Here is a 68,095-nt window from a genome sequence, read left to right as displayed (position 1 = left end):
GCAGGGCAGAAGGCTCACCAACAGAAACCTCATTATCTGCAGGCTCAGACTGGCCACCAGTTAGAATTTGCCACCACAAAACCATAGGAAACCACCGTGCTCACGGCTGTTGGTCAAAGCCCAGCGAAGGGCTCAGCTTTGCTGGATAACTCCCTGAGCTGGCAGCTCAGCTCAGTTACAGCTCTGTGTGAGACCATTAGGTGAAATCCACGGCAAAGAACAGGCAGAAGTGGCTGTGGGCGTGCTGCAGTGTGAAAACAGTGCAAAATCTGGAGTGCAACCTGTGAGACAGCTGAAACGGGGTGAGCCTCAGGAACGAGTAACAGGTTTGCAAAGTCCCCTGTGAAGCGGATGCATTTAGAACAGCCCCACAACTGGAAAAGCAGAGCATACACCTGTATTCTTTTTTTTGTTCAGCAGCTGCAGAGCACTGCTGATGTCAGTTTTTAATGCTCACGGCATTTACCCGAAGCCAGAGACCCGCACTGGGAGCTCCACCTCGACACGAGGAAGAGCTCCTTTACACCCAGGGTGGCAGAGCCCTGGAACAGCTGCCCAGGGAGGCCGTGTCTCCTCTCTGGAGACATCCCGAACCCACCGGGACGCGTCCCGGCGTCACCTGCTCCAGGTGACTCTGCCTTGGCAGGGTTCTTGGAGGGGACGATCTCCAGCGGTCCCTTCCAACCCTGGCGACTCTGTGACGAGCACGCAGAGCTCGGGACCCTCCCGCTGACGCGCGAACAGGAAGGCGACCCGCAGGTCGAAGCAGGTTTGGCTCTTTAACCCCAACCTCAGCCCACGGCCGGCGCTGTCCCCGGCGGGGAGGAACCGCTCGGCGCTCCCGCGGCCCGGCCCGGCCCAGCGCCGCTCCCGCCGGCCCCACACGGCGGGCGGGCCCCGCCCCGGCCCCTCCTCAGGTGCGGCCCCGCCCGGCCCGAGCCCGGAAGCGCCGGGCGGCGCTGCGGGGGCGATGGCGATGGCGGGCGCGGGGCCGCTGCCGTTGTTCCTCCTGCCGCTCCTGCTGCCCCGGCCGCCCGCCGCCGCGGCCCTGCGGCTGCTGCTGGACGCCGCGCCGCCTTTCACCTGCTCGCAGCCGGTAAGCGGCGCCGGGAGCGCCGGGCCCGGGCGGGCGCGGGGAGCCGGGATGGTGGCACGGTGGGACGGGGAGCCCGGCTGTGGGGCGCGGGGCCGGGCGGCGTCGCCGTCGCGGGGAACGCTGCACGCCTCGCTGGGTTACCCCGGCGGGGGAAGCGCTGCCACGGGCACCTCCGAGCGGCCGGGGCTGAGCCGTGCTGGGAGCGCCCGCAGTCCCTGAGCAGGATGTGAGTCTTTGCTAAGAGCTGACGTCGCCCAGTGTCCTAAAAGTTTTAACCAGTTCCTTGCAGATGAGGGAGTTTTTAGGAGTGCGTGGAGAACCAACCATTACACGTGCCTGAGGTTTTTGAACAGGCAGATTTTGGTTGCCTCTTCTCCCTGTGAAACCGGCCGGACAGGAGCTGCCAATGCAGCGTCGCTGTAAAAAGTGATCCAACCAACCTGAGCGAACTTTGAATATGAACTCCTAGCTGGTCACTCTCTCCGGTGGTTTTTGAGGATTGTTTTGGTTTTGTTTTGTTGGTCGCTTTTTTGTTTTGTTTTGAGGTGGGTTTTTTTGTTTCAGATACATAAAAGGAGTTTGTAGGAGAGGGAAGAGATCTGCTTCTGCTTTTTAGTTCTGTTAACAGCAGCAGTGAGGCAGGAAAATGGGCAGTTGTCGTCTAAGCTGGACAGCTTTATATGCTATGGTGCACTTTCAGCAGTCTGAAAAAGGCAGATAGTCAGGTACAGCTATAGACAAATGTAAACAAAATGTGTCCTTTGGGGTGAAAGCTTCTGTAATCTTTTCCTGTACACATTTCCTGTCTTTTGTCTAGTCTGACACTTCTCCTAATGTTTGACTGTATCCTTAACCCTGTTTTACCACACCTCTGCTCTGCTGCCTTCCATCTTATTTAAAAAGACCCCAAGAAAATAGACCAGTTTTGCAGTTTTACTTTAGGCTGAACATTGTAGAGTTACAAAACGTAAACTTTGGCAAAGGGAAAATTACAATATTGCTTAGGCATCTCCTGTAACCATGGTATCCCAAACCTCATTAGTCACAGGGATTGACAGTAATATATTAAAGAGTCTCTGCAAGTCCTTGGATGGTTGGACTCTGACTGACTTTGTTTTGCTGTCTGTCCCTCTTTTTTTTAGGAAATGTCACCACAGTAACTGGGTGAGGGGTTCACCTGAACATCACCAGCTTTCACAGAGGAGCTGTGTTGCCCCGTGCTCTGGTGTGCACGCAGAGCATGCGTGAATGTTGGGCTGCTACATGCTGCTACGTTGGCCCTTTCTAGCAAAAAGCCAATTTCCAAAGTGCAGATAGACTTCAGAAAAAGGAGTCAGCTTAAGCCTGGGAGCAGCCTCTTTAAGCAGTTTTGAAGCTGCTGACTCATGTAGGAAAAAGCCCCGTCAACTGAAGCTGTGACAGTTGAAAACAGTTCCCCCTTCCCTTTCTGTGGGTTGTGCTGTTTTCAGAGGATGATTCGGTAACCCTCCCATCGTGTGGCTGTGCTGTGGTTCAAAAGCAGAGCTGCTGCTGAGCAGGGTGGGTGAGACCCACTTCCTTTGTCTAACCCACCATGCTCACGCTGCCCTTGCAGAGCTCTGGAGCAGGTCAGGCTGAGCCATGGCAACTTCCTCAGCAAAACCTCGTGTGGTAGATGAGGTGGTGGAGGGAAAGTGTCTTATCAGTATCAAGAGGCGCCTGAAGGGAAAACTAAATGCTTGTTAACAGCTGATCTTATTAAAATGCCAGAAAATGCACTTAGTGGGCATATTCACCATCAGTCCATCAAACTGTGCTCCGCTGTAGGGCTGAATAGCACAGCTGCAAATCCAGCTCTTACCAGTAACCATTGCTTGTATGTATCTTCTGCAGGGACTTTTTTCCTATGTGCAGGAGAAAAAAAAATCTCACAGCTTAAATACCCATCTGTTTTTTCACCACCAAGTGTTAAATCACTGTGCTCAGTTGTTGTGCTGTAACTGTTTTGGGACGTGGCATGCCTGGGGGTCCTGGAGGAATGCAATGTTTATAACCCTGCTGTCTTTGAGGGGCTGGATAGCTGTACATGGTTTGGTCTCTGAAATTTATCTTGCCAGCTTTCTTCACTGGAAGTCTCTCAAGAAGAATTGATGTTACGTCTCTCATGAAGACAAGCTGTGGTGGTGCATGTGAGGACAACTTTTCCCTGGTCTCCTTTGCAAATATATTCATTTGGCCCTTGCTATTGACTTCTGTCATTTCCTTCTATGGCATCTTTCTGCTGTGTAGGGTGTTAACATAACCCATGATCACCCATGAGTGCTGTTAAAATATTTCTGGACTCCTTGGCTTGAAAAGGATTCATGATCAAAACTGTGAAAGTTCAGCATAAAAAGTACTGATCAAAACTATGAAAATATTATAAAGACAACTTTAGAACTGACTGTTATGATGAAATTTTAACTTTTGAATTTGGATTTGATTTTGCTGAGAATTGATATGAGAGCAAGATAAAAAGTTAGAAGCTATAGAGAAAAATGCTTTAAAAAAGTTAAAACAATTTTGTAAAAGATGCTGGTTTCCTACAAGCCTTAAACAAATCATCCTTCAGCATTTATTCCTGTAATGTGTTCATGTGTTGATCTCTGCTTCTTTTTACTGAGGAGTTAGAAAAGGGAAACTGCAGTAAACTTCAAATCATCCAAGCCTCAGAAGATACGTAGAATGGTTCAAAGGTATAAGGCAAATTTTGGAAAGCTGGAGCCCTTCCCATTCAGCAGCCAATTCTTAAAGGAAAACTGGACACTTGCCTGGCTCACAGCAGTTTCTTTCTAGTTACCACAGCATCCTGCTGGGAAATCTTTGCCTCCCATTACTTTAATTGAATTGTTATGGGATGGTGCTGTTAATCAGTTTCCCAGGTTTATTTCATTCAGATTCAAACGATTCTCCACGCATAGGGTCTGTTCTTTCTTATGTCAAAAGCAAAACAAAAATCATTAGAAAAGAGTGAAACAGTTGCTTACTTTTTTGTGAAAATACAGCAAGTAAACAGGAAGAGTTGACTGTGCCTGTCCTGCTGAGAATAGTTTCAGCATCATCTGCTTCTCATATTTATGCCTCCCATGTCTGTAGCTTTGCTTGTCAGGCCTGGTTTAAGCTGGGTTGGTGAGTAAGCCCCACATAGCCACTCATTCACTCACTCACTCCTCCACCACTGGGATGGGGGAGAGAATCAGAAAGGTGAAAGTGAGAAAAATTGTGGGTTGAGATAAAGACCATTTAATAAGTAAAGCAAAAGCCATGCATACAAGCAAAGGAAAACAAGGAGTTGGTTTTCACCGCTTCCCCTGGGCAGGCAGGTGTTCAGCTGCCTCCAGGACAGCAGGGATCCATCATGCATAACAATGACTCTGAACTCCCCCTCTTCATCTTTCTGCCCCCAGCTTTATATGCTGAGTTTGATGCCTTACAGTATCCCTGTGGGTAGCTGGGGTCAGCAATCCCAGCTGTGTCCACTCCTGATTCCTGCACCCCCAGCCTTCTGGCTGGCAGGGGTGTTAGAGAAGCAGAAATGGCCTGTTCAAGCCCTGCTCAGCAAGAACAAAAACATCTCTCTGTAACCAGCACTATTTCCAGCACAAATCCAAAACATTGCCCCATACCAGCTACAGGGAAGGAAATTAACTCTATTCCAGCCAAAACCAGCACACTCAAGTAGGGAAACTAGGTTAACTACTTCTGTTGTCAGAGCTTTGTTAATGTACTCTGGATGATCCAATGCATTAAGTAAGATTTTGTGTTGGTCAGACCTTTACAAGGAAGAACCAACAAGAATTCCCTCAGGTGCTGAGGAGGTAGCCAGGGCAAATCTGACAGTGCTTGACTTACTGTGCTGCAAACTGAACTGGTCTTTTGCTCAAATTGCTTCCTGGCTTTTGAATGTCATTGTCTGGAGTTACACTTTTTGGTATAAAAATGTGCCCTCAGCTATAGCCAGTTCACCTGGGTACTCTACAAAAAGGAGATGGGGGTTTTCATGGCAAGTCCTTTCTAGGACTTGCCTTTCCTTGAGCTTCTTATACCTCTGCCTGCAGTGTGGCTTGATCTTCACTTATCTTTGCTTCCTTATGCCAGTAGTGAGGACATCCTATGTGGATGAGTTGTTCTTACAAGCATTTTCAGCTCTTGGGTCATCCCTGTAGTGCTTTGGGGACTGGGAAGGGAGAGGACCAAGAAGTTAATTGGTGCCTTGTGGTGGGAGAATCCTTCCCCTCTTCTTGTGGCAGACCTGCTAAGTGCTCGACTAACTGATGGCAGCTTAAAACACTTCAGTGTAGTCAGCCACACATAAAAAAAAAGTTGCTGGCACAGCAGTTAAACAGGTTAGTGCATGGCAGGAAAAACACATGTGTAGGTAGTCCCTTGAAAACTCTAGGGGAAAGATGATAAAATACCAGATAAAATACTGTTGTTTTTCCCCATAGAAACCCAGTGTTGAAAAGATAAGAAGGGCTTTAATTACCAGGTATCAGTTCTGAATCTTCATCGACAGATGGTTCCTCATTGAGCTCTGGAGTTTTTAATAAATGTCAGGAAGGGCGCAACAGCCTCATCAAAGCTGGGAACATCCTTGTGAACGCTTCACCTGGGATAATAGACCTGGAGGAAGAGAGGATCCCTTCATATGCTGTGCTGGATCAATATTCGATTCATATTGATCATTAAACAAAAAAGGGGAAATGCAGCATTTCCTCACTCGTGTTGTCAGCTATGACACAGAACACCAGCACTCAAATGAAAGCAGATGTTGCTGCTCCTCAGGCTAATCAGGCCTTGTATTTTTTATAAGGGCTTTGTTGTGATGTCATGTACAATAATTACTGATGACTGGAACAGAACAAAGACAAAATGACTGAATATTTAGCAATAGGCTTTAACAGAAATCATTGCATTAGAAAAAATCCCTATGGTTAGTAGCCAGTTATTTTTGTTTCCTCTTGAGGGTTCATCCCAGAGCAGCCACTCAGTCTTTGCCCTCCGTGGAAAGCACCGTAGCAGATGCTATGAAGAAAATTAACTCCATCTCAGATAAAACCACTGCACCTTTTCACATAAGAGGCTTTGTCAGGCCACATAATTTACCTTAAAAAGTCTGATTAAGGGTCTGAAGTGTTAGGACTAATTTTTTTTCATAGCTTAATCTGTTCTTCCATACAGGTATTCACAATTTTTATTTTTTTCTTTTTCAGTGATTGTAGTTAGCCAGTTTGGATTTGGTGGTTTGTTTTCATCAGCATTTGCTTCTTTGCTTTTAATTTTTTTTTCTCCATTAATGAAGGATTTAGGTTGCAGGTGCTGTTCTTCAAGATACCTCTATCTTGGGTGCATTTGTGTGCAGTAATTGGAGTGTGGATGTGTTTCTTGTGAAGCGTGCCTGAAGGCTGGATTTATACCTGTGTGTATTGTTGTGACTTGTGTAGCAAAAGCCTGGGAGAGATTTTTCAGGTTTTATTTATTATATAAGCATGAGGAGCTTAATGCCAAAACTTCCTGCTTTCCTTCCAAGGAACAGATACATGAGCTAAAATATGAGCATTGATCTCTGAAGTATTTTCATTACCAAAAAGGCACAGCTGGCTTGTTCAAGCACCCTTTCCTAAAAATGTAAATAAACCTTTGGACACTGAGCCCCAAATAGACTTGCAGTTGACCTTAGGAAGTTGTAGAGAGTTTAAAAACCCAACTGCCTTCCCTGCTCCGCTGAAATGAATTATATGGTGGCAATGGTTGACAATAATATCCAGCTTTATTTGTCATGGCATAGGAAATGAGTGAGAGCAAACCTAGCCCTCCTCTTGATTTGCAGTGACAACTTCAGGCTTCCTTCTCAGTGGGATTTTGCATCCCACTAACCAAGCAAGCTGACATGCTCCTCCCTGGTGACCGTGGGGGCTTCCAGTATAAACAAAACATAACTTAGGAGAAGCCAGGCAGAGCCCACATAATTTCTGGTTGCTTCTTTATGAGCAAGGCATCTTTATTCTCAATAAGAAATGTCTTATTCTAATGAATTTTTCTATCCTTGGCACAGTGGTGTTGGTCATAGGTTGGACTGGATGATCTCAGAGATGTCACATAAATCGTGCCCAGGTTTCATTCCCTGGTTTTGTCCTTGGTTTTTTGATTAACAGCTCAGTCCAGTGTTTCCATCATGGTTAATTCTTCCAATACATCACTGAAGTGCTTTTTCCTGCACCTCTCCCAGCACTGAGCAGAAGCAGGTTGCTGTCAATTTTATTTTGAGAGTAATATTCTTGTTTCTTTCCCCCACAGGATTTAAACTGTCGTGTAAGAAATAGTAAGTAATTTTTTTCTTTGTTGCAGTTTTCTCATCAGATCATGCTTTTTTTTTTTTTCTTTTTTTAACTGGGTTCATACAGCATGTTTTTCCTGCTAGAATCAGAGAGTTGTAAAGGGAACCACTGCTATCCTGCCTTGCTTTGGGAGTTTACAGTTTGATCCATTATAAGCTCCAGCTAGAAGAGGAATGGAAACTTGTGTCTTTTTTGGGATAGAGTTTGGGGGTAGGCAGTGGCATGAGTAAATCCCAACCCAACTTGTTTAGTTTCTATTTAAAGCTGGGATCATCAGTTTTTAAAGAAATGGGAATTTAAGGACAAGTTTGCCAGTAAATGTTCATTACAAGCCATTATGATAGTACTTGATGAAAAATTAGTGTATGAACTAGAATTAAAAGAAGGGCATAGAGGGGTGCAGTTGAGAGCAATTAATGTAAATTATTGGGTGTAAGGGGTCAAGTCTTAGCAATGGCATGCATCTGCAAGACCTTAATATAATTATGGGTAATGTTGTGAAAAATGTTCTTTAAAAAAAAAGGAAAATGTTCTGAAATTATCCATTTGGTATCTGGAGGCAGCTGGGCAGCACTGCAGAGCTCCTTGGCTTTTCTTTGCAGTGCTTGTTCTAAGCAAGCTCATTCCTGCCTCAGTGCCCAACCCTGTGTCATACTGTATTTTTTTGTAGCCAGTAGTATTTTTTGCAATATTGGCTTGCCAGATCAGGGAGGGATTATGCTGAAAATAACCAGATTTAAAACTTCTTTGGCAGGAGAGGGCTTGGGTGGGATCAGGTTGGTTGATATTTCCCACTGGCACACAGCCACTGGAATACAGCTGGACAACACGGCTAAGCCAAAATGCAGCACCAGCATTAAAATGCTGCCTAAGTTAAATACTTGGTTTAAATTCTGCCTTATGGCTTTTGTTATGTTTTTCTGCTCTAGGGGAAATCTTTTTTTTTTTTTTTAGTGTTTAGTACACTTTGCTGAAAGGTACTTTATTCTTGTCAGGCTTTTTATAGATATTTTTTGTAAAATGAGCATTTGAGTTGTCTGATTACTCCTAAGCCTAAAGCCATACTGGTGGACTGAAGGGATAGTGCCCACTTTCCACTGTTACTGTCACATGTCCATCAAAATAGACCCAAAGTGTACTTTAGGGGGGCCTGACTGTGCTATTTTTAACATGCTCTGAGAAGTCAAATCTGTTACAAAAGCCTAAGTAGATCATGTCTGTCTAATGCCTGTCATACCTGATTTCACTTTCTGATGACTTTACAGGACCAATTCTCCCTAACACTGCATAGTTTATTTTTCTGTCCAGGGAGCTCATTAATTTAGGCAAGGCATAAGAGGTTTGTTGGAAGCTGAATTCAGATGTATATTCAAATTTGAGGAAAAGCAGTTTGCAGACCCAAGGTAATTAACTATTGGAACAATTTCCCTGGGTATCTGACAGATTTCTTATCATTGGAAGGCTGGAAATTAGCACAAACATAGGTCTGTTTCAGCAGAAGGTTGAAGGAGATACTGAGTAAACTTACTTGACCTGTTTAGCCTGACTGCATTGATTGCAACAAGTACTAACGGATTTTAAGGAAAAGAGGAAGTGGAAGTTACTGGAATAAGTTCAGATTATTACAGGCAACTTACAGAGTACTTCCATACACAAAACTGCTTTTCTGAGCTGGAAGCAGTCTGTCACCCAGATTTCCCCTCAGAATAAACCTCACCCAAAGAGCAGATGATAATTGCAATTAAGCAGAGTTTCCTCAACCCCACTCTAAATGTGGATTTCATTTGCTGGACAGGCACTTGCATGGAGTCGAGCTGGCTGAAGGTTGCTGCTTGGACTCCTTCTGCTCCAAGCAGTCTCCACGTTTCTTCTGATGTTTTCCGTAAGGAGGATGGAAAACTGGTCCCTGTGCTTCAGATAGAGTGGAAAGTGGCCACGGATGGTAAGTGGTGGTTGTTTAATTTGAGCAGGGAGCAGAGGAAAAAGGTGTGATCTAGTAAAGATAGAAAGGAGAATTACAACTTCAAGTCATGAAAGCAGATCTTTGAAATTGGAGAGATTGGCTGCTTAATTTTGTTTGGTGGGTGTAATCTCATCTTTGTGTGCCTTGATAAAGCAATAATTGTCTCATTGTTGGAGCCTAAATGACTACCAATAAGTCATGTTTTCTCACTCCCCAGATATCTTTGTTTGTCTGTAAATGATGCTTCCCTTGCATGCTCTTGTCCAAAGTTTTGCACTACTTTAAGACAGAATTAAACACATTCATTTCTTCCTTCTGCAGGGGCTGTGTCTGAGGGCTGTAGAGTTATGACCTCTAGCTATGGTAGTGTAGAAGCAGGTGTGACTCAGGTCACTGAACTCACCTGTGCTTGCCAGCTCTCCCACTGGGACCGTGTGTACCAAAATAAAGGCGTGCTTACTTTGGCACCCAAGCTGCACGAGCAGCTTTGAGGGACAGAGCACAGCACAATACCACATCTGTGGAGCTGCCAGGGTGTGTGGGGAATGCAGCCACCTTCTCCTCTGCTCCTCAAATTGCACAGATGTAGCTTTGCCATGCAGGACAGCCTTTAGGCTGAGAGCGCCGTCAGTCAACCCTGCACGCTCACTTTTCCATGGCCAGTTATCTTTATGATAACTGCACCTCAGCACCTCAAAGCAGTTAGACTGTGGCAAGGCTAGGCACAGTGGTGCTCTCTGTGGGGGCTGCAGCCTCTCCCTGTGCAGAGGAGAGGGAAAAGTGAACACGTCCCTCTGTCCCTGTGCCTGCAGCCAGCATCCGCTGTCTGGAAGGGGCAGAGCTCGCCGTCATGCAGGTCAACAGCAATCAGCAGATCTGTGCCCAGTTTGACTTCCAGAACAATTTGCCTCTTCAGGTCCGTCCGGATGGAGGCCGGGTGAGTGCAAAAGGGCTCCAAATTACGTTTTCTAGTCTGTGGAATTGTTTCTGCTTTCACTGTTTTATGGCAAGGTTATTGATTAAAAAGTACGGACTGCTTAGAGTCTGTGTTGGACTTCAGATCTGCTGTCATTTCCCATTTTTCTTGCACTCTGCCCATCCTTCAGGTTTTAACAATTGCTGCTTTTAGTTGCCTGGCATGTTTCATCGCTCAGGAGGTTGCTTAAAGCAAAGAATTGTAGGGGTTCTTGCATTCTGCTTGAGAGCATGACATTTTATAGCTTTTAAACTCAACTCTTACTATTGCTTCCACTTCTTTCTTGTACTCTCTTGTTGTGGAGGAAAGCACCAACCTTGGGGGTGGTCGCTCAGATTACATTCCTTCTAGGAGACTCATCAGAAAAGTGCTGAGCATCCACAGCAGTAAGGAATATAAACAGTAAGGAGTTCATTCCTTAACCACGCATAATTTGGCCATAGTTAGCTTACCACTTACCAAATACCACTCTCCCAGAGTGCCTCTCCCAGAATTTGTACAGTATTGCTGATGCAGAAAACAGTATAGATTTGAGAAAATATGTATGGAATGGCCAGGTACAGAACTACATTTGTATAAATGCAATTCTGAATGCTTAGCACTTGCAAAGTGCTAGAGAATTCACACTAGACTGCAATTTCCATCTTGAAACTGCATATTTTATTCTAGTCTCCTTTCAGTTCAGAATGTAGTTTGGTGGAAGTTCCACACAGTAGTTTGGCATAAAAAACTGTTGTATCAGCTCAAAGATCCCAAGAAAAAACTAACTCTAAACAGAAGAATTGAGTCGGACAAAGAGACGGGGTATAGTTAATACATTTGAGTTCCAGATTTCATAGTCAAGCTTCAGTTAAAGGGTTACATGGGATGAGGGAACACAGTGGAACAGGGCCAAGTCAGCTGTTAATTTCAGTGCTTAAAGAGTAACATTGTCCTTTAAAGTCCTTGTGCTTTGTTTTCAGTGGAATTTCACTTTTGACCGTTTTGAAGTAGAACCTGGCCAGACTTACCAAGTGACTGTGTATCACCTGCCCAAACTGGGCATAAATGGAGACTACAATTGCAAGTCCACGTCTCTCACAATGCCTGGTAAGAGGTGATTTAGTTCACTTAAGCCTTGAGTTTAGGAATGTGGGGGTTTGTGGGCCTCTGGCAGGAATGTAGGGGTTTGTGAACCTGAGATCACTGCTGCTTTTACTTAATTTTAAATCTTTCGGAGCTGCCCCTCTGCTTGTGGCAGCTGGAAGTACAGGCCAGAATTTCCAAATCACAAGTTTGGCTTCTAGTACTAAATCCTAGACATGTGCAGTTCAATTTCAAAGGCACAGTTAGGCATAATTTACCAAGAAACTTGGTAGTGCTGGGTGCCTGACCCTTTCTTGTGGATATGAAAATTTTCCTATCACTAAAAGAATTTTTACTGTTCCCCAAGGTTGCTGAGTGTCTGCAATCCCTCTGGCTGCACTGACTACTTCATAAATATTTGGTGCTTAATACAGATCTTGGAAACTGGTTCTTAAATTTTTTCTTAACTTGCTTATAGCTGTCAAGCTGACTTTGTAGTTATAAAATGGCAAAGTGTGGAGTGTGTCAGTCAATGTGAGCTGGAAAAGGAGAAGGGAGCACTTCATTTTCAGCCCTTGTACCCTTTCTTCTGCTTGTTCACACTAAGAACTTCCTGGCTTTTATCCTTTACTACTCTTTAGAAACCTAATGTGTGTTGTTAAGCTCAGCAGCTGCAGGGAGCTTTGCTGGTTAGAGGTTACACATGAATTGCAGAGACATTGTAAATTTGTAAACTTTGTAAAGTTTAAATTAGTAACTTTGAAAGTTGGAAATTTGAGAGATTAAATGTTTTCTCTCAACTGCCTAAGCAGGGAGTTGTTAATTTTCTTTTTTTTCTTCTGTCCAAACCCTGGAGGAGAGACATAATTTAAGGCTGAGAGTTGTAAATCCCACATTGCTAAATGTTGAATATGTAACTCAGGATTTAACTCCGAAGGAAGTCCCAAAAAGCAGGGGCAATCTGCTAAATGAAGGGAATTAGAAATGTGGAAGAGTGTTTTAGGATTAAGAAAGATTCCAGCCTTGTGATTTTTCTATGTCAGAATGCCTTTGGAGGAAGCTATTGCTGAGGTATGATTGCAAGGTGTGGGGATGAATATGAAGTTTTAATTCCACTATTGTGACCCTTTCTGCACCAGTGCTACGTTATCGCTGTACTATTAAGTGTGCTGTGGTTTTTGTCTCACTCATTTTCTCTGTTCTGAGAAGAAAAAGAAGAACCAAACATACCACAATATCAGTGTAGGGACTGGTTTATATGCTGGAGGCCAGTACTGTTCTTCTACAGAATTTTGCCACTGCTTTAGAACAAAGGTGTCTACTCGTTTAGGAGAGCTTGGTTAGGTCTCTGGCTTCTGATAAAAAAATGTAGTTTTTTTCCTAAATGGAAGTACAGTGTTTCTGACTAGCTACTGATGGTCTTTCTTGCAGACTGCCAAGATTCTCTGATGAAAAGAACCATCCCATGTATAAAGACAGGTAAAAATTTTTGAGTCACGTAGATGTGGGTGCTCTGTTGGAATATTTGACAGTTGAGGAACACAAGAATATCTGCCCTACTTCCAGGCAGCTTGTGGGAACCCAGGATCCAGGGTAAAAGTCTAGATGATACAACTCTGCTTGTGAGCTTCCACCCATGGATGGAGCCAGCCCGGTACCAAATCCATGTGGCCAGTTACCTGAATGAGAAGAGGTGTAAAATGATCACACAGGATTTCACTGAGGTAAGTCCCTTCCCAAGTCACACCTTCTCTGGAGATTTAGGCAAACATCTTAAATGCTTGCTAAACCAGGACATTTGAACAACAATTTTCAAGGAATTATTTTTTTTAATTGTCTTTGGAAAGAGGAATTTGGTGGATAAAAGATCAAAAAAGAGGTTTTATTATGCATGAAGCAGCCTATAAACACCTGCAAAGTCAAATTTTATGTTTGACTATCTGGGCTTTATTACCTTTTTCAAGCCAGTGCCTGGGGAGCTAAGACTAAGCAAATTAACCAAAATTGAGATGCAAAGTTCTAATAAATCATTGAAGTACTTTATCAAAGATGATCACAGGAAGGTGTTAATTAAATCTTTTATATAAGAATGAGTGCTTTACTAACAGATGCTTCATTCAAGCTGAGAATCAATTTCTATAGGTCTTGCAGTCTGTGTTGCTGAAAAGCTCAAAGTGTCCAGACTGTGTTCTGAAATAAAAAATGTTTCCCTTCAGGCATTTGAGGGAGGAGAAATACTGATTATTTGGAATCACTCTCCATCCTTCCTTGCATGAGGGCAGATATGCTGGCATTCGGTTTGTTTAATCTTTCTCTTCCTTAACACTTAAAACCCTTGCATGCACTGATATGTTTAAGCTATTACTGACACAGATGGGACAGCTGTGTGAGTATTTCCCTGGTGGAGGGGAATACACCTCATTTTGAAGTTTATATCTGCTAATCACTGTGAAGAATTAGGTTATCATGATATTGATTGTGTACAGCAGGTAGCAAGGGCAACTTACTTGCCTTTTCTAGTGTCAGAAGTAGTGTTGGCAGCTGCTTTTAATTAAACAAGGAAGCATGTTAATGTTTACACATTACAAAGCTGAAGACATCTGCATTGTTAAGAAACTGTAAGTTTAACTCCTTGAAAGTTGTACGAGGTACATCCCTAATTATTTCCTGTTATCTGTGCAATGTTAGCCTGCTGCCTTAATTGCATTACCACATCTGTCACACAGGACACCTGCAGAGATGGTGGCCAGATCCTTTACCCATTCTGTTCTCTGTAGGCTTCTTGTTCAAAAGGAAAAAAAAAATAGCTTCTCCTTTTTTGGACCACTCCATTTTATCATGTCAGCTTTTTCTTTTTTTTTTTTTTCTTTTTTTTTTTTTTCCAGCTTTCATTCTGTTTTCTTCCTTCCCTTATAACTTTCATCTGATTTTTGCAGGATGGACTACAACAGCAAGTGAATGTCACAATCAAAATAGAGAAGAACATAAAAGCTTGCTGTAGCTACAAAGTACAGGTGGGATCACACTGTTGTCCCTGTGCCCTTCCTTCACAATCAAGGCAGTGAGCACCTTAGGAATGTTAGGGTTTGTTTTTTTTTTCACAGTGTTTTGTTCTGAGATTGGCTCATCTGTAATCACCTGCATCAGGGCAATATTATGGCTAAAGGAATTTTTATATAGGTATTTTCTGTAGTCAGTGGCTTTTCCTTAGTACAGGGCTGCCAAGTCAGAGATTGTGGGAGTGAGAATGGCAAATGTGCAACCTCAGGAGCTCACAGCCTTTGTCATGTATCGTGTAAGAATTCTTGATTAATCTTGTTTTCTGAAGGGAAGTGGGAACTCTGTGTCTCTGTGCTAAAATAGAAGGAACACTGAGGCAGGGAGAAAGTAAATCAGGGAACAAAATTTCTTTTAAGAATAACTTCTGTTTTCTGGATTCTTTTCAATTGCAGATTCAGCCATTCTTTGCAAACTGTGGCACAGACTGTCTGAGACACTCTGCTTTCATCCCATGTGAACCACTTCCAAGTGAGAACCACTTCTCTGTAAATTAGATTCCCATTGTTTTACAGCTGAGAACTGAATTTTTAACATAACTCTTGTCTTTTGCAGGTACAGAACCATCGGGTAAGAAGTTCTTCCAATACCCTGAAACTTTTTTCACTGCTCTTCTCCTGTTGTGTAGAATGAGAAATAATCCTTCCTGCTAATGACCCAATGGGCAGGAAATGTCCCAGTTGAAAATTTTATATTATTTGAAAATAGTGAACCGCCCATAGATGGTACACAGGTGGTATATGAACTGTACCAACCATATTGGGAACCCACCACAGCTCCCACTGAAACCTCAGAGGATGTGAAGATCAGCACTTGGCAACCACTTGGTAACAAAACACCAAATCAACGAAGAGCAAGGAGACCCCACACCCTAATAATGCTCTTGGTCTGGACTGTCATGTGAGGGATGGAGAGTTTAGGTCATAAGGGTTTAATTGTTCAGGGATTTCTTTGTTCAGGGTCCCTCTTTTGAGCCACCAAGCTCACCCAGCCAGGTGCCATAATCAATATGTGCAATAAATCTCTCTGATGGAGATGAGAGCCTGGTGTCTAAAATTTCTTTAACAGTCCCCTTGTAACACTGAGTTCAGAATTAATTGTGCTAAGAATGACTTCACCATGATTTAATGAGGCATGTATTTGTATGCAGTGTGAACTTAAAGAGCAATTTTTTGAGAGACACTTCTCTTGCAAAGAATTCTTTGAGAAGCAGTTTTGACAAGAAGAGTCTTAATATAAAATACTTTCTGTCACTTTGCTCAGTGTTAAAAAATTTGCATAATATAAAGCAGCTTTTGGAGAGAATAGCATGCATATATTCATTTTTATGAATGTCAAGATAACTTGTGCATAATGATTTGACATCTTTTTTTTTTTGGCTGCAACACCTGTAAGGATCTTTTGCCCAAGATTAAAAAAAAATTTAAAAAGGAAAAACACCTGTAAACTGAAATTCATGACCCAAAATAGTGAAATTTTAAATTTTTTTAAACTAGATTACATGAACAGGCAGGACACAGGCAGCATGCCTGTCAAAGCTGGGTAAACATTGCTATTTAGAGGAAGGTTCTTGATCTGTGTTTTCAGTGTGCTGCACATATGGTTCTGTGTGTGGAGCAAGTTTATGGTGTACAGTAGCACCATGGAAGCAGGAATTGGTTTGGAGAAGTGATTGTGGGTTGTAAAGGGGAAGTACTGGTCTACTCAGCAAAGCCAGAGTCCTCCTCCCTTGGCTTCTGCTGTTCAAGAACCTTCTGCTCTGTGGTGAAACTCTGTAAGAACGTGTCTGAGGAGTGCTTTTGTTTTGCAGATGATATGATGATATGGTTCTACTGGTGTATCACTGGGATCTCGGTGTTACTGGTGGGGTCAGTCATAACAGCTGTGCTGTGTATGACTAAAAAACGAGCAGGTGAGACTCATACCAGCCAGGAAGAAAAAATCCAATGCTAAAGAATATTTTCTCTCCTTCTGTACCTATTCCTATTGCGATTTTGTTCCTTGCTGTTCTGATGCCTTGCCTCTGAGATAATGCCTATGAAAACATCTTCTGTTTTACATTCTAGGACTTGCAATGCCCTTATACCATCCACTAGATAAGTAAAGCCTTCCACAGGTTATCCCCTCTGATGCTCCAGGTTCATAGCACTTCAGAGTTCATGAGAGGGAAAAGGAATTTCATAGTTCAGCCCTTTGTTTCTTGCAGATTGCTGCAAATTTTTGCACTTATTTTTCCCCTGCATTGCATAAGAGTGTTGCAGAACAGAAGCTTCCTGTTTGTCCACACTGTAGCCTTCCCCCGTTCCCCAAAGTCTCTGCAAAATTAATTTTATACTATCGTGAGATTAGATAAAGTTTTTCAATTGAAGTGGAAGGGAAAAAAAACCTCAGGACAGAGACTGACATAAAGCAACTTGGAAAATTTGGTACTTAAGGGCTAACTCCTAGTTTTCTGTGCTGCAGCCATGAGGCAGTTACCTCAGGGAAGCTGTGTAACTCACTGTTTGTTTTGTTTTCTTTTTACATGAGAGGAAGAATTGGTAATCTTTGGGAAAATTTCTTAACATCAAACTCATCTATAAGATGCAGCTAGGGACATTTTAGTCACCTCTTCAGAAAAGCTTCTTAAGAAAAAGGCATATTTAAAAAGACCCTTCTCCTTAAAGAGAGGTCACAGAGCAGTTGGGGGTTCTGACTGCAGGGATTTGGGGAAGATGGTGAAAGTTCATTTTGAGTACATTGTCTCCTCTCAAAGGAAAAATATAGCAAGCACTGGCTGGAGAAGAGTCTTTATTCATTCACTATGGTTTTTTATTAGGCTTCTCCCTCCTTACAGCTTTTTCTCCCTACACAGTTAAAGATTCTCTTTTAACCTAATCTTTGGAAGGTGGTGTGATTTTAAGCATTTAATCTAACTTCATGTTTTCAGAACTGACAGTGGCTATCTCTCTTTCAGGGCGCCGGCGAGGGAAACGCAACCACGACGGTTTGCAAGCCGGTAAGATGCCACCTGTGTTTTGTCAAGCACTTGTCATGCAGGTCTCACACAGCTGCCCAGAAGAGGCTTTCGTAGGCTCCAGCTACTCTATAGATGCTTCTTGAAACCAAAAGTTAGCCTTAGGATCTTCCTGTTTAGCTAAAAGAAGCTTTGTATATGGAATTTGAAATGCTGTGTTTGTGAGATGGGAGGTAATTGCTTTGGAATGTGGGGATGCTTTTGACCCAGCCGAGGCAGAAGAAGCTTTGCTAATCATCTAGGCCATAGCAACAGGAGATTGGTTTGGGGTGGGTGCACTCAGCTCTCCACCAGAGACTACAGCAATATTTGCAAACCTCTTGGAGCTGCTGTAGTGTTTTTGTGAGGTGAAAGCTGATGAATCATCTAGGCATTATTATAAATCACAGCTTCACTGTGTCTGTACTTTCATATTAAATTTACAAAATGAGATGTTGTCCACATACGTTGCCAAAATAGCATTAAAACTTAAAAGTTTTGTTAATGCCCTCCTATGCTGATGAGTGCTGACTCACACCCTTCCAGTGTGGGGAATGTGGCTGTAATTAATATTTTTCTGTCTTCCATCAGCACCGCACACCGAGCTGTCCCTGCCGCCCTTGAAGCTGCGGAAGGTTTGGATTGTGTACTCTGCTGATCACCTGCTCTACGTGGACGTGGTGCTGAAGTTTGCCGAGTTCCTGATGACGGTCTGTGGCACTGCTGTGGCCTTGGATCTGCTGGAGGACCAGCACATCTCAGAGCTGGGGCCCTTACCCTGGCTCACACGGCAGAAGAAGGAAATGGAAGAGCTCTCTTCAAAGATCATCATCTTGTGTTCTCGGGGCACCCAGGCCAAATGGCAGGCCATGCTCGGGAGTGAGCCTGTGTGTCTCAAGCAAGATCAGCAAAAGCCAGTGGGAGACCTGTTCACCCCAGCCTTGAATCTGATCCTGCCAGATTTCAAGAAGCCAGCCTGTTTTGGAATGTACATAGTTTGCTACTTTGAGGGAATAAGTAGTGAGAGAGATATACCTGATCTGTTCAATGTCACGTCCAGATACCAACTGATGGACAAGTTTGAGGATATTTATTTTCGGATTCAGGATCTGGAGAAGTTTGAACCTGGGCGGATCCACCGAATCCAGGAAATCACAGCTGAAAATTACATCGATACCCCCAGTGGGAGGAAGTTGAAAGAGGCCATAGAGAAGTTCAAGAACTGGCAGACTGAGCACCCAGACTGGTTTGAGAATGAAACCATCTGCTTGGATAGTGATGAAGAGTTGCATTCCCTGAACAGAGAGAGCCAGGTGGATTCACTGCTGAGTGAGCCAGGTGGAATTGTGAAACACCAGCTACACCTACTTGAGCCTGACCCCGGCTGCTGTTACGCCATCAACCTCCACATGCATGAAGGTGAAAGTACAGGCTGCAAGCTGCAGCCTCAGCTTAATCCATGTGGGGATCCAAATTCCCAGACTGTGGTCCTTCCTATGGATGTTCCTCCAGTTCAGGTAGTGGAGCCAGTCTCTTCCATGGAAGATAGAAATATACTCAGTCACCATGTGCTGAGCAATGAAGACTGTATGGAAGGAGTTCCTCTTCTGGAGACAAGCTTTCCAATGAGGAATAACGTCATCCTCCACGATGGCTCTGAAGCTTCAGTAGCTGACCAGAGTCCTGCAAACTTGTCAGATGACCTGAGTGACCATCTGAATGGACTCATGTACCCTCTTTATCAACAGAGTGTCATTCCTTCGGAGCCGTACCTCTGCCAGGGGGAGGCTGACGAGCAGAACCCGCTGGTCTTTGATGACCCATACAAAGACCAAAGACAGTCAGTGCAGTCAGACCAGGGCTACATCTCCAGATGCTCCCCTCTGCCTCCTGAGGACCTTCTAGAGGAGGAAGAGGAGGAGGAGGATCAGGAACAACAGGGGGGCTTCCACGAACTCTCTCCAGAGGTTTTGAACAGCCTAAAGAGCCTCCAGAAGCAGCTGTTTTTCCAGGACATTCAGAGGCGCTCTAGCTGGAGCTATCCAGCAGAGGTGATGGACATTGACCAATCTTTGGAGGACTGTTAGGCCCTGCCTGGCACCTGCTCTGTTTGAAATACAGGGATGGAAGGTGGTCCCATGCAGAGGAGTAGTGAGACTGCATTTCCAGCGCTATCCTTGTCCTTGTATTGTAAATGGCTTAGTGCTGGGACCTTCCTGTGTGCTGCTGGGATGCAGCACTGCCCAGCAGATGTGGAATGTTGCTTCCAATCTCTGTGGAAAGAAGCCACGGGTATTGGCCACCCCTGTGAAAGAACAGGCAGTGGTTCTGTTCCTTGGGGAAGAGCATTACACTGAATTCTCACTGATGGATGGCAGAAAAATTACTGTGGCTCATCCACTCGTGCCTTCAAAATGCCCTCCAGCTGTGCTGATTCTATTGCACTGGATAAAAAGTCACAGGCATGGTTTAGAAAATAGGTTTAGATAACATGGTGACATTTGCATTGCAATTTTAATGCACATTTTAAACATTTCCTTGTAAATACAGTATTAAAGACGTGTGCCTTAAATTTCAGCTAGATTAGGGATGTCTCTACCTGTTTGATAAATGTGCCTAAAGATTTTTTTTTCCCCACTCATCATTCATTTGCAGCTGCATTTCCATGGTCATTCAGAAATCAGGTGGAATAGCTGATAATAAGTGGGATAAACGTTTAAATTGAGAGTTTCCATAACTCTTCCTGCCTCTCTACTTGGACGTATGTGCTTGAAAACTAGCAACAGCAGTGAAGGGGGAAGACACCAAGAAATGGAATTTGTTTTTTTTTTACAGTTTTAAGAAATGTGGGGAAGAATCAGGGGAATCTGGTGTATTCTGCGACAACACTGCTGCAGTGCTGTTTGCTTTTGGATATCTTAGCAGCAGGAGGATGTGAACTGAAGATATAGATAGTGACACACAAGGAAATAAAGGACTATTTTGGAGGAGGAAAAACTGTAGCCTCAGCAGATGCTGTTTTAGAGTGGAAATTATATCTGAGTTAAGGGAGGCTGAGCAAAAACGACTGTAAGATGTACTTGTGTAGATTTAAGCTCAAGCAGAGGTAGTTCAGGTTAACCACAGTGAAATACTGAACAGACTAAGGGATTCATCTTCCAGGAGCAGTGATGGTGAGGCTGGCATTTACCCTGTTGCTTATCACTGTTTCTGCAGCCCCCTGGATAACCACCTGTGAGATGTAAATACATCCAGGCCTTTCTCCTTTGTCATCTTCCCGTCCATCTAAGTTTACTTGTCAAAAAACCTTTTATCTCAGCTTTTTTAAAATCTAATGTCTCAGAAAAGAATCTATTATTTTGTCTTGCAATTTATTTTGTATTGTGTGTGTTTTATAATTTTGTGTCTAACCTGTGGGGTTTTTTTCCTTAAATTAAAAATCAAGAATATTTTTTGGATATATTCATTTAAATACTTGTGTGTCCTCAACTCTGCCTAACTCCTTTTGTTGAGTTATATTATGTTTTTTAGTATTTGTTATAGAAATCTGAGGCAAAACTGAGCCAGAACTGAACTGGCTCATGAATGAAAAAATACAATATCCCTGCAAAGCACAGTATGGAGACAAGCTGGACAGAGCTGAGGGCCTGGAGCCATGGGGAGCACACATCCCATCAGAACAGGTGGTAAAGGAATTGTTTGTAATTTCCATGCAGGACTCTTAGGACAGCTTAGTAACAAAGGGACAGTCCCTGCAGAGATCCAGACTTAGGCTGGGAGCCTTCCTGCTCTGACAGGAATCCAATCAAACCCAACAGGAGCTAAGCAAGAGGCAGCTGTGATTTCAATGCTTCTCCAGTGAGAACCCATTTCCCAGATTATGTCAGTAATTGCCATCTTGATGATCCCACTTCTAAAAGTTTCTTTTATCTTACAGCAATTAACATGTAAATCTGATTTTTTTCCCCCATGAGTCTTTTTCAAGTGGTATAAATTCCTATAAATCACTTAACTAGGAAGTTCAGAAGTATCATCTGAATTTCCTTGCCTTAGTCATTCCCTTCTCAAATAACTCCCTTGGTGTTACAGCTCCTAGAATTTGCTTTCACTTACTAAAAGTTTGTTTGAAGGGAAAATCCAAACACTATTTTAGCAATCCAGTATGAGGAAAACAAGTAACTTTAACACATCTGTTGGTCCCTATTCAATATAAAATTGAATAGCCCAGCAAGAATCAAAGGAGGGGGAAAAAGGAACAAAATCAGCCACAAGTTTCTAATTTTATTTTAACAATCTTGCTTTTTAAAAAATACAAGTTCTGATTAATGCCAGGGGGATGCCAAGTGTCCATCAGCCACAGGCCTTATCTCTCACTTCCGTTTCCCCTCCTGGGAGTAGTCATCTCTTTTGTCAGGGTAGCAAACAAAGAGCAGTAAAATGCTAAATAACTGAGTTGTGTAACAGAATCCCAAGGGACCTGTGTCTTAGTATGGCACAAATTCATTCAGCAAAGTGTTACTGACCTGGACCAGTAATTAAATGTTGGCACGTTGTACAGGAGTTGTGCAAGGTGCATCAGGAGAGGTACTGTTTGCACTTCTGTGGTACCACCATCTCTCTTCTGCAAACAGAAAGGTTTAAGTGGAAGCAAGAGCTCAGTTACCAAAGAGGAGGGAATTCAAGAGGAGGAGCAGGTTTATAAACAAGACACTGAAGATCTTTAAATGTTTTTTCATAGTAAGTAATTGCAGGAGCAGCAGAGCTGCCCTTTTAGCTGCAAGGGGGCTTCTGTATAGCCAACTACAAGAGCTTTACACTCTCCAAACAGCACATTTCCTAACAACCTAGAAACCATGGCACCACAAAGAACAACTTTTTCTACAAAGGAATTCTATGCAACACAAGTGTCATTTGGCAGGGTCATGTGTCCCGGGCAACCTTTTCATCCATGGAAAAATCTGAACTGTGAGTTCACTGCCAATAGGTTAAATATGCCATGGCCAGATGAATTTCAAATATGCCATTTTTCTCAATAACATCCTAACTGGAAAAAGGCACTCACTTTTGAAACAGCAACTTTGTTATGGGCTATGAAGGGGTACTGAAGTAAGACTCATCAATAATTGTGCTGTGATTATTTTGATGTCTCAACTATGCTCATGCTTCAGTGTATTAGGGATTAGCACTTTGGTGCTATTGGGAACTTGGCCATAGGAGTAGCCAAACATAGTTGGTGATGAAAAGCATTTTTTTACCCTTCAGTTTGTTTTTGGCAAAGTTGGTTGGGGATTTTTTTTTTCCTTCAGCTATTTGATGAAGAATGGAGTAGTCCTAGGTTCAGGTATCATCTTATTCTCTCATGAATAATTATTTCTGAGTTTCTACTACCTATTTAATACTGAAAAAGGAAGGTGTAAAGAAACAAATATCTGTACAAGCATAATATGCCTGTAATTACACCTCCTTTGGCCAGGAACTTAGCATCCCCTCAACACATTTCACGTCACATAGGAAAGGTTCACAGTACCAAGTTTTACAATCACAGTCACTCACAGCACCAAGATTGTCCAGACAAGAAGAGTTACCGAAGAGAAAGGCCACTGGCCAAAATTCACACAACTGCCCGTGTAAGGGCTCAGGTTAAAAATAAAGCACTGGTGGGAAAGTTAAGCCTAGCTTTTGCCAACTCTCCATTTGGCATGAGGAGAGCAGCCAGTCACCCATCCTAGCTGCACTTCTGAGCAGAACAGCACTATTGACCCATCTTTTCTAGGGGCTTTTCCAGCCCCCCAAAACCCATCAGCCACCAAGAGCTAGGGGAGGAGACCCCCATGGCAGCCCCACTTCTGCCTCTGGGAGCTGGAAGTTACCAGACTGTAAACATTTTGTTGTAGCAGTCCACCGGAGCAGGCAGTTGATCCCGCTCTGTGACAAGGAAGGTGGGACAGAGGCTCTGAAGCCCAGGCCCTGAAGGAAAGAATGAATGTGTGTGTGGAAGAAGTCTGGGCTGCACGTGCAGTCCTGCTGTGGGTAGCAGTTGGTTGTGCTTTATTTCCCCTTCCCATCAGGACAGCTTGAAAAAAAAGAAAAATAAACTTGCGACAGGAAACTGTTGTTTTTCACAATTATTGCAGCCTTGCCCAGATAACGAAATATAAGCCTGGGAGGGGCAAAGTCCTTCCCCCAAAGGACTTTGGTCTGTGTGCTCCTCCTTCCATGGGGCTGGTTTCAGGAGCAGCAGCAGCCAGGCAGAAGAGCAGGCCTTAACCCCACCCAACATTCATGGAGCTTAAAACCAAAGAAAACTGTGTTCCTATGAGAGGTTACTAACAATTTTTCCCCACCTACCCTAAACCACATGCACACAGAGGACAGGATGCTGATACATGGGCTTTCACCAAAGCTCGAGAGCCCCTCTGCCTCAAGGGCTCCTGCAGCACTTTGCTTTGTGTGCTGAAATGTGAGGCTCACTGAGCATGGAGCCCACCCCGAGCAGTGCCAGCGTCCTCTGCTCTGCTCTGGGAGAGGGGGCACTTTGCAGGCTTAGCCCCATCTCTGCTCTCTCAAGCAGGCATGGAAGGGAGACGGAGAAAACTTTCCAGCCTTTGTGGCTGTGTAAAGGAAGACCCTACGCTCCGTGTAAAAGAAAACCAACGCTGATCCCGTAAACATGCATATTCACAGAGAAATGAGAGCCCCAGCACCTGGGGATGCCAGCAGGAGGCTGCTGTAAACCCTGTTCTCACCAGAAATAAATGTCTTGGTGGTTATGAAATGGGGCCTAAGCCCTGGCTTATGTCCATGCTGGACTGGTTTCTTTAGCATGTGAAGTCAATGTAAGATGCAAAAGGTTGAAGCACAGAGGTAGACATTTTGGCTAGGAGAAGGTGGCTCATGGGCTTGAAGTGACCGAGTGGCCAACATGCTTCCAGAGGTTCCTTAGCTGGTACACGAAGGCCTGGGAAACACAGGCAGCAGCTTTGCAAGACCTAGGGAAACCAAAGCGTGCTTCCTTCTGTCCTTCCCGAACCCGGAGGCAACATCTGCTGGTCAGGCCCCTCTTGCATCTCATTATTGTGGTCAGCAGTTCTTAAAGGAGGGGACAAAATGCACTGGTCCCTGTTGAGGATGAAAAGGAAAAACTGAACCTTTTCGGTGACAAAGCAACACAATGTCCTGGGAGGGGGGGAAGAGTGGGACCCTCCAGGCAGTGGAGAGGCAGAAGCACTAGAAGAAGTCTTGTCATGAAGGACAGGTGCGTTTTCTGGGGACAAGTGTCATCCGTAGGCTCCTGCAGGTAGTCGGGTTTGTGCGGAGCTTCCGCTGCTGGATTTGTCCACAAGGAAGGGAGGAGGGGAACGGGAGTCTGACCTGGAAACCCACGTCCCCTTCCCCTGCTCGGCCACGGCGGAGGGAACCTGAGCAGAACGCAGAGACAGAGACTCTGCCGGGAGCGGGCGCGGAGGCGGCGGGAGCCCGTCCGGGGGCGGCCGGGGGGGGTCTCAGCCCTGGGCGGTGACCGCCAAGGCGTTCACGTACCCGTGGGGACCCACGTCCACGTCGGAGAGCCCGTGGGCCAGCGGGGCGGCGGCGGGGGCGGCGGCGGCCGGGCCGTACTTGGCGGGCGGCGGGGCGGCGGCGGGGCGGAGGAGGCAGCAGGTCTCCAGCGCCTCCAGGCCGCGGCAGGTCAGGAAGAAGAGGTTCTTCAGCATGAAGAGGGACAGCGGCTGCTGGTAGCGCAGGAGCAGGAGGCAGCGCAGCGCCAGCAGCGGCGCGTCCAGCAGCCCGGCGGGCAGCAGGAGGTGCAGGGCGAGGCGGGCGGCGCCGGGCGGGCGGGCGGCGCTCAGCTCGTACAGCCACAGCACCGGCGAGGCCAGGCAGAGGAAGTAGACGGCGATGAGCAGGTAGCGCAGCGGGGCGGGCAGCGGCGCCGGCCGCCCGGGCTGCAGCACCAGCTCCAGCAGGGAGAAGCTGTCGAGCAGGTCGAGGCAGGTGGCGAGGAAGGCGGCGGCGGCGCGGTGCTGCGGCGGCGGCTGCGGCGGCAGGAGCAGCTGCCCGGCGCCCTCGGTGCCGATGGCCCGCAGCAGGCAGTACAGCAGCGGCGCGGAGAGCGCCAGGGTGATGCGGAAGCCGGTGGTGCCCAGCGGCAGGCGCAGCTCGATCAGCTCCAGGATGGAGGTGCCCAGGATCAGCGCCGCCTTGGGCGTGAAGGCGATGGAGTAGATGAGCCAGGCGAGGTGCGCGTAGGCGAAGTCGCCGCCGCGGGGGGGGACCCCGGCCCCGCGGCCCCCGGCCCCGCGGCCGCCGGGGGGGCCGTGCAGCAGCAGCGGGTGCGGCGGCGGCGGCCCGGGGGGCGGCGGGGGCCGCTCCCGGCGGCGCGCCCGGCTGTTGCGGCAGAAGAAGATGCCCCAGCCGGCCGCCAGCACCAGGTCGGTGGCGATCCAGCTGCACCAGTACAGGTCGGTGACGGCGATCAGGTAGAGGTCCAGCAGCGCGCCCTGCCCCAGCAGCAGCACCAGGGACAGCGCCTGGAAGCCCCAGCGCCGCCCTCCCCCCGCCCCGCCGGGCCCCAGCAGCGCCCCCGCCGCCGCCCCGCCGCCCCCGGCCCCGCCGCCCGCCGCCGCCGCCCCGTACAGCTCCGCCGCCGTCATGCTGCGGCCCGGGCTCACGCCGCCGCCGCCGCCGCCGCCGCCGCTGCTGATGCTGCTGCTGCTGCTGGGGAGCGGCGAGGCGGCGGCGGGCAGCGGGGGTGGCGGGCGGCGGCACCAGGGGCTTGCTGATGCTGCTGCTGTCCTCCTCCTCCTCCTCCTCCTCCTCCTCTTCCTCGGCGCTGCTGCGGGGGCTGCGAGGGCGGCGGGCCCGCGCCGAGCCCGAGCTCGACCCCGAGCCCCGCCGGCTGCCGCCGCTGCTGGAGCCCCTCTGGAAGAGGGGCTGCCGGTCGGCGGCGTGCGGCGGCAGCGGCGGCGGCGGCGGCGGCGGCTGGAAGGAGCCCGAGGAGGAGGAGACCGAGCGCTGGTTGGAGGCAGCGCGGTGCATGGTCCTCCCCGGCCCCCGAGCCGGCGCGCCGGGCCCGACGGCCGCGCCGCGGCCCCCGGCCCGCCCCCGGCCCGCCCCCCGCGCCACCGCACCGGCCCCGGGCCCGGCGGCGGCAGCGGCGGCGGCAGCGGTGCGGAGAGCCCGAGCGGCGGCAGCCGGCGGGGGAGCCCGGGGGCGGCGCCGAGCAGCAGCCGCAGCAGCTGCCGGAGCCGGGGCGGGCGGCTGGCGGCGGTGGGTGGGCTGGGGCTGGGGCTGGGGCTGGGGGAGAGGCTGCGCGGCCGGGGGAGGGGAGGAGGGGGGCGAGAACGGGAGGGTGAGGAAGGCGCCCCCGCCCCGTCCCCGGGGATGCTCCCCTTCCACATCTCGGGGAGCATCCTGCCTCCTGCCCCGCAGGAGCCCCGCGAACGGGGGCGAGCCGCGCCTGGGCGAGCCGCCCATGGACATGCCACAGCACCGCGGCACCCACTCCGGAACATCGGGGGTGCTTCAGTCTCCCCTGGTCTCTCTAGGCTGGCCAAGACAAAGACCAGTTGGCCTGGCACAGAGCCTACATTGAAGCGCTCATTTGTGGCTCATCTGTGCTGCTGGACATTCATCTGCCCCTACATTTGGTCTGGTGTGCTTGTTCATCAAAGTAAGTGTCTTTTATCCCACCAATTTTCTGAGTTGAGCCAACCCACATGCCGAGGGCCCTGCCCAGTTTGCCATGATGGGACAGAGCCTTTGAATTTATATGAATAGCTCTAGAGTTATTACTTCTACTGAAAGCAACAATCGGGACCTTTACTGACCCACTATTAATGGCCTCGAATTGAGCTTAATAGCTGGCTGCATCTGTTTATCACCAGCACTAATGGCTTGGCACGTCATGTTCCAAAGAGGCTTGGTGCTCAGCATCACCAGTTCCTCATTTGTGCCTGTGCCCACCAGTGATGAGCCAGGTGCTGCCCGACAATGATGTGAAGCACATCAAATAAACTGTCTCCACAAAAGTCCGTATTGACTACACTTTGCGATAAAGATCCAAAATAGCTTCACGTTTTTAGCGTGTTGCTGAATCAACACATGGCACTGAGCAAATGCTGCTTAGTACTGGGAAAGGACATCCAGGACAGCAGTGACAACCATCTAATACATGGTATTGCAGGCTCCCTGAGGAGCCCTGCTCCAGTCAGTGTCCCTGGCTGCTCTTGGTTACAAGGAGAAATCAGCCTGGGGTACAAGGAGGATTCATGCTTAAACTTGAAGCAAAGAGATAACTGAGTAAGGGAAAAGGAGAACATGGGGTGGATTGACACAAAGATTTCTTTGGGCACACTGCAACAATCAGGAGTACGAGCATGGGAAGAGAAACAGTCACAGCAAAAGCATTGCTGTCAGTGAGGACTGGAGCGGGGGGGGTGCAGATAAAATTAGTTTTCTAAAAGCATGGTCAGAACAGAGGGGGAAAGAGAAGGCAACTGGAGGCTATGCAAGCTTTAATATGGTTATTTGGGCAGCACAGGACTGCAATGGTACCACATCTAGGGATAGAAACAAGCAGCTGTTCCCACGGTCCCCCGCACCGGTTGCTACCCTGCCCCTAAGCCCATGCTGCTGCATCCCTGCTGCCACACCCTGCTTGGCTGGGCTGCAGCTCGGAGGGGGAACATCTATTTTGTGCTACACTCACGCTGTCTTTGCAGTGCTGGGATACACTTGCCAAGATTCAACCTTGTACCAACCCTGCCTGTGTCCCTGCCTTCCTCTCAGTCCCCTTGTCAGGGTCCCCAGCAGCAGATGAGACTGAGCACACCATGTGCTTCCTTGCTGAGAGCTTTCTCGCTGACTCCACATTTCCATTAGCAAATAAAACCAATTTGTTTTAAGAAGGTCACCATTTTCAGCCCTCCAAAGAGGGCTGTTGCCGTTTCTTTTCCAGCAGGTGACTGCATGACAGCCTGAGGCTGAAGAGCTCTCCGAGCAGGCTCCCAGCAGCCCTGTGCAGCACTGCATTTAGGCCAGGCAGCTCATGGGCCTCTGTCAAGGTGCTTGGCCCAGGCATCACACCTCTGGCAGCCCCTCTGCCTTCCCCAGGGGCTGCTCCCCGTGATCCACATCCCACATCAGTGCCTCGAAGGTGCTGCCAGGTTGCTGCAGCAACACAGGGGCCATTGTTCCCTCTGCACTGTGGGGGCCCACAACTATCACAGGAGAGTGGCAAGGTCCTGTGTGCCTGAAGCAGTGCAGCACCGTGAGCAGCTTGGTCTGAGGACATTCAAGATGCAAGACAGAGAGCAGTGATCCACCTCCCTTCCTTGCCAGATACATTCCCATCGTGTTGGCTTTGCTCTCCAGCCTCTAGGGCTGTGTGGATTGTCAGGGATGAGAGCCTGGGCAAGGCTTGCTCTCTTCGACTGACTTTGCTGCCCAAGAAAAATCCATGGCCAAACAATTGCTTTGACTTTTGTCTACAAAAGTCTACAATTTTTGTACAACCCCACAAAACGCTCCACTGAAGGCTCTGTGGGTGGTCTCTGTGTGAAAGGGAGCAGGAGGCTGGAGTCCATGGCTAAGGAGGAAGATTGCTTTCTGTGGTGCTCTTTCATGCTCCTTGGCAGGTGTTGGCAGTTGCCCAGTTCAGGACAGCTCAGAGTGGTGTAAATGACATCAGCTGTGCCTCCTGATTTGGTTTCCACAGAAAGGCTGGGTTAGATGGCAGTCTAAGTCTGTGTGGCCCGTGGTAGAGGATAAAAACACATTCTTATGTTCTGACTTTTATCCAAGGTGGGTGTGCCCCTTCACCTGACTCTTCTCAGGCAAGCCATGATTCATGTGTGGTCAGCCCTCAGCATTAGCTAAATTGGTCTTGGTCTTGCCACATTCTGCTGCAAGGGGAGTTTTCCACTTCTACAAGAGGATGTGGAGTGAAAAGCAAGCATCCCTCTGGACCGCTCAGGGCAACAGCCCTCATGCAGAGAGGGCTGGTCCTGCCCTACCTGGGCAGCAGACGGTGACAGCTTTGCCTCGTTGGCTCTCACGCTCTGGATTTCCTGAGCAATGCAATTCTCTGTGTGCCACAGGCTGGACATGCTCACTTAGCTGCCCTGGCAGCCTGCCACAGGCACTCACACCTCTGCTTTTGATCCAGGCACTCATTTCACAAAGAAGCCTCATTCCCTAAAGCTTTGGGTGGCTGTCTGGTGTCCCACCTGCTGGGGAAAAGGGAGCTGGGTGGGGATCCCTGGGCTTTGGGAGGGGTTGGGCTGTCACCCACAGCTGGTGTGCAGACCTGGGAAATGGGCTCTGACCCTGCCACCCAGGTGATGCGGGGAGCTGGGAGCAGGGAATTGAGGCAGCTGGGTGCTCAGGGGGCCTGCTGGGCTGAGCCTGTGTGAGCAGGGCAAGAGCAAGCTCGTGGAAATGGTTCTCCTGACACCACAGGGTGCCTGCTGGGGCTGTGAAGGTTCCTGCATGCAAGGCAGGTAAGTGGGAACAGGGAGGAGCCGTGGTTGCACGGCAAGGGGAGCTATGACAAGGAATGGGGGAACACCAGGCAGGAGGCTGGAAGCTCAAGGGCTTCCTTGGGCTGAGCATGGGCTCCAGCAGTGCAAGCACAACGCAAACAAAAGAGGTGAGGGTAAGAAAGGAGCTTATTTGTAGGAAAGGAAGCAGAAATTGTGCCTCTGCTTTAAAATGGGAATGAGGGGAAAAATGACTTCTGCACGAGAAAGCACTGAAGAGCTTTTTGTAGCACACTGTAGGATGAGATATGACAAGCTGATGCTTCCCATGTGATCCAGTTATTTAATGCAATGTGCACTCCTTGGATGTGTTAGTGCTTAACCATTACTGTTAAAACATTAAAAAAGCAAAACTATAAATAGCTTCTACTCTTTAGTAGCTCCCAAGCTATGTTTTTGGCTTTTTTATGTATTGATGTGTATGCATAGGGATGTGTGTGTGTATACATATATTTAAAGGCAAACAGCAGACAGAGTTTTGTGCAATAGTCATACTGAATATCTAAAATGCTACCATTTTTAGTTTACACTACAAGTGGAAACAAGTGTGCCCCCGAAAATACCCCTGCTGGAGGAAGGCAAAACTTTCTTGAAGGTTGAACTTGGGAGGAAACAAAATAATGACTCCATTTCTTGGGGGAAGAAAAAAAAAAAATAAAAGAAAGAAAAACAGGGCAGATATATGCCTGAAAGAAAGACCAGAAACTAGATACCTAATTATACCCTGCAGTAAGCTGTCAGAAACTGGCAGCAGTGGGAGGGAAGGAAGCAAAGCTGATCTCAGGGAGTTCAAGCATAATCTGCTCCAACCATACTTAAAATGCCTTTTGTGTGGGAAAGGAAGCTTCTGGGATTCTCTGACACGTGCTTTGTGCTGCACTTATCTAACCCATTCAAATGGTCAGGGCTGAAGTGACAGATAAGTGTAAAAAAGTTTCACCTGGCCAGCAGCAAAATTCAACGATGCCTTGGCTTCCAAATGCAGCCTTTGTAACTAAACTGCTGATCCTGTGTTATGGTTCAGGGAATGCAGATCCTCTTCAAAAGGATACTGAAGTGTTAACAGTCTATTGCTTGTAATTACATTTCAGTTCAGAGAGCTTTCAATGCCAGCAGAAAGTGCCAAGACATTTCTTTTCATGCTTGTAGCGGGGTAGGGGCTTCGAGAGTGGATTTGGGGTTTGCTTTTTGGTATTTTGTCTTCACTCAGTCTTAGCATAGAGCATCAATTGATCTGACCTTGAGAAAGTGAAAGTTCTTCATAGTTTAGGTGACTGAAAAGTGGGTTTATTATAGTGAATTAAGAGAAGTGTTTTCTTGATGGAGGTTTGGTTCCTAGAGAGCACGTAGCTGCCCTGCTGGTGCAGGGTTTTAAACTGTTGCAGACTGGATCTGTGAAGGTCTGTAAGTGCATAGTGTTCATCAAATTAACTGCAGCAGTAAAAAAAAAAAACATAAAGATTTGTGCTTTTATAAATGGGGTTAGGAAGGCCTGGGAATGGAAAGGTTTGGACAGGCCCCTAAAGGTACCAGGGCAAGCAGGGACCAAGCCCTTCCCAGGGGTCACCCTGGCAGGCATTTCTCACAGCATTCCCCTGGGAGCAAACTCCTCCAGGGCTCTCAATGCTTTTGTTCAAGTTGGTCTTTCTTCAGTGTTTAACTCTGCACCTTAGGCTGGGTAAAGATTTCTAACTTCCAGCTCAGCCTCTCTCCTACAAGGGACACCTTAACCCTAGGCTGCCCTTGTGCTCTGACAGTAGTGGTTAAAAGCATGCACCTGGGAGTTTCAGCTTGGGATCTCTACCTGCTTAACCAACCCCACCTCGGAGTGCTCCAACTACCAGAGCACTGGATAAAAGGAGGAGGCTGATTAATACTTTTTATCATTATTTATTAGAGGTTGGAGCTGTAGGTCACTTCTCCAGGATGTAGAATGTAATTCAATTCCTTTCTCTGCTAAGATTGGGAATCCTTGTCCAGTCCCTCCAAAACTGCTTTACTGATTGTTGCTTTCAACATCAAGTTCTCAGGACTCTGCATCACACTTGTTTTGCTGTCTAATGTGCCTCCTGTGAGCTGTGAACTTTGTAGATGGGAAACTTTCTGATAAAAATATAAAAACAATGCAAGTGGATTGGCTGTTTCTAGATTGTTAAAGATGATGGTTTCACCTAGCAGGATTTTGACTTTTCCATTGAAATCAGGGGAAGTTTTTGGTTCTAGTCTGAAAGTTTGCTAGTTAGTTGCTGAAGGGGTATCTTTCAGGGTGGTTCCCTCAGGAAAATCTGGTAATAGCTTGAAGAACAGGGAAAAAAAAAAAAAAAAAAAGAAAAAGCAAACAGAATTTGCCCTAATAATCTTCTAGGGCAAAGATGTGAAAGAGAGCAGGATAATACCCATTAAATGTACACACAGGAAGTTAAAATTAATTTCAAAGAAAACATCTTTTATTATTTTACATATGTGTTTGAACAAAGCAGCAACTCTGTAACTGCACTGAAATTAATATGAAATCAAAAATAATCACAGCTTGTGATTTCTCTGAATGATACATAATCACTCTTCTACAGTGCACATGACACAATCTGAAACATTACCATTTCTTGGAGGGAGAAAGACATGGCAGGATTAGGACTGGGAGGAAGGGGGACAGCAGTGTTTTCTGATGCCCTGAATGCCAGGTTAGCAGTTGCATGTGTCCTGTGGAATAAAGGAATTAACTTCTTCTATCGCATGCCACAAAAGCTCTTGGCTTCAGATCCAAAACATGGTCTAGCCCTTGGTTCCTTCCTGCTAGTTTCAGCTGCAAGCTCCCTTCTGGCTTGACTAAAACCTGTTCATCTTAGGAAGATGGAGTTGCTAGGATCAGGTCTTTGCCCTGTTGGTTGTACGGGGCAGTGCACCATGTAAATATTAAGGTATTGGATCAGCAGTGAAGTCCCCTCTCCTGCTTGGTCCCACAGTCTGCACAGAAGGATGACAGCTCCAAAGGACAGAAATACTACTTCAGAGACACCTCTTCTGAGCAATGCATGAGACAAAGGAAGAGTTTCATTCCAGCCATGCTGGAAGCTAATTCCAGGAAGCTGCAGTTCTAAGGAAAAAGGATTTCACTGAATTCTGGCAGTAACAGATGTCCATAAATTAACTGGAAATAAGCTACAAGCCAGTAAACTCTATAAACTCAATAAACTCTAGCACAACTCATGGAACAGAGGAGACCTGCCAAGCAGTGTCATTAACAGAAACCTTTCAGAATCAAGCCACTGTCCAACAGCAGCTGGAGAAGCCAGATTTCCTGCTCCATCAGTGGGTCCATGCAATTCCCTGGCAGGGACTTGGACAAAGTGCACTGTTTCAAGGAGCTAAGAAGGGGAAGAAGGGAAAGGTCTTTGCATTGCTCAGACCAAGGACAGCCCATCTGGCTAATTAGTGCAGAGAGCAACAAAGCAGAGTTTTTTATGCAACCTTACTTGGTACGAATTAGGGAAAGGGTACAAGATATTTCTAGATTCCTTCTCCTCCCTTCTGTTCAATTTCAACTCGCAAGCAAAGCATTTTTTAAAAATTCCTTATCACTGAAGTTCCTCCTACGCATTTTTAAGACTCACAGAACACTGGTGGGAAAAAAAAACCCACAAAAAACAACTAACCAAATCCAGAGCTAAAAGCAGATTTGGCATCTGAAGCAGATTCACATCAGTCAGCTCACCTCCACTGCTATTCCAAAGATGGAGATGCCTGGCTCCCTCTCTGTGCAAACACAAACCTCTTCCTTGGAAGAGGTGCCACAGCCCTCAGGGTACAGTGGTTCAGCAGCACCTTTTCTCTGAGGAACTGGCACCACACTTCTAACACGTAACAAGACAGAGCTCTGCCAAAGGCTGGCTGCAGACGGACAGACCTCAGCATTTCTGCAGTCAGCACTCACCACGCTGAAGGTGCGGCTCGTTTTTCCTGCCAGCAACCAGCTCCCTGAGGTCTATCTATGAGGACCATTCCAAGGAATCCCATGGAAGTCACCACCCAAGTCAGCAAGCACTGCAAGCAAAGGGAGTGCTCCTCTTCCTGCAGTGCATGGCCCCTCTGAAAAGCAAGGCTGGGGGACACTGGAGATACCCTATGGATAAATGGGATTTGGGCTCCAGTTTCAGGCCTTGCACGCTGGGTGCACAGCACAGCTGTGACTGTGGAGAGGTGCTGCAGCCAAAGGACCTTCCCTGTGTTATATCCCAAGTCCTTCCATGTGCTTGCTCTTCTGGGAACTGCAGACAAGCCCTTGTTTTGTGCAACGAGATGAAATGGCAATTTCCTTCTCTCTCCAGTGAAAGGAAAAGGATTCAAATCTGTGTTCTTCCCATTACAGCTGCTTCTAGAAGCAGCCAAGCAATTCTCGTCCTGATGAGACAAAGGAGAAGAAACCCAAGTAGTGGTAAGAGGAAGAAACTGCTTCCCATTGTTGATTTCACAGAGGGAAACACATGCAAAGAGGTATTTTCCTGCTCTTATTCATGAAGTGAAGGATAGAGAAACAGAAAAGGAACTCTTTTGCCTGTATAACTGAAAGAGCACATGATCTGCTTCACACACAGAGCCTGGCACAACTTAAGAACAGAGCCTATGCTGCAGTGTGACCTTCCTAGGAAGATACATCAGTATTGAGAGGATGGAGAGCTGCTGGAGCAGAATTTCAGTGCACATGGATGCTGAGATTTGGGTTAAGAACTCAAACTTCTGTGCAGAACATCTTGTTTGCACCCTGTGTATGGAGCTGCCTGGTAAAGCAGGAAGGTGGAAAGAAGAGGCAGAGCAGACTCATTTCTGATACTTCAGTGTGGTGTGAGCTGACTGTAATTAGGAAAACCAACTCAGTTGTGCTGGCTCCAAGGCTTTTCATCATATACACAGGCTGATTTGTGCTTCTAAAATCACAGTGCTCCTCTAGAATTAAGACACTCCTCGCTAAGCCAAATCTTTCACATTAATTTCTCATGCAAACCTTGCTTATCTTCTTTGGAATGTCTATGGAGACACAAGTCTTATCTTTCTCTGGCTAGGAGAACAGAGGCAATAGAAGGTGCATGTTGTTAGGGAAATGTTCCTGGGCAGGCAAGTCCCAGCTGCTAATTCATGTTAGGGGGACTCTACCTGCATGTTGAAGAAAGAGGAGGGACCAGAGGTCAGATTGTATGGGGTATCCCTGAGCTGCAAACCACATGAGAGATGAGAGGAACAAAAGAACTGGAAGACACAGACATTTGTATTCTAAAAGATCAGGCCTGGGAGTCTGGGGCTCTGGTACTATCCTGGCTTGATGATCTTCTCTTTGAATCTTTGCATGCAAGGAAGGAGCAAAGGTGGACTGGGACTCTTTTTGTTTGGCCCTTGTTCCAAAGAAGGGCCCCTCTTGGAAGCTGTGCCAGCTGGAGCAGGTGGATGTTCCTTGCAACAGTTGGGATCAGAGTGGGTGCCAAAAGAGCCTCTTGCTGCAGCACTGAGTTCTGGGCAAAGACAACTCTGCCAATTCAAACTCTGTGGTGGTTTCCTCTGCTGCTGAGCGCAGGCTGCTGGCTCCCTAGTGGGATGTGAAAAGGCAGGGGTGTTCACAGAATGCTAAATAGGGGGGAGGGAACAATATAACTTTCACCTCAGCCCTGCAGCAAGTTGCTCTGGCTACTGAAGCTTCCTTTGAGGGGCCCTGCCTCTCCACAGCTGCCAGATGACTGCAAAACAGAACTTTGTTTCAGGCTGACAGTGATGCAGTGGCAAATCCCCAAGCAAAGAGAATTTGTTAAAGTCCATAGGCACTTACTCTTCACAAGGAGAATGTTAAGCCTTAAAGCCTTCTCTTGGCACAGAGCCACCACAGCCCAGCTTCTGGTGTGCTCCAGTCACAGCCTGGACAAACAGCACATTCTACAAATGGCTGATGGTGGCTTCTTGTGTGGGGAAGAGCTTTGCCCTCAAACACCTCACAAAGAGGAGGGTGGGCTCCCCTGATCTTTGCACACAAAGTGTGGAAAAGAATGAGCTGTGAGAGCTGAACAAAACTGGGATTGCTGGGACAAGCCTACTCCTTTTACCCTGTTTCCATTGTGGCTCAATTATGGCTGGCAGCAATGTACAGTCACAGCTGAAAGTCTGTGGGCAGCTGTCAGGATGGCAGATGAGTATCAATAACATTAAGGGGCTTTTAGTGCTAAAACAGGGAGTTTTCTTTAACATTAGCTAGATTAGAAAATCACCCCAGGTCCCTCCCCATTCTTCCCCTCTTCCCTTTCCAGTACGTAAAACCCCTCACAGCAGATCTTTAGGCACACCTGTCTTAACCCCTAGCTCCAGTTTTCTTTTTTAAAAGCAAGTTGCACAGCATCATCCACATCCTGCACTATGTAAGATGCCTCCACCAGGCTGGGGTCGAAGCAGAAGTCCCGGTGTCCATGGAACACTGTCTCCACTGTTTTCTTGGGAACGTCGCCGTTGTGGCGGTAGACCCCAGTGCAGACCAGAATCGACTCGCAGCTCTCCACTGAATTGTTGCAGTCATTCCTCAGCTCCAGGGAAACCTCAGCCTGGGGACTGGCTGCCTGTGGGCTCCTCTTCAGCCCAGCCTGGACCTGGTTCTGCTGAGCTGACTTGAGGTAGTTGTTGTAGAGGTTTGCCCCATAGACGTCAGACATAGGGTTATCCCTGGATAAGGTCACAGCGTGAACCAGAAAGGAGAAACAAGCCCATGAGAATGGGCTCAGAAATGAGAAACAAGCCCTCTGGCTCTGGGGGACTGAGATCAAGCCAGCACTGAAGGAGGAAGGGGTGTGAGATAGCTGCTAAGATCATGAGGAGCAGCTGGTGTTGGCCAGTGAGTCTGCCCTGCTCAGGACATGTGCACCTTTCTAAGGGGAGACAGCACATCCCAAGCACCCAGAGCAGTTTCAGCCATGACTGGATTATAACCCCTATGTTCCCAAAGTGTTTGGCCAAACTGAGCTAACAGTACTGCACCTGGGTCTCTTAATTTTGTCTTTAATTGAGTCGCACTCTGCATCCTGCAGTGCACAGCTTTGCTGTGTAGGGTACAAAAAGCTAGCAAGCCTCTGTTCCAGGATGTGAGGCTCCAGAGATACCATGGGAATTTTGGTATTAACTTTAGAAATATCCAGAGGGAAAAAAAAAAAAAAAACAAGCAAGTAAGAAAAAAAAAAAGAAAAAAAAAAAAAACAAACCCAAAACCAAACAAAACCCCCACCACCACTAAAGAGCAGTCAGTTTGCAACTCCCCAAGGAAACCAGCAGGAAAAAGTCTCTTACCCAACTGCATAGAGGCGTCGGATGGGAGCCTTCCAGCCCTGCTGCTCTGCCTGCTGCTGGATCAAGTATTGGGCATAGCGGTAGGTGACTGGGCTGGGCTTGCCAATCAGGGCCTCGTACTTCAGCTCCCTGCCTGTCACCTTCTTGTAAATGCTCTCCAAGCAGAGAAGGAAAGTGCCATGGCCAAACCTGCCCCAGAAAGGAGGTCATCAGCATCCCCAGAAACACCACTGAAGCAGCAAGCACTCCTTGGTTATTGCCTGTTTTGGACACGGTGCCCACACACACTTCCACAGACAGTGGTCTGGCTTTTGCTCCTACCCAGGTTTTAGCCTTTTTTTCTCATGCAGCTTACATCATACAATCAAGCTCTTAAAACATTCAGATGCTGAAAAAACACAGTAGGAAAAGATCACCTGCACGAGAGGAGTATGGAATTGGCTAAACCAAATACCACACGTGCTTTTCACCTGGGCATCTTGGCTTCAGCCATCCACAGGAGGTCCATGTTGCAGGCAAGGATGGGCAGATGGGGGTATGGTACATCCTGCAGCTCTGCCCCAGGGTTCCCATTGCTCAGGAGCACATCAGCAATGAGCTGCAGGCTCGTCTCCCACCTCACTGGCTCGCCAAACAGAATCACCCCTGCAAGATTTTGAGGAAACCCTTTGGAAACTCACAGCATCCAAAAGCCACCCGCTAACAAAACCCCTCCTGTGCTGGGCTGCCCTGGCAAGTACAGCTACCAGTGGAACATGGCAGGTGCCAGAGCTCCAGTCTGCACATCACTGCACCATGTGCACCACTGGTTCCAGAAACTGGCACATGGCACAGGGAAAAGTTGCTTTTATCCAGCTTTTTCCAGCAGCGAGGCTGCCTCCTGGCTGTACCCTCTGAATATGCTGCCCACGGATAGCAGTGAGCTGACAGCACATCATTAGCTCCCATCCCAGCTGGCCTGCCTTGCTCCTAGCTCTGCTTGCTGCTCATATGTAAACACAGGCCACTGCTTACCTTCTATAGTGGGGAAGCCAGTGGTGGGAGGAGGCTGCCAGAAAAGAAGGAAGGCTGGATTAGTAACGCAAAACCTAATGCCATCTCCAAAACAAAACTAAAAATGCCTCCCTTGAACCTGCCAAGGCAGTTCCATAATAAGGCAGGACAAAGCCACCTGGAATCCTGAAGGAGTATTTTTTCCCCCTCCCCCGTCCCAGATGGGATTTCACAGATCTTGTACTCCTGTCTCAGAGCTGGAGATGTCAACCAAACCACCTTACCCCTCACGGCAAGGAACAGCAATGGAAGGCTGGTGTGGCATGAGAAAGGAGAGGGGAGAGTCGCTGCCCTTCCTGCAGGAGCCAACACCGGGAAAAGCAGAGGGGCTGCTTGCTCAGGGACAGTGCCAGGCTCCTGCTAAGGGACCTCACTGGCAGCTGCCCTGTCCCTTTGCTGCGTGCTGTGACCAGCTCTGCAGCAGAACACCCCTTCTGCTGCTGTTTCAGGAAATTACCAGTTCTTTCGGCCTCCGGCTCAGGTCCACCATGTCTAACAGGGGATATGCCTTCCTCAGGGCCTCTATGGTGACCACGTGCTTGAACCCCAGGCTAGTTCAGACCATCAAGGAATGTTGTGGAGACTGGTTTGTTTGAGGTTTAAAGTGACAGTTTTTCTTTAAGTTACGTGCAGAAGCATCTATAGGATTAAGGAATGCAAGTCCTAGTAGCATAGCAGTTAAAGCATAACCTCATGGCTTTCAGCCAGACAAGGAACCCTTCCACCAGACCAAACTGCTCAAAGCCCCGTCATATTTGAGTTCCTTCAACTGCTGTCAGATTCTGGGGAAAACCTTATCCCTGGGACAGCTGGGAGTGATCTCTAATGGGCTTTGCCGTGAAAGAATGGGAGAAGCACAACTTTATCTCAAAAGTGAGACACCTAAAGCTGATGGAGTCCTCATGGTCACATCCCACCAACAGAACAGCAATCGCAGGAGAAGTCATGAGCACGAGAAGCCAAACACTGAACGGGGGAGCCAGGAAGTGACCAACGTGGAGATCAACAGCACCTGAGCCTGTCCACAAGGACGCTGCCCCATAAGGTAAGCCCAATGACCTTTGTGTCTCCTTGTGCTTCAGAAGCTGAGCAAGCGAGTGCCAGGGGCAGTAGGGGTAGGGCGGGAGCAGCAGCCTTTAGCCGGGACGCCGCAGCAGGGCGCGCAGAGCACCGCGAGGCACAAAGGATACTTGTGGGCGTTCTCCTCCACGGGCCCCTGCCCGGCCACCAGCATGCACCTCTGGTGGAACTGGCTGAAGAGCTGCAGAGGGCTGTGGGACAGGATCACCTGCTCCGGAGACACCTGCGGGACGGAGGGAGAGGCCGGCTGGGAGCCGCAGGGAGGATTTTCGCCCCCTCCCGCCGGCGGTCGGGTGGCATCGCTGCCCCTCTGCAGCCCCTCGGGCCGGGGCCAGGCCGGGCACTCCTGGTGCTTCCGTGCCGGGGGGACCGCTCGGGCTCCCTCCAGCCGGCGCTCCGAGGCCGGGACACCGCTCCCGCTGCCCCGTCACCATTACCTGCAGCCCCAGCGCCTGGGACAGCTCTCGGGCCTTAGCCGACCGCAGGCAGTTCCCGGCGTTGGTCAGGAACACGACGGGCACCCTCAGCCGCCCGCCGCCGTCCGCCAGCCTCTGGAAGGCGCGGCGGGCGGCGGGCACGGGCTGGCTGCCCCGCACCAGCACGCCGTCCACATCGAACAGGAACCCGAAGGCCGGCGGCTGCAAGGCGAGCGGAGGGCACGGTCAGCCGGGAGAGCCTCCCCGCCCGCCCCGCGCCCGCCCCGCGCCCCTCCGCGCACGCACCCGGCCGCAGAGCCCGCGGGCGGGCGGCCCCGGGGCGCGCAGCAGCGCCCGGCCGGCCCGCAGCGAGCCGCGCAGCGCCATCCGCCCCGGCGACCTCGGGCACGCCGCCGCCCTCGGACTACAGCTCCCACCCGCCCCTGCGGCCGCGGACACGCCGCCGCTGCCGGCCTACAGCTCCCCGCGGCCGGCGGGGCGGGGCGGCCCGGCCGCACCGCGGTTCTGGGTGTTCTGAGGGAAGGGTGCTGCCCCTGCTGCGGGCGAAGCGGGTTTGGGGAGAGCTGGAGAGGGGAGCGGGTGTTGGAAGCAGCAGCGGGGCTGGCGGGACCCGCAAAGGGGTGCGCTGGCCACAGGCAGCCGTGCCATGGCCAGAATCACCGGCGAGCAGAGATTTGGGCAGGAGGGAGCGAAAGGCTTTGAGCCCTGCAAGGCAATCAGAGCGGGTTTATCTCAGCCCTTCACAAAGTCAAAGGACGGGAGACTCCCGGGCTGTGGGCGGAACTGCTGCAGAGCTGCAGGGCCCCGCTCTCGTGATAAGGAAGGCGGCGGCCCGGGCGCAGCCTGGTTTCGGTCTGGCTGGTTGCTGCTTACCCTGCCTGCCGCTCTGCATGCCGAGGAATTGCGCCGCAGCTTGTCACCTCTGCCAGCCGACCGCGGCAGGGACTGTCCCAGAATCACAGAACAATGAGTTTGGAAGAGACCTCTGAGATCATCCAGTCCAACCCGTGCCCCAACACCTCAACCAGACTACAGCACCAAGTGCCACGTCCAGTCTTTTTTTAAACACATCCAGAGATGGTGATTCTACCTGGGAAGACAATTCCAGTGCTTTATTATTCTTTCGGTGAAAAATCTTTTCCTAATATCCAACCTGTACCTTCCCTGACGGAGCTTGAGGCTGTGTCCTCTTGTTCTGTCAGTGGAAGAGACCGACCCCACCTGTCTGCACCTCCCTTCAGGAAATTGTAGAGAGCAATGAGGTCACCTCTGAGCCTCCTCTTCTCCAGGCTAAACAACCCCAGCTCCCTCAGCTGTTCCTCACAGGGTTTGTGTTCCCAGCCCCTCTCCAGCCTCGTTGCCTCCTCTGGATGCGCTCAAGCGTCAAAATGTCCCTGTGTGCTCGGCACTGGGGAGGTCCCACCTCGAGTGCTGCGTCCAGTTCTGGGTCCCTCCCTACAAGAAACTGAGGTGCGGAGCAAGTTCAGAGAAGGGCAGCGAAGCTGGTGAAGGGTGTGGGGTTCTATGAGGAGTAGCTGAGGGCTGGAAGAGAGGCTCAGGGGAGACATTATGGCTCTCTACAACTGACAGGAGGGCACAGCCAGGTGGGGGTCGGGCTCTTCCCCCAGGCAACAGCAACAGGACAAGAGGACATAGGCTCAAGGTGTGCCAGGCTGGACATCAGGAAGAATTTCTTCACTGAAAGCGTGGTCAGGTGTTGGAACAGACTGCCTAGGGAGGCGGTGGAATCACCATCCTTGGAGGTGTTCAAGAAATGACTGGATGTGGCAGTTACGGCCATGGTCTGGTTGACAGGGTGGTGGTCAGTTAGTTTGGATGACCTTTGGATGACCTTGATGACCTTGCGGGTCTTTTCCAACCTTAAGAACTCTGTGAGTTGCTGCCCTGCCTTTGCTCAGCCTTTCCTATGAAAACCCTTTTTCCTACAGATAAATAAGGTTCTCTAAAACTCTGGTCACTTTTTTTGCCCTGACAGACTGCGTCCCTCTTTCCTGCAACCTGAAACAGAAATCTTGGTGCTGAACTCAGCTGAGGCGCTTCCAAACCTGGGGAAAGTAAAAGGTTCATTTCACATCCATGGAGATGAAACAATGTTTGTTTGCTTTCTGACTGGGCTTAGGATCTCCTGAGTCCCTCCACAGGGCAGGTTTAACACGTATGACTTTAGGCATCAATTACACAGTGTAATTGTTTGTTTTTACGCTTCCATTGCCATGAACACCAACCTTAATTTCTTTTTGACCCACTTTAACACCCAGAGCCCTATTTGCAGAGCTATTAAAGCACTGGCAATTTAGAGATATACATTTGTACAGATGGTTATTCCTCCTTAAGTGCTTTTTGCCTTAACTGAATTACCTACCGTTTATTTTTTGTAATTTCCTCAATTTGCCAGGATCACTTTAATTTCTCTGAAGTGTTTGCAGCTCATCCTGCTCTGGCAAAATTTGTGCTGGCCTTGGAGACATTACTGAAAATATTTAGCTGCATGAAGAACTGGGCTTCAAACCTTCTTCCACCAGCACAAGGAAACCAGCTACAGCTACTCTGAGGTGTGCCTTCTCAACTATGTACAAACCAGAGGCCTCCAGCCCTCACCTTCCCTGGCTGTCGATGAAAAATAGTCAGAGAGAGAGGCAAAGACTTTCTGAAATTAATGACAAACACAGGAGCCTTGTCTCGAGTGCTTCTCACCCATCCACCAAGGCGGTCCCTCCAGGCAGAGTGAAAATGTGATTGATTTGCTGTGATTTCTGCTTAGGGTATTTGCTAACGTGGATTTATGGCCTTTTAATGATACAGCCACTTGCAAGTTAGGCGGGTTGTTTTGCTTGCTGGTTTCGGTGCCTCTAGACTGAACTGCACTTTTGGGGTCTGTCAGTGCCTTTTATTTTAAGTGTAGGGATACTTTTGCCCCTTTCTCTCCGTTCCCGAGGCGTGCAAAAGAGCTGGGAGAGACATCCAGCCTGTTCCCTATCGCAGAGAAGATTTCATTGCTAAAAAAAGGAAAAAAATTTTGTGTATTAAATATTCAAGAGTTCTGGCAGGGCAGAGAGGGGGACATGTTGGGGGTTTTGGGGGTGGGTGTTTTTGGGGGTAGGGGTTTTTGGGGCTGGGGCTTTGGGGGTGGGAATTTTAGGGGTGGGGTTTTTGGGGCTGGGAGTTTTGGGGGTAGGGGTTTTTGTGGGTGGGGGTTTTGGGGGTGAGGGTTTTGGGGGTGGGGGTTTTGGGGGATGGGGTTTTTTGGGGTAGGGTTTTGGGGGTGGGGGTTTTAGAGGTGGGGATTTTAGGGGTGGGGTTTTTGGGGGTAGGGTTTTGGGGGCTGGCATTTTGGGGGTGGGGTTTTTAGAGGTGGAGATTTTAGGGGTGGAGTTTTTGGGGGTGGGGGTTTTGGGGCTGGGGGTTTTAGAGGTGGGGATTTTGGGCGTGAGGTTTTTGGGGCTGGGGGTTTTAGAGGTGGGGATTTTGGGCGTGAGGTTTTTGGGGCTGGGGGTTTTTGGGGCTGGGGGTTTTGGGGCTGGGAGTTTTGGGGCTGGGCGTTTTAGGGATTGGTTTTGGGGGTGGGTTTTTTGGGGGTGGGGGTTTTGGGGGGGTTGGGGTTGGGCGTTTTGGGGGTGGGGTTTTAGAGGTGGGGATTTTAGGGGTGGGGTTTTTGGGGCTGGGGGTTTCGGGGGTGGGGTTTTTAGAAGTGGAGATTTTAGGGGTGGGGGTTTTGGGGGTAGGGTTTGGGGTGGGGGTTTTGGGGCTGGGGGTTTTTGAGGGTGGGGGTTTTAGAGGTGGGGGTTCTTGGGGGTGGGCGTTTTGGGGGTGAGGACTTTGGGGCTGGGGGTTTTAGAGGTGGGGTTTTTGGGGGTGAGGGCTTTGGGGCTGGGGGTTTTAGAGGTGGGGTTTTTGGGGGTGAGGGCTTTGGGGCTGGGGGTTTTAGATCTGGGTTTTTTTGGGGGTGGGCGTTTTGGGGGTGCGGGTTTTATCCTCCCGATGCGGGTTGTTATCCCGGCGCGTCCCTGCGGGAGGCGCTCCTGCTCCACGGCGCGGGCGGGCCCGCAGCGCTCCCCTGCGCCCCGGCTCGGGGGGCTCCGGGCACGGGGGATGCGGGTGGGGATGAGCGGTCTGGCCGGAGGGAGGGAAAGGAGCGCGTTGTTCTGCTCCCAAGGGGACTCTGGGGCTATCCGCCCTTGGAGAGGTGTCCCCGAAGTGTGCGTGCGCTTTGCCCCTGCGGGCTGCCGGCGCTGCCGGGTTGGTTTTTCCAAGGAAGGCTGTCCCAACAGGCTGGAGCGCTTATTTTTAAACCGACACGGGCTGAGCCTGGCAGGCGCAGCGGGGACTGTGCAGAGCCTGCAGAGGCTGCTGAGCCCCGGCACCCCCAGGCAGGCTTTAGCCCATCATCCCTGTGCTGAATGCTCGCTGTGTCTTTTCCCCTTCCAGCGCTGGGAATATCTCTGTGTCTGCTTGGAGCTTCCCGTTCCGCCCGCTGTGCGTGGCCGGACCTCGTGATTTCCTCTGCAGGCACATCTGGCAGCAAATACCCCAAATACCCCTAGGGATCGTCTGTGTGCCCCTCTCACACCGCCCACAGGAGACTCCCCTTTCTTCCCCTGTCCACACCGTGCTTGGATGTCTCCCGCCCCCTTTCAGAGCTCGCTATAAAGACAAGCAAAACAGGCAGTTGCCCACAGCCTTCTCCCGTGGGTCCCTGTGTAAACTTTGCAGCTCTGTTTTCCCTGGGCTCACAGCCCTGTCATCACTCCCCTCTTCCTGACCTTCTCACATGCCCTTCGAATGCAGCCATACCTTCCATCTCTTTCCTTACTGCAGAGGCTCTAATGGCCTGAACCAGCCCTCCCCCCACGGTTTATCTCTCCTCTTCCCATGCTGCAGCCTGCTCATGGAATGATGGACAAGCTAAAGGTTGAGAAAATAAAGTAAAATGCCTTTCTTATCCTGTAATGACCAAGGGGGAGGACACAACCTGATAAAAATGACAAACCAGGAGAATTGAGAGCCAGACCCTTCACCTGCCTGTCCCTCAGTGCACAGAAAACACTCGATAGACCTGCTGTGATTGCAACTGCTGCAAGCCTGGAAAGAAAGGAATTAACGACTGAGCCAATTAGAGCTACAGGTTTCTGACCAAAGAAATGTCCTTCTGCTACCTGTGAAGAGGCTAATTCAGAGACTTAGGAAGAAAACCTGAAGCAGGCTGATCATTTGGAGCTGGTGGAAAACGCATCTGCAGGCCCGTGTTTTATGGCCAGAGGGCTTTGCTTAGCATCTGGCACCTGCATAGTCCCACTGCAGTGATGGAGGCTCACATGACAGATAGATCCAGCTGCTTGCTTGGGCCTATCTCTGTTTTCAACCACTTACTTTGCTCCTCTGTTTTTATTGGCAGGATTTTTGACAGCAACTCGTGCTGGATCAGCCGTTTCCTGGCAGTGAGTGACCAGGAGGCAAACATTTCATCCTCTAAATTGCCCCAAAGGCAGTCTAGGATGCTCTGCAGCAAACACTTGTGCTGCAAACAAAGCTCCATCCACCTCCCATTTAAACAAATTGAACCTGAAGAGGCCACAGGGAGTGACAGATGGGGAAGATAACAGCCATAAGGCTTTAGGTATTGCTATGGCTGCTTGAAGTAACTGCAATAGGAGCTTCCATGAATTTTCTACTCTCCTTCCTTGCTCCTGAGTCTGGATGGAGACTGAAGCAGGCTCTTTTTGCCTCTTTCTGTTTGCTCTACTGAGCCTCCCACCACCCTTGTGGCTGCCTCCTCCTCTTTCATCTCAGCTCTCTCAAGCTGGTGCTTTCTTCCCATGCCCACCAGCAGTAATTTGGGCAAAGAGCCTCACGTTGTACCCTGTAGCCACCTGGTGCTCCACAAGGCAATTATTTGAAAAGAATTCACTTTTCTTTGAAAAGAATGGGCTGATCATTTAGTCTTCTCCTCACTTCCCTCTATTCCCTTCCTAAAATCATGCTAAAAGGAGGTTGAATGACCTTCAGTCATTCCTTTACTTTCCCCTGCTGTAAGCACCACAGAGATGGTACAAAACTGTAGTGGGAGGAGAGTCAGGGCGAGCAAATCCTGTCTGTCAGGTGGTCTCTGTGTCAAAACACAGCCCTGAGCTGCATGCAGCTACTGTGGGGCTTGGGGAAGGGGGAACAGGGCACCTGTGTGGTGTCTTGGCCAGGACTCAGGCTTAACACTGTGTTAGCTCCACAGATCAAGTTGCCCTTTGCAGCATGCTGAGAAGGCATTTCAGGCTCCCTGATCACTCCAGGCTGAGTGATGTGAGACATCCCCCTCCACGGCATGTTCCAGATTAAAACCTCCCATCAAATCCATGTATCCCCTGTTCTTTTTAACAGGGAGCCAAAAAAAAAAGGGAAAAATAACCCCCATGACTGAGACAGGTTTGAAAATTTAATTATAGACTATGTTCTGATAGAGACAAGCAAGAGAGCATTATATGTGATGTATTTGCCAACAAATGTGAGCAGGGAGCCAAGGTACTGGGCAAAAGGGAGTAGACTGGCAGCAAAACCCTTGGAATAGTGCTGCTAAAAGCCAAGTCTCAGTGAAGCCCTGCAGCCAAATTTACCCAAAGCTTGAATGGAGCTGAATGAATTGATCTTTTTTAACTGCTGTGGTCCAGCCTAAAGCCCTCCTTTTCTGCACACCTGGAGTTAGGTGAGGATGCAGCCTGGGCTTCCCCATCTGCACCTTTCTCCCAGTTAAGACATACTCCAAGGAAGAGCAGATTCCCAGCAGTAAGGCAGGCTGGCCCTCCCTCTGCCACACTCCCAGTTTTGAGGGCTGCATCAGACCTGTGCCATTTTAAACCCCTGTGATTTTTGCAGAAACCTAAATGACCATGTGCACAACAGGCTTTTCCTAGGAAAGCAAGAACCAATTGGACACAACAGATAAACTGGTTCCAGCAAGCATTTGGCAAATGGAAGATCTAGCCCTGCAACTACTGCATTTAAAGAGGAGAAAGGAGGACTACAGGTAACCAAAAAGTGGTTCAGGACCTCAAGAGACCATTGTAGGAAGAGCTGAAAGCTTTCTGCTGTGGTAGAAGAGGAAGGGGCATGGATCAACCTGTGTGTTGAGGAGCTCAGCTCCTCCCACAATGGCTCTGTAATGATTAGCTTCACCTTGGCAGCAAAGAGGCTTATTTAAGGGAGAATCAACTCATGGCAAATAAAGATATTAATCCATCCACATATAGCAAAGCTGAAAGATCAGGTTGCTGAGAGGGACAGGGCTTGGGGTTGCTGGTCAGCAGCTATTCTGCTCGTTTGCTGTGGTTCTCCTCAGCAGCATTACAAGTAAAGCACTCCCCAAGCCAGCATTTATAACCTGGCCATGACCAAAGCCTACCCTGGGGACTTTAGTCTGAGCTCTGTATGCAACACCCATGCAGGAGGAGGGAGGGTGGCTCTGCTCTGGCTACTCCTCCAGTATAAAACTCCTTCCCAGGACCAAATCTGTATCAAGGCCCAGGAGAGGTCAGTCTGCAAAAATATCAGGATGCTTCAGAGGAAGATGCTGGGGGCATGGGCAGAGAGAGCTGGAGTAGAGGTAGCTGTGGCTGAAAAGGGCTGGGGGTGTAAGGCACTTAGCCCCCCCCTAGTTAGTGAGGGGTGTGACTGGGCTCTCACTCTTTCATTTTTGTGGTTTGTGTTGCTGCCTTCTGCAATGCACACACCTGCTGTTTGTTGTGATTTTATTTGTGTTCTGCGATGGGGTTTGTAGTGTGTGTGTGGTTTGGTTGGTTTTTATTTTCTCTGGGATAACCAGAGATGAAGTTGCAGCCTGTGAGCTGTGGGCAATTTAACACAGGGCATGCAGGCTGTGCAGCTTGATCCACTTCTGTAATAAGTGTGTTTGCCTCCTGCTAAGGTGCTCCAGCCAAGGTCAGTGGAAATAAACACTACGGCCAAGCTGCTTGAGACAATTAACAGAAAGCATAAAGAGAGCCAATTGGCCCAGGCTGGTCAGATTAGGAAACAACAGCCTTTGCAAGGCTGTGGTTCAGAGGAGGGAGACGTCTTTCAGCAGGAACTTTTGTCAAGTCTCCCTTGACTGATGCAAACCAGCATGATTGTACTGAAGTCAGGGAAAGATGCTCTTTGATCCTGGCTGCATGCTTGGCATGTGTGAGCTGAAAGATTTTTCTGAATTTATTTAGCAATCTGCTTAAGATTTCTTTTTTCTGTTTGTTTGTTTGTTTTGGTTTTGTTCTGTTTTTTTTTTTTTTTAGTCTCCCTGCAACTAGTTCTCCTTCTAATATTTTTGATGATGTTAAGACAGGGAATCAGCTTGTCAAGAGACTATTTCTTCTGTAGGATTTTTTTTTCTTTTTTTTTTTTTTTTTTTTTGCCAAGGAGCTGGAAACCACAGAGGTCCAAATGAGCCCTGTGGATATCCACAGCAGTTCTCTACCAAGGTGCAAATCTCTCTGACAGGCTGAATAAAGCCACATTTGCACGATGAGTTCAGCAAGGCTGGTAGTGGAACTCCCTGAAACTCCCTGAAACCAAAAGGTGTTTCCTATAAATGTCTGTGTTAACACAGCCTTGTGCAGGGGGATAGTTTTAATCAAGCTGGGTCTGGGAAGCCAGGATGTTTTTGACTCAACCTGAAGTGTGTTTTGTCTTCCTTTTGACCAGAGGACAGGAAAAGATTTTGTAGTAAAAAAACTGCTGGCAACTGAGGCATCTCTCTTCTGGCTTTATGATCACTGTGCAACCAGGCTTAAATGTTCTGGGAGCAAGTTCCACCAGCTTGTTTCCAGCCATGGTAGGTCCTGAAATAGCAGACATCAGACCTATGACTGGTTCTTTGACCTAGCAGTGCTATTTTGGCAGCAGGCCCAGGGTTAAACATAACAAGAGTCATTTTCAGTCCTTGCTCTCTTGAAGGTCAGTGGCCCAAATGGTTGGATGTTTGTCTTAGCTGTTTCCGGACAAGGTCTGCATTTTGTAATGATAAGGCAAAATTTAGAGATCCTCATGTTGGCGATCTCCTGCTGACTCTAATTGGAAAGCATGTTTTTCCTGAAAAAGGATGTCAGGATTTGGTCATTGGCAATTTTAATTACTTTGACTCTCTTGAGCAGGGTGATTTCTTGTGGTTACTCTAAAGGCTCACTGCTCCCTTTTACCTCCAGTCCATGAGTTTCACAGGATAGTGCAGCTCCTTCTTAGCTTTAAGCCCATTAAGCCTGGCTTAGCAGAGTCGCCCGCTGCCAGGTGAGACTTTGACGTCCATTCATCTGCTCAGGTCACATGGAAGAAGCAGTCTCCCTCTTAGCAATCAGTCTGGCTCACTCTAGCTTGCCAAATGCCTTCTGAGATGAGCCTTGTCCTCTCTACAGCTCCCTTAGAAAGCTATCAGAGAGGTCAGCCACAAATTGGTCCCATTTTTTCTGCCAGAGCTCTTTGGCCTTGGCTTTCTCATCCGGTAGCATGGCACTGTATCTGTGAGGAGGAGGAAAGTCAGTGTCAGGCAGGAGACAAGGGGGCAGCTATTTCAAGAGCAGCACCGAAATGAAAAGGCAGGAGGCAGCAAGAGATTAACCCTTGCAGGACATGCCTGCACCACACAGAGTAACAGGGTATATAACAGGCAGGAGCCAAGGAATTTGCAGGAAGACCCTGGGCATCACGTCCAAACTATTTTTTGGACATTCAGAACTGTCCAGTTAATAGAAAAAGGGGTTAAGCACACACACACAAACAAAATGCTAATTGTTTTCCTGTGTTTCCCAGATGAGTCATGGCAAACACTGCAGCAAGTCAAATTTTGGCAGAAAAAGACAAGTGATACAAAGACATACAATTTCTCCCAAATCCAGAACCAGGTGGTGGAGGCAAGGTCACAAAGAATGGAAAAGAAGGAATACACTGGGGCATGGAGTCAGAGAAAGGCACTTGAGAACACAGGCAGAGGAGCCTCTGGGCTCCCTGTGGCCTGCCTTTGGACAAGACACACAGAGGAGATTTTGGATTGACAGAAGCCCAGCTCATGTGGCAGAGGAGACTCTGGGGCCAAAACCCAAATGCAAGCAAGGGGGGGAAAGCTGATAGTCTCCTTATGATTACTATGACAAGGTGAGAGAGGTGATGAACTTACTTTATGGAGTTGAGTGCAAGCTGTTTTAGGGTCCTCAGGTCAGCATTCATCCCTCCGATGGCCATGAACACCTCATAGAAGTCATAAGAGACTCCCTTTGCCCCAAAGATGGGGGGATCGTCGGGGCTGATCACAATGGGGTGCCCTTCAGCCATGAGGTCAGCTGCAGGGTGACTCCTCAAGTCAGCTACCAGCAGCAGGACCTGGGAGACAGCACCACGCCAGGTTATTGCTGCAGCTGTGTCACACTGGCACCTGCCAGGGCTGCCTGTGACAGCAGGTAGTGGTCACGGAGGGACAGGCTCCAAAGGACTGTTCAGAATGTTTTCCGCTCTGAACTGCTGCAGGAGGAAGCAGCTTGTCTCCACTGACTGTACAGGGAGATTAATTCCTTAAATAAACCACCTTAATCAAGTCCAGTGGGGTGAATAACTTGTGCTTATTTAGAACAATTTGACTGTGAGCAATTCAGGAACAGTCTTTTGGTCACACATTTGCTGTGGTGCTTAGCTTGAGGTGTCTGGGGCTGGTATCAGGGTTCTCTCCCTCAAGGCTTACACCAGTAAATCTCCACCCAAAGTGTCCTTTCTGCTGCATGCAGGGGACAGTGGCACCATGCTAATGTGCTGCAAAAGAGTCCCCACTGGTTATAAATTCTGCAAAACCAAGGACTTCCTGTTACAATTGCAGCTTGTCAGCCTCTGGCCCTCCTGGCTTTGAAGTATTTTCAATTATGTCTCTTAAGGCACCTCTGTGTCTCCAGGCCTCATCTCCACTAGGGAGGACTGCCTTCACGAGTTCCTCTGGACAGGAATTTAATTTTTTTTTTTTTTTCTGACTGGCATTACAAGCCTTATATATATTCACAGTGTATATCTACATATCAAACTGCAGCATAAGGTGCTGCAAAGGAAACTAAGCCAGCCTGTGTGTATCAAAACTTGTAGGTGCCCCCCAGCTGACCCTCACAGCAATGGTAAACCCCTTTACAGTGACCCAGCCACATCACAACATACCTGGTTGGAGATGGGACAGACTTCTACAGGAATATCCCTCTTCAGAGACAAATTTTTGGCTACTGGGTGTTTAATGAGAGCAAGTCCATGGCCAATCCTGCTGGTATTCAGTAGCAATGCATCCAGCACATTATTGTCTACAGAGGTGCCCTGCCAGTCTGAGCAGAGACAGATAAGAGTCACTGCAGTGCTGTGAGGAAATAAAGCTTCTCAAACTGCTAGATGATTTTGTTAAGAGAGGTCCCAATTTGTGAGATGAAAGGGTTGCTCATGCTCAGAGCTTCCACTTGCATTTTCAGTGAAACAGGGATCTAAATCTGCTCAGGATGTTGCCCAGCACAGAGATACCCACTCATCTCACCTGGCTTTAGATGTTTCAGTATTGCTCTTGCAGCTGAGTTAATTATGCTGGACTCCATTACTTGTCAATGGAGAGAAGTAACAATTACTGGGGAGTAGCCTGTGCGTTAGAATGAGATGTATTGTGGCTTAGAAGTGCTCGCTCCTGCCTGTGGCTATAAAGGGAGCCCAGGGTAACCAGACTTGTTGTGTTGATGTCAACATGCAACACACAAGGCACACGGCTCTCCTGGTTAGGATAAATCCCACCAATGCAGACTGAGTAATATATTGCCAGCAGTAACACATTGCCCCAGGAATGAAGGGTACATCAGTTCCTTTGATAAGCCTGTTCACTTAAGACTCGAGTCTGGCTCAAACATTATTTCACCTTTAAATGTAAAATGATGGTTGGGGGACTCTGCTGCTGCTGTGGATGGGAGGTGAGTGCTGTTCCAAGGGGGAAATGGCTACTAGCAACAACTCCTACATGTGACTCCTTGTCACACCAGGTCAAAGACGCTGAGCAATGTGACACCTACAGTCAAAAGCAGGGAGGGGTCACGTAGGAATGCCACAGCCCCAAACTGAGATGGGGAGAAGCACAGGGGAAAGTGGTTATGTGCATGTGTATGCACTCACATCCTCTTGATACAGCCAGCAAGCAAGCCAGGCTTGCTGCTTCTGCTCTCTGCAAGATTTCAGTCTTGCCTCTGAAAGCAATAACAAGCCTTGAGTTCTCATGCTCACCAGTCTCCCCAGCATGGAAGAAGTATGGCAAGTTGACCCCCATGGAATATGGGATGGTCAGGGCATCCTTCAGGTCCCATAAAGAATGACCTTCGTCCTCATCACCAACCTGGGGGAAGGCAGAAAGGTATTTTTGAGCACGCTTGGGAAGATGGTGGGACTCTCAGCTCTATATAAATGAGGTGCCAGCTGTGCTGAAATTACAGTGCTGTGGGGTAGGGAGCTGATTCTTTCAGGGGATTTTGTCAATTACCCTGAACAAAATCCTTAGCTGGAGGATTTGCAATTCATTAACACTGATTTCAGTGTTCTGAAAGCGGAGGTTCTGGCTCTGGCATACAACATATGCCATGGTATATATGTGGTTATATCACCAGGGGTTAATGTGAAGCCCCAGAAGAAATACAGTTACCAGGTCGAAGCCTGCCAGGGTGTCTGGGAAGCGGGCTCTGAGTGCCATGGCAGTGACGATGGCTTCTTTAATCTGGGAAACATTCAGCATCCTAGAGAGCAAGAGAGAGAAAGCGCTGCAGAAGCTGACTCCCATGGGCCTGCCTTCTCAGGGTTTGAGTTGTGAAATGGGGCCCCCAGGGGTATTTCCAAAATGCAAGTTGCCCTTGAATCTGACAACCAACTTCAGGTCTCTAGAGGAACAGCAGTAGAAAATTGATATTGTGAAACAAAACCCATGAATGACCAGGAAATGCCTGGCTAGACCCTGCTGTCACTTGTGTTGAGGCATGCTTGTCTAACTCACTGGATTTCCCATTTACCAAGCAGGGAAGGGAACACAACAGTGTGGAGAGAAAATGTTTAATTTTTTTTTGTTTCCTCCCGGCTGTTTTGCTGGGAGGTGAGGCAGTAACTGCATTTCAAGAGAGTTTTACATTTAGGTTTCTTCTAGCCCTATCAGACTTAAACTTCTCGGTGCATTTTGCAGACCGTGTCCGTACTCAAGCTGACCAGAGAGGCAAGCCAGCTCTGAACTGGAGAGGGCATTGTGCCAAACCAGAGCGAGTCAGTGCTGCCGAGAGGTCTGCTCTACTTGCTGAGGATCACCTCACATGACTTCATGGCATCTGGCTGCCTTGGAGAGCAGCCTTGTGCCCTCCTGCCCGGGGCAGCAGCACGAACATTCCGTACAGGGGCTGCAGGGGAGCAGCGTGTGCTGCACGGGGACCCCTGCCACACCGAGTGCCCATACTCAGGCACTGCCATCACTGCTTCGGTGTCTGCGGGCCAGGGGAGTGCATCCAGGCTTGGGAGGAGAGCAGGCACGGCGTGGACACGCACACAGGCAGCCCTGCCCGGGCTCATTCCCGCTCCCAGGGCTCACGGGCACTCCTCTGGCACGTAGGCAGACCCACACAGATGGGTTGTCACCCTCAGCCTTTCACAGGGAACGTCTCCAGAGTCAACGCCCGGCTCTAACGACGCACGTGGACGTCGCCGGCCAACTTTGGCGCTCCGGCCCAGCGTTGCCTCTCCCAGCCCTCTGCCCACCTCCGACACTGCACGGCTGCTCTTAGCCCTGCTCTGCCTCTACCTGTGCGCCGCAAATATAACCTTGGCTCCGGCAAAGTCTGGGTGCTCCTTCACGAACTGCCTGGTCACTTCCCGGTAGGCTGCCACAGACCATGATTTATTGTGCTTGGTGCCATCCAGTTCGTACACCTGCAGCGTGAAAAGGAGCAGTTAGAAGAGGTGTTTTACTGGAAGGTGGGAGAAATGAAGTGACAAAAACCTTGGGAGAAGCAGAGTGCTGTGGTCCTGAGAACAGGGCAGGGAAACAAAAGCAGTAAAATCTGTGCAGAATATTTCCTTCTTCAAGCCTCTACCAGCTGGCAAGAACCAAGGAGTGGGTTTCCCCCCTCCTATGTGATACAAGTTTCTCTGTGTTCAGACATGGCAAGCAAACGCCCTTGAGAGCCCTGAGGAGACCGTGACTTCTTACTCCTGTCTGAATCCAGCGCTGCAGTGTTTTGTCCAGCTGTCTGTGGCTCACACATGCTCTGTGCCTTGCAGTGGCAATCTGTCAGCTGAGGCAGCCCCAAGGCACGCGATGGCTGAGCTCCATAAGCTACCAGCTGAGCTGGGCTCCTGCTCCCCTCTGCCAGAGGTTTGCTTCATGACCTTGAGTCAGTCATTTAGTCTTGCCATGCTTTCCCAGGTCTCTGGCTGCAAAATGGGAAAAATAATCTTTCTGGCATGCTCTGTCTCATCAACTTGCTCTGGAGGTTCCTCTCTACCAGAGCTGTTCTCAGGGCTTTTGCCCTGATTTCAGCAGGGGTGGAGACCCTGAACTGATACTAACCCACAAAGGCCCTGCCTGCAGTCGCTCACGGACAGCAGCTGAAACCACTCCATCAGTTCTCCTCTCACCCTTCTCACCATTCTTTTCTCTGTCACCTTTCTCCTCCAGCCTTCAACTGCTCCACTTCACCCCCTAACTTCCTCTCTGGTGCTGTCCCTTGCAGGGATGCCCCTCGCAAAGCCCCACACCCTGTCACAATGTGATGTCCCCCTTGCAGGCACCAGCAGCAGATGCTCAGAGGGAATTTTCCCCAGCTGCAGCCCATGGGAATGTGAGACTTTACACAGCTGAATCTGCAAACACAGCTGGGCTTAGGGGGCTTTTCCACAGTGTTTGCTGTTTCACACTAAATCCCAGTTTCATTTACTTTACCTCAGGGGCCGCTTCTGGCAGGCTTTGCTGCAAGGAGAGCTTTTGCAGCCTCAGCGCTGCTGTCCGAGCCTTGTGGAGGATCTCCAGCCACACGAGCATCTTGCTATTCCCGTCACACCCTGCTCACCTTGACTTTCCCTGTGAAGAATTTCCCTGCCCTCTCACCCCAGCTTCAGCCTGGCTGTCCCTTCACTGCCCATGCTGCCCTTCATCCCAGCATGGCCACGGCTCCTGGCATTCCCTGCCGTGGTACCCAGGCTGCAGGCAGCCTGCCTGGAGCTCACAGCATTGGAGCTCACAGCGCTGGAGGTCACAGCACTGGAGCTCACAGCTTTGGAGCTCACAGCATTGGAGCTCACAGCTCTGGAGCTCACAGCTTTGGAGCTCACAGCATTGGAGCTCACAGCTCTGGAGCTCACAGCTTTGGAGCTCACAGCATTGGCACTCACAGCTCTGGAGCTCACAGCTTTGGAGCTCACAGCTCTGGAGCTCACAGCTTTGGAGCTCACAGCATTGGCACTCACAGCTTTGGAGCTCACAGCACTGGAGCTCACAGCTCTGGAGCTCACAGCTCTGGAGCTCACACCTTTGGAGCTCACAGCACTGGAGCTCACAGCATTGGCACTCACAGCTCTGGAGCTCACAGCACTGGAGCTCACAGCACGTCAGCTGCCGGCTGCGGGCGAGCCCCAGGGCTCTGCAGGCTCCCATGGCTGCTGCCAGCAGCAGGAGCTGGATGGGAAGCAAATCTTCCCTGCCAAGCCTCTCTTCAAAAGGACTTACAACCGTGTCTAAGGGCTGATGGTAAAGGCAGGGTATTTTCCAGTCAGGCCCACGCACTTGTATCAAGGCAGATACTCTTGGCCTGGAAAGCTGTGTGGCCTGAGGGGACGCCAGCGCTCACGCTGCCTCACAGGCATTTTGACATTGCTGTTATTTTCTCTTTCCAGGTACCCCAAAGACAGGTGGTGGCTGAATTCAGATCAACTGGCTTATGGCAACCCCCAGCAAAGTAAGACTCACGTAAACTTTGTGGACTTCTCCACGTCCTTTTTTTTTTTTTTTTTTTTCCCTTTGCAATACATCCTTCTCCTCTCAGGCACAATAGACTGATAGAACTCCCACCCCCACTGAGTCCTGCATGGAGCTTGGCTGGAGAATTGCATGGGAAAGGTGTGTCTGCAGTGACAAAATTGTCACTGGGGACATGGGAACACTTAGGGTGGTGTGGTCTGCTGGTGCCTGGGGAGGCATTTGGGCAGGGTGGGTTTGTAGGACAGCCTGACCAGCTCTGGGTGGCACGCAGGGAGAAAGGCTTGAGCCATTACCAGATTTTGGTGTTAATAGCAATGAAAGGAGCAGTTCATACTTCATACACACAGCCAAAATTTCAGGTTGTCTGCAGATTGTGGGAGGTTTGGTGTTCTGCCAATTGATTGACTCACCTGTTCAGAGTAATTGTTCTGAAATAAGCTGAGGATTTAAAATAAGGTAACTATTCCAGAATAAGTCTCTATCCAAGACAGGACATTTGTTCAGAGTAGCTGCCACAGAACAGGTGATTCTGGTGCAGACAAAACTGAGCTACATCTTCCCAATGAGCAAGAGTTTGACCCAGCTCCCAGTGTGACTGTACAGTGTAGTTTTGAGCCTATGTCACAGCAGGTACCCCCCTTAGCCATTAAGAACAAAGAATCTCTCAAGCCCTTGCCTATGCAAATCTCCAAGACAGACGTTTGAATACGATCAAGGTTTTCCAGCATCCTTAGAAGGGCAGGTATGCAAACATCCAAAAACTAAATTCAAGATAGGGCTTGAGAAAAGTTATGGAGAAATAAGGATTTAAAAGATCACTAGAGAAGCCAAACCCCACGTACCGCAGGCAGGATAGCTCTTATCTCAACATACTGTATGTTATCTTCATAGAGCTCCAGCAGCCCCTGGTAGAAATAGGCCTTGAACACAGGTGCATAGCAGATAAGTCCAGAGGCAATGAGAAAGACTTCTTCAAATCTTTTCCAAATGGAAGTCTGAGAAGGGTAGGCCAGCTCAGGGGCATCTGTCACCAGGGTCAGGTTTCTCAGCAAGCTATAGAAAAGGGAGGAGAGAAGGAATGAGGAGAACAAACAGAGCCTGTTTGGCACTGCAGTACAACAGTGACTGGTGCAACTAGGAAGCATTCAGGTCATTTTTCTGTCACCTGTATTTACTCCTCTAATGCCTGGCACAGAATTTGTATGATACATGTTGAGCTGTAAGCAGGGTAGGAGTAGGTGCTTAAAACCTGCCCCGTCCCTTTTTCAAGGAACGGAGTTACAAAAGCAAGTATGGTGCTTTTATATCAGTTATACTCTGCTACCCACAGTATCCATAATTTGAAAATCTTTTATATCAATTATACTCTGCTACCCAGGGTATCCCTAATCTGAAAGTAGGCATGAACATTACTCCTGCAGACAATATGTTTTCCCGAGACTCTTCAATGGAAGTCACAACACTTGGCCCTTTGTTCAGCACCTGAAGGGCAGACTGAGTTTACAGGAGATGCCATGTACTGGGCCACCACCAACCTGCTTGCTGAGCCCATAAGTTGTCCTGGTATATTTTGACCTTTGTATTGTCAAAATATGCCATCCAAAAAAAAAAAAAAAAAAAGCAAGGGGAAGACAGTTCTGAATCAGAAATCATTTTTCCCAGCCACTGAGAACAAACCTGATGCCCCACCTGCCTTGCTGATAGCTACTTCAGGGAAACTGCTGATAAGAATCTCAGTCCTGGCTTTTCCTTAGAGTGATGGAAATGTATTTATTTCCTCCATACACTCAGCTGGCATATAAGCCTCTTTCAGAGATCCAGAGAGACAGTGGGTAGTTTTATCAAGCAGACTTTAAGGGAGCCAGTAAATTGCAAGAATATCCAATTGTGGGTGACAGCTTGCATTTAGGACAGGTGGGCATCTGTGCCACACCACCATCCTCTGGCAAGCTGATAGCCTTCATCCCACCTGAAGCCCTGCCCCTGGCAACAGCCTTCCTTCTTCCACCTGAAGAGCAGCTCCTAATAAATTTCTCCTACCAGTGGGCAAAGTCTAAATGGCAATGCAGGGGTGCTTAACTTCATTCCTGGGTGGACAAATGGAAGCCATCACAGAAACCTACAGATGTTTTCTTGCTGGCCCAATGCTTATCTCGTGTCAGGGGCTAAGCAGGTTCAGACAGAAATACCTTCAGCCATGCTTCAGCTTTCATCTGGGTATATTGTTTCCCCTCAATAACAGCTACTGATCTTTAATAATGTTTCCTGTTTGATGTCTTGGCCCCCATCCTCGTGCAGTGCTCTGCTCTGTTATATGGGAGGTGTGGCTTTGATTTGTGATCTTATTATCTTCATCCAGGACACTGCTGTGGATGGAATTAAACCCCCACAGCCCCCCTACAGATGTAAAATGTGATCTGGTCCAAATTCATAAACTAAGACATCCTGGACAGATATGCCTTTTGAATCCCTCCATCCTGCCCATAAAACAGAGCCTGTTCCCCCAGGATTTGCCTGCTGTTTCACTCTCTAAGGATTCTCTTCCAGGGCCTGCAGTTTCATTTCTTCCTCACTCTGTTAATTTCTTTGCCAGGAACTATTTTAGAAGCAAACCTGTACCTAAAAGAGATGCTACTACTGTTAAGGATGAGACTTTTAAGTGCTCAGCAGTCAGGAAAATTCAGAGTTAAGGTTTCCACAGCAACTTGGGCTCTGCCCTCCCATGCATTACAATAGGGGCTTTGGTGCCATTATCGCAGGACCCTGGGCAACCCCAGCTACTGTTCAGTAATCCATGCAACCAGGGAAGACCGAGCTGGACCACGGAAGGGGCGGGCAGCGAGGAGCAGGCGGCAGCCGGAGACACCACGGCATCTCCCTAGAAACCAGGAATGCAGGAGTCGGGAGCATCCCGAAGGCGCTGATCCAGCAGCCGGAGCCGCGGAGGGGGCAGCCGCCGGCAGAAAGGGTGTGCTGCTGCTCATCAGGGAGGTTTCGTGTGGGAAGGGCTGGGGGAAGGAGAATTTTCCCCTTCCCTCGCGGCCGAAGGGCAGCTCCCCTCCAGCTCGGCACCTGCCCGGAGCCGGGAGCCGAGCGGGGCTGTTCCCACCGGCGCTGCGAGCGCCCAGGGAAAAACCTCCCCGTGGATCAAAAGGCCGTGCAAGCCCGTTCTCGCCACTCCAGGCAGCTCCGTTTCAGATAAGGATGGGTGCTTAGTCGGGCTCCCACCACTTTCTCCCCTTGTCCTGTGAGAACTCGGCTCCTCCAGCAATGAGCGCACGCAGGGCTCTGCTCCTGCCTTTAAATCTGGCTGTACAAACTCGCTGTTGTTTACTTAGCCTGTGCTCTTGGGCTAGAAACAGCGATAAATCCCCACACCACCCTGCTCCTAAAAGCACATAAATCAAATTGTACTTCTCTTTATAATCCCCTTCCCTTTGAGACTGATTATTGATCCTTACAACTGTTGAAGATTTATTGCATTATAGTGATCCATCCTTGATCACCAGATAATCTCCTAAGGGTTTGGGGGCTTTTGCCATCAGTAGCTCATGCAAAGCTTCATAAATACATTAATTTTTTGCTTCTTTTCTGGAATGGGCCTTCACCAGTGATCAGGTGCAGACTACAAACAGCCTTCCATGTCATGTCATATATGCACTGAACAATGCTATTGCAACGCATATGCCCAAAGGGGCACGGCTAAAATGACCAGCCAAGGATTATTTCTTTTCAGCTGTGGGTTTGCTTCCTCTTTTCTTGGGTTTTTTCCCCGTTTTCCTTCCCTGTGCTATGTAATACAGAAGTGAAAGGTTTTGTTGCCTTGTTTTTAAAGGCATTCTTTTCCCTGCTCCTTTTTCTGTTCTCGATGGGTAATTATGCCCCTCTCCTCACCGTAGTATCTAAATGTCTTCCAGTGGTGCATTAAATAGTGTGACTAACATCTGTCACATGTGGTTCATTCGCTTTCTCTCGCTCTCTCTCATCCCCTCTTCTTCTCCCCAAGGGGAGACTTGTAGAGGGAGTGGAGTGCTTTGTTTCTGTAGTGGATTTTTATTCCTTTTTTTCCCCCCTCTCACTGCACACACTGCCCTATTTTTCTGTGAGATAAGGCAGTCAGAAGACAGAGGGGAAGGTGATGGCAGCCCGGGCAGCCACCAGTGCCCAGGGGAGTTGTCCCTGAAGCCTCGGCCGTGGTGTCAGCTCCCTCACAGATGACTTCATCCTGGTGATAGAGAGCTCTGCTGGGCATGGCCTCAGTCCCTGTGCTGCTGGTGGGGGGTGTGCAGTGGTATTTTACAAATATCTGGAATGTCAATGCTGCTTCCCTAAATATCTGGGGGCATGCTCTTGCTTTGGAGATGGCAGCCATTATGTTGCTTCTTGAGGGAAAGAATGGCATTCTCCTGTATCGTAATTGATTGTGAAGAAAATAAGTGAGGATTGTTTTTCCTTTTAAGTAGGAAAGCAAAATTCCCTTCCTTTCACTGTCCCTTGGCCTGTGGTCTCCTGGCTCTCCTAACAGCATCCTTTTGGAAGCTCACCAGTAACACAATACTCTGGGGTCTTGGCCCATGAGATGTGTGTTTTGAATAGGAATGATTAGACTTTCTCTTGAGGGAAACAAACAAAAGGAGTCCCTTCCAGAGCACACACACACAAACACACACACGTGCACGTGCGTATATGTACCTAAAAATGCAAGCAGCAAAAAAAATCTTGCAGATTCCCCTCTCTTCCAGCCCTTCCCGGTCAGAAATGCTGTAAGGTGAAAGAGGTGCAGCTTCTCGAAACATTTCCATTGTTCCTTCACATTTGCTGATCCACCCTGTCTTGCATGAGAGCCCTTCCCTGCTGCCATATTCCCTTGACACTTCCTTGAAACCACCCAACTATCCATCCGTTCTTTCCTCTGACATCTGCTTTCTCTCAGCTTGTCAGTGCTCAAGGGCAAAGAGGAGCGCAGGAGAGAGGTAGCCTGGGATGCACATGTTCAAGAGACTGGGAGAGTTTCCAGAAACTGAGAAGCAGAACAGATTGGGGCCTATTCCTGGCTAGAGACCTATTTCCAGACGGCCAAAAACATTCCTAACCCCTAGACTAGTGCCCAGGGATTAGATGAGAATAGAGGGGAAGTGCCTCAGTGTGGCTGTTGTTGGTGTGTTTGCACATTATGCGTAATGACTCCTCTGTGATTTTGTGGTGATGAGCACAGAAGGGCAAGAAATGAAGGACAACATACTCAAATGGATAAGTGAGCACCCAGGACGCCAGAGATCCAAGTTTGTTCTTGGCTCAGGCTCATGTTTGCTGAGGAAAATCACTTCATTGGCTTCTGCCTCCGTTTCCCCTCCACATTTGAGGAGACCCTTGCACTGAGGCTCTGTGCAGCGCCTGCCACTCTGAAGCCCTGCTCTGACTTGTGGCCACTAAACACTGTCAGGCAAATACAAAAGAAGAGGAATGTGGCAGTACTGCCTCTGAAAACAAGTGTTTCCACACAGGAACAGAGGGAGCCACACAATGCACAGCCCCGGTCACCCAGGTGTACAGGGTACACAGGATGCCCTGCCCTTCAGCCTCTGCCAGAACAGAAAGTGGCATCATGCCATGGAAACACAACTTAAGTGCAATGAAGGGCTGCTCCTGAGACACTTCTCAGTGCCCAGTGGAATTGCTTGTGCTTTAAGGAAGTGAAGCTGTTTCAAAACCCAGTCTCCTGCACATTATTTATGGGTCTCCTGGTGTGGTTGAAGAGAGCTGGTGCTGTCATCTTTCCTTCCTCATCACTCCCAGCAGAAATGGAAGGGAGCTAATGGGGAACCAGTTTTCTCTCTGGAAGACAGAGATCGGTGACTTCTCACTGGATCTTATTTCATCCATGATGTGTCAGGGCAGTTGAGCCTCAGGATATAAAAGGTCAAGAGCCCAGGGTCTGGCACTTTCTCCTTCCCTTCTGGACTTCCATAAGAGAGGGATGGTGGATGCCCTGGAGAGTCAGACCCCTGTGCCCTGCCCATTGCTGGTTTTGGGGAGGGAAGGCAATGCCACAAGCTCCTCAGCTTCCCAACCTGACCTCCTTCCCAGAACTGCAGGGCACAGAGCCCAGACAGCTTCCACGTGGAGGGGATACCAGCTCACTAAGAGTTAAAAGCTCTCTATTTAAGAGCACACAACCTCACTGAAGAGCACTGCAGTAAAACCCACCAAGCTTCACTTCGGAAATGCTGGAATTAGGGTCATCTGCATTGCCTTAATCCAGCCCTCTCCTTGTGTGTTGGCATGGCAATACTGTCTGTGATTACACGACACCCCAGACGTTTTTTTCTGCAGACCCCAGGCCCCGGAGCGCCACGGACAGCAGTGCCCTCTGAATGGATGGCTACTCAATATTTTCCTTTGTCCTCATCGCTCAGTGTCTGACTTCATGCATTATTTAGCGTGCTCTCTCCAGCCCCCCACACACCACGGCAGAGCTGCATGCTTCCTCTTGGCCTTTCCAGCAGGGCTTTGTCCCGGGATCAACAGCCCTGGATGGGGAGATAGGACTCTGTCTTCCCATCACCACTGGCTGGAGAGGGAGCCAGGCTCTTCCCAGCCACCTGTAAGTGAATGAATGCCAGGTGGTTCAGACGAGCCCAGCCCTGATAAAAGGCTGCCAGCAGTAAAGGCAGGAGCTGCCTGCAGGGAAGGGAGCTCCTGCAGGAGGGTGAGTGATGCTCTGGGGGACCAGCTGAGGTGTGAGCACTTGGACAACTGCAGGAGCCTTGCCTGCAAGGGCAGAAGCTCTGTTAGCAGGAGGGTGTTTGAGGGGAAGGAGCCCCAGACCAGGCAGGGGTCCCGTGTGTGGGGTTCCTTGGCTCAGCCAGTGACCAGGAGGGCAAGCCACAGCTCCTGGTGCCTGTTGGCAACGAGTGCCTCATGCTTCCAGGTGCTGGGTGCCAGTGGGGTTTCAAAGGCAGGCCTCAGAAAATAAGTTTGTTGTTTGGAGGGACAGTTGGGTTGGGTTTTGTTTTGGGAAGTTTGAGAGGTTTTGCTAGTGCCATAATTAACGTAAATTGCCCAACTTCTTGCTCTGAATCAAAACAGTGATTTTGCAAAGGGCTTTTCTGCTGTTGGGGAGAGCCTGTTCAGCTACCTGGCTTCCTCACCCAGTTTTTGGATACCTCACTGGATGAGGCACCGTGCAGCCCTGTCCTACACTGAGAGCCCATTCAGCCTGGGTGCTGAGGGGGGTTGGAGACAGGTCTCATAAATCTACTTCAGCTACTGTCCTCAGCATGTCTGAGGACCAGAGCGAGCGTGCACAGAAAAATTCAGTTTTTATGCTCCCTGACTCCGGTGTACTCAATGCTGCAGCCTTCAAGCTCTTATCTCGCCGTTTCCTTTTTCACGTGCACAGCCCTAGACACGGAGCTCCTCGCTTACGGAGCTCCTCGCTTACGGAGCTCCTCGCTTACGGAGCTCCTCGCTTACGGAGCTCCTCACTTATGGAGCTCCTCACTTGCGGAGCAGCGAGCGAAAGGGAAAGCCGGACCAGAATGCTCCCGCTGGCCGCACAGTGGAGCTCCAACAGGCTGGCCACCCCCCCCTCCACTCACCCTCTGTCAAACTCGGCCACGTCCCTCAGCTGTCCCCGGTAGGCGTCCAGCAGAAGCCACTGGGAGCACTGGGCTGGCGGCGGGCGGGCAGGGCGCGGCCGGGAGAAGCGGAAGCGCACGGAGCCCGCGGGGGTGAAGCAGATGTAGCAGTCGGGCAGGTAGGAGGCATTGAACACCAGCCAGCCCACGCTCAGCATGGCGAAGTCGTGCAGGTGGAGCACAGCACCTGGTGGGGGACAAGGACGCCCTGATGAGCCCAGGCAGCCGGGAAGAAGGCTTAATGTGGGAGCAGTTTGTTTGCCCATCCGGGGGTGTCTGGAAATGCTCCGAGAAGGCTGTGAGAGAACTCTCCCTCTGCTGCTCTGCCTCCCCCAGGCTGGAGGATGTGGTCCCTCCACATCAGACACTGGGCAGGCAGAGCTTGACAGCTCCCTGGGAGCACAGGGCGGGGGGGGGAAATCAATAGGGAGCTCTGCTTCTCCACTGGGATGGAAAATGCTCCGAGTTATTGAAGGTCTTTCAGGCAGACTTTGCTGTGAGCTGGCTCAGGCCCCATTGTCTTAAAGAGAAACTTGCACAGGAGGCAGCAGTTTACAAGGCATGCTGGCTGAAGCACACCTGAAGCAAGGCTCTGTCTCTAAGCTGTTTGGATCCCAGCTTCAATTTTTGTGTCTAGTGCGTGTCTCTTCTTTCCACTCTCTGGAACTCTGGCATACACCAAAATCCCAGACCACGTTACTCTGGGGAATTGCACTCGGATGCAGAAGTACAATTTACTTCTGTGCCTTATCAAAAGCATGCTTGCTTACGTTGTACATCTGCTGCTGGCCAGCACGAAGGGCCTCTGGGGCACTCTGTTATTGTGCAGTATGTGGGCAGCTGCCAGTTTTCCTGGCACAGGAAGCATCCTCTGTATGCTCACCTTCCTTACCATTTCATCTTGCTGAAATCTCTCCTTTTCCAAAGACTCCTGCTGTTATTGGTGCTTGAACTATGCCTCACCTTTGTAAAGGGAAGATACTGTGAGAGCTGAAGTCTTAGATATGCATTTTATTAGTCTAGGGGAGACCTCTTAGTCAAAATAGCTTTGATGCCCTTAAGGGTAAAGGGAGAACATGAACAGCAAGAACAAGACACAAGACTGGTATGTATTTGACATTAGATTACGTTCCAGACTATAATTTATAGTGGACTAATCTAATATAGACTCATGTCTATGATCTCCCACTGCAGAGGGTCTGGTTGTAAAGATGCTGAGGAGCTGTGGTTGCTGCTCTCAGCAGAGCTGGTGCACCAGACTGGGCATGCTGCAGCTGTCTGACCCTCCTCTGGCTGGCAATGTCACCTTCTTCCCTATGAGAGCAGCAACAGACATTACAATTGTGCTTGAAACAACAGGAACTCCCAGAGGCTCTGATCAAATCCTCCTCAAACAGCTACAAGGATGTGATCTTGGCCCTAAAAGCTTACAGCCCTTGCAAAGAATCCAAGAGCCCCTTTAAACATTGCCTGGATTGAAAAGAGTTAATTGTTTGTTTTGTCTCCCACTTGGTATCAATGATACTGGAGGTGAAGAGGGAAGTACTTTTAAATTTCTCACTGTTCAATTCAGCCATGAAAGGACAATGACATTTCTGACACACTGATTCTTTATGGTAATGGACTGGGATGCTGCAAGACTGGGATCTCCATCCCACAGCGGAGACTGGGAGGGAGAAGTTGAGAAGATTGCTTAGGGCCACATCCCATCTGGCCATAAACACTTCCAGGGATGGGGCAGCCACAACTTCTCTGGGCAACCTGTTCCAGTGCCTCACCACCCTCTGAGTAGATTTACTAATATCTAATCAAAATCTCTCCTCTTTTAATTCAATTCTGACCCCCCTGGTCTTGTCACTACCTGCCCATGTAAAAATGTTGCTCTCTCTCCTTTTTATAAGCTCACTTTAGGTGCTGGGAGTACACAGGCTTTGACTTGTACACAACAAGCAAAGAAAATAAAGATTTCAGTGTTAGAGGTAGCCCCTTCCTCCTCTAGTGTCCCCAGACTTTCCAGCACACTTCCAGGTCTGCTGCAGAAACACTTTCTGGGGGATGCAACACTTTTGGCTGAGATACAGAATAAGGTTGGTAGCCTGTTCATGGAATGTGTATGTGGGAAAAAGAGAGGCCCTGGCTGGAACATGCTGAGCAAATGGGGATGTCTGTCATTTCTTCTTGTCTTTGCTTCCTCTGTCCCTTCTCCACTCTTGAAAGCTTAAGGATCCATATTGTAAGTTAAACCAAATGCCACAATTGCTGGAAATGTGTATTCACCCAATCCATCCCCCTCTTCCTCTCTCCCCCTACCCCAACCCTGAGCTCAAAGTCAGGGCTTTTCCTGAAGCCCAATGAGCACAATTTACAGCTCTCAGAAGCTTGTCTCCCACATCCTGTGTTTTGTCCCAGCTCAGAAAGCAAAAGATGAGAAAGGATGAGTAAGATGAGACTCCTTAAGCCAAGCCTACCTTTAGGCATGCGCTTTAAGATGCTGAACACCGTGCTCTGATCAATGAGGCTTTTTGCCCGGAAGAAGTGCATGCTTGGAGGAAACTGTCCCGTCGTTATGGCTGTTTCCACCTCCTTCTTCTTGAGGTTTACGAGCTTTGTACTGAGCTGCTGCTCCTGCCTGCTCAGCACCAAGTTGCCACCTGTCTGATGGGCTTTCTCCTCCTGCATCAGGGAGTCCCGGTCCTTCCAGAGAGGGATGGGGAGGCAGAGGGAAGCCAGGCTCAGGAGAAGGTATGCCAGCCTCATGCCTTGCTCAGATGGAGGTTTCATCTCAGAGCTGCACCTTGACAGGGAGAAAAGACTGAGGCATTAGCAGAGGTCAGAAGGGAGCACCTCGGCAATGGGCTGCCAAGTTGTTGGCCCATCCTGCAGAGGCAGCGGGTTAATGGGATGCTCAGAACTGGCAGGGACACCTGGTACCAATGTCCCCTGAATTTAGGGCTAATGGATCAGCACACTCCCAATGTGCTGACTATGCACAGCAAGGCTGGGTAGGGTGAAGAGATGTTGCTCCTTGGATCACACTGGCAGCACATCGTGCAGTAAGGCAAAGGCCCAGCCCTGGAAGGGGGGATTGGTGGGATCAGGATGTTGCTTGCAGTCTAGGAGGGAGCTCTCATGTGCTGGTGCCAAGGTGCTGGCTGTGCTGATAATGTCCAGGTAAGGGACTTGGCTTGAACTGATCAGATCCCGATTCCCTCCCGTTGAGAGAAGATCCTGTTGCTCCCTTTTAGTATATTCCAGCTATCCAAAGGGTTAATTTACAGGCAGGATAACCCAGGGCTTTCTCTGCAGTAACAGAGGTGGGTCCTTTCCTTGCAATGCCAGAGGAAAGGGGATGGAAGTGAGACCATGGGAGTAGTAAGAGATCACAGGAGACAGGCACATGTGAACTCTGAGCTCTCCCTCCCCCCCAAAAATCACAACTGCAATATAATCCTTCAACACCAGGCTTGTGCCAATCTCTCAAGAGCAAAACAGGCTGGAGAAGGGCTCAATATTTTGAAATAAGCCTGTGTGAATTACATAGAGAGGCCCTGCTTGTGCAAGTGTCTTCTCCTTCCAGCCTCTCCTCCACCTGTAGGTCCACGAAGACATCCCCAGCCCCTTTATTGGGTCCTGGGGGTTGAAGGCGTGCTGGGGAGCAAACAGAGCAGGGGTGGATGCAGCCCCCTACCAGGCCTGGCTCTGAGCTTAGAAAAGGAAACATCCCCAAGAAAGTGTTATCTTAACCGTGGTGAGACTGACTCACTTACTGTCAACTCTCCTCCTCCTGGCATCCAGAGCTCACGCAGCCGCTGCCCGAGCGAGCGGGGAGCGGCTCTGCCTCCGGCGAGCCAGCGCCGTCCCAGCCCGGATAAGGAGAAAGATAAAGAGCAGGGTCCGTCCCGGCCGTGCGGAGCCAGGCACACGGAGTTCCTCTTCCTGTGCAGCCGCCCCGGCTCGCCCAGCTTTTATTTCACCCCAGCTGCGCTGCTTCATGAATATATAAGGAGGAGGAGGAGGAGGAGGAGGCAGCGGAGGTTATGAGAAAGTGGGACACGGCCGCCCGGGCAGCGGCTGAAGAGCCGGGCTGCCAAAAAAGCGGGGTCGCTCAGGGGAACCCCCCCCCCCCCCCCAGCTCTTTAACCCATCACTGCCTGGCAGCGAGGGCATCTCCGGGGGCTTGTCCGTGCGGCCGTGCCGCGTTCCCTGGCGCGCACATGCGGCTTTTAAATACCCTGCGAGAAGCGCGTTCCTGGGGCGGGGAGGCTCCGAAACCCTGCTCGCTGCCCCAGGGATACACACGGGCTTGGATATCCAATCCTAATCCGACACAGAGCGTTTTAGTGCCAGCGGCACTGCAAGCTCTGCTCGCTACCGCTTTTACATCCGAGAAAACGGCAATTTGTACCCCGAAATGGCCTTGCCCAGTCTCTGCCAGCTCCGTGAATGGGGCAGGCATCAATCCAGCCGGCTGCCCTGAGACACACAGGGCAGAGCTCGAGCCTGGGAAGCAAGTCAGGTGGAGGGGGGACGGATTTATTA

The 68,095-nt window shown here is 49.1% G+C and overlaps 4 protein-coding genes and 2 long non-coding RNA genes across 7 annotated transcripts; 3 read left to right on the top strand and 3 right to left on the bottom strand.

Annotated features, from left to right (window-relative positions):
* The first annotated feature begins 934 nt into the window (after window positions 1-934).
* Window positions 935-20,980, top strand: IL17RA (interleukin 17 receptor A). Of its 2 annotated transcripts, XM_053978343.1 has the most exons (13): window positions 935-1,096; window positions 7,412-7,436; window positions 9,248-9,394; window positions 10,228-10,352; window positions 11,354-11,480; window positions 12,888-12,935; window positions 13,023-13,180; window positions 14,393-14,470; window positions 14,909-14,984; window positions 15,069-15,083; window positions 16,324-16,425; window positions 17,470-17,511; window positions 18,100-20,980. In XM_053978343.1, exons 1-13 carry the CDS (start codon window positions 971-973, stop codon window positions 19,593-19,595), a joined length of 2,565 nt encoding a protein of 854 aa, XP_053834318.1. In that variant the 5' UTR covers window positions 935-970; the 3' UTR covers window positions 19,596-20,980. The 2 variants fall into 2 exon arrangements, with proteins under 2 accessions (XP_053834318.1, XP_053834319.1); XM_053978344.1 differs by lacking the exons at window positions 935-1,096; window positions 7,412-7,436; window positions 10,228-10,352 and having other exon boundaries at window positions 9,313-9,394.
* Window positions 20,981-21,769: 789 nt separating this feature from the next.
* On the bottom strand, window positions 21,770-26,988 carry TMEM121B (transmembrane protein 121B). The gene is made up of 2 exons (XM_053977404.1): window positions 26,338-26,988; window positions 21,770-26,078 (listed from the first exon to the last, which is right to left on the bottom strand). Exons 1-2 carry the CDS (start codon window positions 26,986-26,988, stop codon window positions 25,011-25,013), a joined length of 1,719 nt encoding a protein of 572 aa, XP_053833379.1. The 3' UTR covers window positions 21,770-25,010.
* A 5,484-nt stretch (window positions 26,989-32,472) lies between these two features.
* HDHD5 (haloacid dehalogenase like hydrolase domain containing 5) lies at window positions 32,473-40,291 on the bottom strand. Its single transcript, XM_053978350.1, has 8 exons — window positions 40,211-40,291; window positions 39,926-40,126; window positions 39,599-39,711; window positions 38,866-38,959; window positions 38,370-38,403; window positions 37,826-38,000; window positions 37,356-37,544; window positions 32,473-36,737 (listed from the first exon to the last, which is right to left on the bottom strand). The coding sequence occupies exons 1-8, from the start codon at window positions 40,289-40,291 to the stop codon at window positions 36,380-36,382; spliced, it is 1,245 nt and encodes a 414-aa protein (XP_053834325.1). The 3' UTR covers window positions 32,473-36,379.
* Window positions 39,071-59,840, top strand: LOC128807784 (uncharacterized). Its single transcript, XR_008437271.1, has 3 exons — window positions 39,071-39,453; window positions 55,832-55,893; window positions 58,510-59,840. It is a non-coding gene; the product is annotated as an uncharacterized LOC128807784 (long non-coding RNA).
* On the top strand, window positions 41,143-44,859 carry LOC128807783 (uncharacterized). Its single transcript, XR_008437270.1, has 3 exons — window positions 41,143-41,817; window positions 41,922-42,498; window positions 44,372-44,859. It is a non-coding gene; the product is annotated as an uncharacterized LOC128807783 (long non-coding RNA).
* Window positions 46,353-67,466, bottom strand: ADA2 (adenosine deaminase 2). The gene is made up of 10 exons (XM_053978349.1): window positions 67,324-67,466; window positions 66,025-66,350; window positions 63,518-63,743; window positions 56,759-56,969; window positions 53,742-53,869; window positions 52,608-52,698; window positions 52,196-52,304; window positions 51,107-51,264; window positions 50,091-50,293; window positions 46,353-49,435 (listed from the first exon to the last, which is right to left on the bottom strand). The coding sequence occupies exons 2-10, from the start codon at window positions 66,335-66,337 to the stop codon at window positions 49,327-49,329; spliced, it is 1,548 nt and encodes a 515-aa protein (XP_053834324.1). The 5' UTR covers window positions 66,338-66,350; window positions 67,324-67,466; the 3' UTR covers window positions 46,353-49,326.
* Between the last annotated feature and the right edge of the window lie 629 nt (window positions 67,467-68,095).

The sequence above is a fragment of the Vidua macroura genome, chromosome 5 (genome assembly GCF_024509145.1).
Source record: "Vidua macroura isolate BioBank_ID:100142 chromosome 5, ASM2450914v1, whole genome shotgun sequence".
Taxonomy (NCBI): domain Eukaryota; kingdom Metazoa; phylum Chordata; class Aves; order Passeriformes; family Viduidae; genus Vidua; species Vidua macroura.
This window is presented reverse-complemented; position numbering and strand designations above follow the sequence as displayed.

What these genes read in the sequence shown, in the direction of transcription:
- IL17RA (XM_053978343.1), top strand. Translation starts at nt 971, where the DNA reads ATGGCGATGGCGGGCGCGGGGCCGCTGCCGTTGTTCCTCCTGCCGCTC. An exon ending in GTGGAAAGTGGCCACGGATG is followed by an intron (nt 9,395 to 10,227) that starts GTAAGTGGTGGT and finishes CTGTGCCTGCAG; the next exon opens with CCAGCATCCGCTGTCTGGAA. An exon ending in CCACGACGGTTTGCAAGCCG is followed by an intron (nt 17,512 to 18,099) that starts GTAAGATGCCAC and finishes GTCTTCCATCAG; the next exon opens with CACCGCACACCGAGCTGTCC.
- HDHD5 (XM_053978350.1), bottom strand. Translation starts at nt 40,291, where the DNA reads ATGGCGCTGCGCGGCTCGCTGCGGGCCGGCCGGGCGCTGCTGCGCGCC. An exon ending in GTGGAGGAGAACGCCCACAA is followed by an intron (nt 38,960 to 39,598) that starts GTATCCTTTGTG and finishes GGTCTGAACTAG; the next exon opens with CCTGGGGTTCAAGCACGTGG. An exon ending in TGGCTTCCCCACTATAGAAG is followed by an intron (nt 38,001 to 38,369) that starts GTAAGCAGTGGC and finishes AAAATCTTGCAG; the next exon opens with GGGTGATTCTGTTTGGCGAG.
- TMEM121B (XM_053977404.1), bottom strand. Translation starts at nt 26,988, where the DNA reads ATGTCCATGGGCGGCTCGCCCAGGCGCGGCTCGCCCCCGTTCGCGGGG. An exon ending in CTCGCAGCCCCCGCAGCAGC is followed by an intron (nt 26,079 to 26,337) that starts GCCGAGGAAGAG and finishes GGGGCGCTGCTG; the next exon opens with GGGCCCGGCGGGGCGGGGGG.
- ADA2 (XM_053978349.1), bottom strand. Translation starts at nt 66,337, where the DNA reads ATGAAACCTCCATCTGAGCAAGGCATGAGGCTGGCATACCTTCTCCTG. An exon ending in TAAGAGCTATCCTGCCTGCG is followed by an intron (nt 53,870 to 56,758) that starts GTACGTGGGGTT and finishes TTCACGCTGCAG; the next exon opens with GTGTACGAACTGGATGGCAC. An exon ending in CCCTGGCAGGCTTCGACCTG is followed by an intron (nt 52,305 to 52,607) that starts GTAACTGTATTT and finishes GCCTTCCCCCAG; the next exon opens with GTTGGTGATGAGGACGAAGG.